The sequence below is a fragment of the Pelecanus crispus genome, chromosome 18 (genome assembly GCF_030463565.1).
Source record: "Pelecanus crispus isolate bPelCri1 chromosome 18, bPelCri1.pri, whole genome shotgun sequence".
Taxonomy (NCBI): domain Eukaryota; kingdom Metazoa; phylum Chordata; class Aves; order Pelecaniformes; family Pelecanidae; genus Pelecanus; species Pelecanus crispus.
In genome coordinates, this window is record NC_134660.1 from 7997946 (window position 1) to 8068041 (window position 70096).

At 54.1% G+C, this 70096-nt stretch overlaps 2 protein-coding genes, 1 pseudogene and 1 gene segment (V, D, J or C); 1 reads left to right on the top strand and 3 right to left on the bottom strand.

Annotated features, from left to right (window-relative positions):
- Positions 1-32831: 32831 nt before the first annotated feature.
- Positions 32832-41307, bottom strand: LOC142595333 (feather keratin Cos1-1/Cos1-3/Cos2-1-like; annotated as a pseudogene).
- Positions 40454-41215, bottom strand: LOC142595335 (feather keratin Cos1-1/Cos1-3/Cos2-1-like). Its single transcript, XM_075723114.1, has 2 exons — positions 41171-41215; positions 40454-40789 (listed from the first exon to the last, which is right to left on the bottom strand). The coding sequence occupies exon 2, from the start codon at positions 40766-40768 to the stop codon at positions 40454-40456; it is 315 nt and encodes a 104-aa protein (XP_075579229.1). The 5' UTR covers positions 40769-40789; positions 41171-41215.
- Positions 41308-46025: 4718 nt separating the features above from the next.
- LOC142595301 (T cell receptor alpha variable 26-2-like) lies at positions 46026-50407 on the top strand. The segment is given in 4 exon segments: positions 46026-46074; positions 47008-47076; positions 47698-47981; positions 50393-50407. Coding segments are annotated over 4 exon segments (417 nt in total).
- Positions 50408-57033: 6626 nt separating this feature from the next.
- On the bottom strand, positions 57034-57339 carry LOC142595334 (feather keratin Cos1-1/Cos1-3/Cos2-1-like). Its single transcript, XM_075723113.1, has one exon. The coding sequence runs from the start codon at positions 57337-57339 to the stop codon at positions 57034-57036; it is 306 nt and encodes a 101-aa protein (XP_075579228.1).
- Positions 57340-70096: the final 12757 nt, after the last annotated feature.

Consider the following 70096-nt stretch of genomic DNA (forward strand, 5'->3'; position numbering starts at 1 on the left):
CCACAGTTGTCCCCAGGTGTCCTCAGCAGAGTCCTGAGGGTTGGTTGTGTTCCTGTGGGTGTTCCTGTCCTGTGTGCTTTTGTGTGCAGCTGTGTTTGCATGGATGGACATGGGAGCACAAATTTGTGCATGATTCCATGCACGTGTGCATGAGCCTGTGCGTTTGTGTGTTTACTTGCTGGAAGGAAGCTAGATTCCTAGCTGGTGGCAAACCTCATTGCTTTCTCCTGAGGTAATAGGTACTGTGGGCAAGGAAAGGGCAGCGGATGCGTGCACCTAGAGTTTAGGAAGACCTTTGACAGCCTCTCTCGTACCTCCTTTATGATCAAACTGGAGATGAATGGATTCATGAAGATGCTGATAAGGTGGGTGCAACATTGGCTGGACTATCAAGCTTAAAGAGTAGTGCAAAGCCCAGCTACAAGACACTTAGTAGGACCAATACCCTTGAACATTTTCATGAACACCAGGAATAATGGGAAGGATGGCACTTCCTGCAAGTTTGGGGATAACACCCAACCACAGGAAACACACGCTACACTCATCTCTGTTAGCCAACTTGTTCCCAGCAGGTCCAGGAAGCACCTGTTTGAAAGGTGTCCTGGTTTCGGCTGGGATAGAGTTAATTTTCTTCCTAACAGCAGGCATAGTGCTGTGTTTTGGATTTAGTAGGGGAAGAATGTTGATAACACGCTGATGTTTTTAGTTGTTGCTGAGTACTGCTTATGCCAGTCAAGGACTTTTTCAGCTTCCCATGCTCTGCCAGGGGCACAAGAAACTGGGATGGGGCACAGCCAGAATAGTTGATCCCAACTGACCAAAGGGCTATTCCATACCATATGACGTCATGCTCGGTATATAAACTGAGGGGGGGGGGGGGTGGCCAGGGAGCAGCGATTGCTGCTCGGGAACTGTCTGGGTATCAGTCGGCAGGTGGTGAGCAATTGCATTGTGCAACACTTGCTTCGTGTATCATTATTATTATTATCATTATTATACTGTTACTATTAGCATTACTATTTTACTTTATTTCAATTATTAAACTGTTCTTATCTCCACCCAGGAGTGTTTCTCACTCTTACTTCTCCGATTCTCTCCCCCATCCCATCTGGGTAGGGGGAGTGAGTGAGCGGCTGCGTGGTGCTTAGTTGCTGGCTGGGGCTAAACCACGACAAAAGGAAAGAGAGGAGATGGAGTAGGCCCTGGAAGTGCTTTGTGGCAGGAGTAGAGGCAATGAACAGGTGCTGGAACATGGGGAGTTCTGATTAAGAAACAGGCTAAACAGGCAGCTGAAGGGAGGCTCTGCAGCCTGCTCCTTCCCCTGGGCAGGAAATGCGTGGCTGCTCTTTGCAGCCCCTGCGGTGGCAGGCAGCTCTGGGAAGCTGGTGCATGTGGCGGGTGAGGGCCCTGCAGCTGCCGCCGGCTGCAGCGGGCACTGGGCAGGCTTGTTGTTGGTGGGAGGGGACGGGCAGAGTGGGCTTCCAGGAGACAAAGTTGTGCCCGTGCAGAGCCGCTGAGCACTGGGAGGCCGGGCGAGCCCCCGAGCGGCGCCGGCGCAGGGCTCAGCCCCGGGGCGGAGCTGGCGGCGGCGGCGAGGAGAGGAGAGGAGAGGAGAGGAGAGGAGAGGAGAGGAGAGGAGAGGAGAGGAGAGGAGAGGAGAGGAGAGGAGAGGAGAGGAGAGGAGAGGAGAGGAGAGGAGAGGAGAGGAGAGGAGAGGAGAGGAGAGGAGAGGAGAGGAGAGGAGAGGAGAGGAGGCGGCGCGGCCGGAGCAGAGAGCCGGGGCTGGCGGCGGGCAGCGAGGCGCGGGCGGCGGAGCGGCGGGATGCGGCGGTGCCGGGGCGCAGGGCTGGCGGGGCTGGCCGCGGTGCTGCTGGGTGCGCGGGGCTGGCGGCGGTGGCGGGGGGGTAGGCTCTGTGCCCGGGCTGCTCCCCAGGGAGCCCAGCGCCAGCTCGGGCCTCTCCTTCTGCACCGTCTCTTTCCCCTCCCGGCCTCTCTGCCCTCTCTGCTCCCCCTTTCCCAGAGCTCTGCAGTCCCCCCTACGTAGCCTCCTTTGTTCCCATCATCTCTACCATCACAACTTGGCTGGCACGTGCGCCAACTTCTCTGGGCACGCACTCTTGCCTCAGGTAATTCCGCACTTACTATTGCCCTGATTTCAGCCCTCCTTCACTGCAACACCCACATTCACTGGGTACTACTGTCTACTACTCTACTGTCTCTTCCTCTCTTCATCCGTGCATCCGCCCCTCTTCTGACCCATCTCTCCATGCACTCTGAGATCCCTCTCTCATCTCTCCCTCTGCTTCCTTCATACCTGCTGCGGGCACAGCTTTGCTTTCCTGCACTGTGCCATACATCCTCTCATCCCCCCATGCATTCAGCCTTTATTTCTGTTCTGAATTCAGCCCTCCTTCCTTCACTGGAACACACCCAACTCTCCCATCACCTCTCCCTCTCACCGTCCGTCCATCCATCCGTGCACCTGACTTTCATCCCATCTCTGCATGCATCAGTTCCAAATTCCCTGCCAGCCTTTTCCCCTCACTCCACGCACCCACACCAGGATCACTCTCCATCCCAGCTGAACAGCTCTCCATCCGTTCCAGTCTGGCTCTGTCTCTCTGCCACTTTTCCTAAAGATTTCTCAGGAAAAGGTATGTTGGAGCTGGGTGATCTTTGATGACCTTTCTTACTCCTCTTTTCTGTGCAGTGGCTGTGGGCGGAGCCCAGGTGCAGCAGGACCCCTTGGCAGAGACCACCGAGGACACCGACATCAGCATCAACTGCTCACACCCCAACATAAACACCGATGAATACATCCACTGGTACTGGCTAAAAGCCCTCCAGGAGTGCCAGGGCTCTCTGAGGACTCAGGCAGGAGTCTAGCAAGCAGCTCAGATGAATAAGTTGGACATATGAACTAGGGCAGAGGTATCCATGCCTCAGTGCTTGAAGGCAAAATCCCTCTGAGTTGAATCCCATGCGAGGCACCTCTGCTGAGAAAGAAGCCGGCACAAATGCAGGGTCTAATCTATGCTCTCCCTGCAGACGAGGGAGGATTCTTGACCAGTTCTCTAGGGGAGAACCGATCTCATCCCCAAGTGGGTGTCTAAGACAGGTGGAGCTGAACCCCCATCTGAAGGATCCCTTTCACTCCTTTCTTCCTCCTTAGGGATTTACAGACCAGAAATCTCATGTGGCTAAAGAGCAGAGAAATCCCCCTTCATCTGGCTCTCCTTAAACGTGCAAGGCATTGCACGTCATTGCTCTATGTCTTGGGCAGGCTTCACTCACCAGCTCAGCCAATGCACATGATCCAAACGACATCTCTTCGTGCACCATCCTCCACAAAAAGCCACGGTCCCCTTGGCTGAGCGAGAATGTTGGAAAGAGGTTGATGTATTGGAGGAGCTCTGGATGCCGCGATGTCAGGAGAAGGGAGGACAAACGGATCTCACCTTGCTGACTCACTTCAAGCTGTACACAATTGCCTGACATTGCTTCCTCTCCATCCACCTAGTAGGTATTGACAGCTCATGATCCCAATTTTCTTTCCCCCTCACAGCCAGCGCTCTACTTCCACAAAGGGGGGCTTTGTGTGCACACACACAGTGTAACATCTCTGCAGTTTAGCTCCATATAGGGAGAGCATACATCAGAGTCATCAGCATCATCAGGATAAGAACATGCCCACACCCTCCTCATTAACCCACCACCCAGGGGTTGGACTCGACAGAGCCATCTTCTCTAAGTCCTGTGTCTGAGGCTCTAATGTGGTTGAGGGGAGACCAACGTGCAGTGGGTGTGAGGGGGAGATGCAGCTGAGGAGAGTCATGTGCCCAGCTTGAGCCCATTCACCCACAGAGGAGCCCTCTCCCTGCTCTCTCTCTGCCCCTCAGTACCTTGGACATGGAAACGGGGTTTAACCCTGAGATGGAGGTGCTTGGAAGGCTAAGTAGATGTGGGCTATTTGCTCGGCGAGGAAGGGCATCTGGTCACAAGTGATAGGGAAATGTCTGAAGTACTCGCTGCCTATTCCTCCTCACATGTACTGGCACACAGATGTACACACACAAAAGCACTATGCCCATGCACCTATGCCCACACAATTACGTATATGCAGACCAGTCACACACACCTTCATGCTCCCCTGCATGAAGGCACATGCGTGTGCTAAATCACATGCACACTCTGGTGGTGCATCCGCCCCCCTCCCCCCCCTTTTTTTTTTCTCTCTTCAACCGCTTTGCAACCTCAGGGATTCCTGCCAGACCGCGGCCTTGTGTAGTGAGCTGGTCGGTTAGGTGCCCTGTAATTGTACCAGAAACTGCTACATGGTCGAAGCGGAGAGTGGCCTTGTCCTTATCAGAAAGCCTTACATGGTTGAAGTGGGGAGTGAGAACAGGGGAGTGAGAACAGGGGAGTGAGAACAATCAGTTACCCCCTGACAGCTTTGAAACAGAGCAGTAATTACCGACTGAGAGCGTGGGTTGGATGGAGATTCACAGTGACTAAAGCAAATCATCTCACGATTTTATAAAACAGCAGTCCTAAGTGAGGCCCTTTGAGCTCTCCTGGACTGCAGCGGGCTGCACCAGCATCTCCCCCTGAGCAGGACTCCTCTCACAGCTAGCAGACTCAGTTTGCTACAATCGGAGGTCCGTTGCTGACTGACAGTGGAGCCTGGGCTGAAACCCTTCACTCCTTGAGGCTCAACCCTCGCCCGTTGAGAAACGCCAAGACATTAGACCTGAGCATTTCACTGAACTCGACGGGAATCTTTAAACTGGTATACCAGATCTTTTTATGCATGTATACATGTATCCATGGCTGTGTGTATGCATGTGTGAATCAGTTTAAGTAGTCTGTAGACGTAGGATTTGATTTCCAAGTGAGTCTTATACTGCTGCATTATCCTTATTCCTATAAACCATTGACCAAGTCTGAGACTAAGATTGGACCCAGCTGCACCTAGACTCCTCTCTGAGAAGGAGTTTAGAAAGCAAGGGGGTCTATCCTGAACCTCATGACTCTGCAGGAGGGTCCTCCTTATCCCCAGCATACACAATCTCTTTGTGAATCATTCCAACTCAGTGTAATTTAATTTTCCTTGATGCATTTCCATGTAATAATAGAGTGAACCTTGCCATCTTCCAATCTGTAACTAAGTCACTGTTTTGATCAATTTTGTCTAATCCCTTTATTAATCACTGATGACTGAGTGCTATTAAAATATTACAACAAAATCCTGCGATTTGTTACAAGTAAATCTAAACTGCTACTAAATGAAACTGTGTTAAGTCACTCATTCACAATAAATTCACATAATCAGCAGGAGTCACAAACCTGCACTTGTGACACACAATCACGGACACAATTGCTCACACACAGAGAACATTTGTGCACAGCCACTGTTGCCATGAGTATTACCAGAGGCACACACATGTATGTGCGAATGCACACATGAGCACAGCCAGAAGAACATGTACATGAGCATGACCATGCACACACACCACTGAGAACCAGGACGCCCGACACCAGCTCTCAGCCCCTCTAGACAGCTCCAGGCAAGTCCTTCAGACCCTACAGTCAAGGCAACAAATCAGTCCCTGGCCAGACCCATCAGCTTGAGTGACCTCAAGGGTCTGACAGTGGTTCAGTCTAGTGTTTTTCTCACTGTGAGGCAGAGAGAAACCGCAGCAGAGTTGAAGCTGTCATGGCCTTTCCACACATTGAGCCTCTCCACGTCTCACGTCTGTGTGTGAACAATAATATAAAAACTAGAGAACATGCCCATCGCCACAGCCCCACAAAGAATTCCCACATTCCTAGGAGAAGAATAAAAATCCTCCAGTGTTAGAAGCTCCCACCTGACCTGTGTGATCTCCAGGGAGCAGCCCCTGCTCTTGCAAAGGGAGCCCTGCTACAGTGACACACTCAGGTGGCTGCAGAAGGCTGTGTCTGGGACAAGCCAGACTCCCCTCAGGCTACAGACACTGAGGCTGGGACATGAGAAGTGATGTAGCAGTGAGCCTGGCTCTAGACTCACTGTAAGGCAAATACCCTCTCTTCAAAAGGCAGAGAAATGCAGAAGCAACACTAATTTACAGAGCAGCTGAAAAAGTGGTTTGGCCAGCCTGTGAAAGTTCATGCATTCTTTTTAGCTTTTCCCCAGTTCTAATTGATGTGCTGGCCTTTTTTCTTCTTGTGTTTTGCATGCAGGTGCACGTGGTGTAATTGCCTGTAGCGAGAGGGAGCTGCCTGCAGCCTCCTCTGTCACCATGAGCAGACTGAGTTTATCCTGCAGCCAAAGTTCTCACATACAAAACAGTTTCTGCACATAAATATACAAGAGTATTATTGTTATAAGGAAGGTTAAAGAAAGTATATCCCCCCCAAATGCCGACCTGGTATCAACAGGTGAGGAGAAGGCTGACATACTCAACAATTTCTTTGCCTCAGTCTTCCCTGGCAACTGCCCTCCTCACCCCTCCCGAGCCGATAGACTGCAAGATGGGGACCAGGGGGGTAAAGCCCCTCCCACTGTAAGGGAAGATCAGGTTCGAGACCTCCTGAGGAACCTGAACGTACACAGGTATATGGGACCTCCAAGTCCTGAGGGAATTGGTTGATGTAGTTGCCAAGCCACTCTCCATGATATTTGAAAAGTCATGGCAGTCAGGTGAAGTCCCTGCTGACTGGAAGAAGGGAAACGTTGTGCCCATTTTTAACAAGGGAAGAAAGGAGGCCCCTGGGAACTACCCACCTGTCAGCCTCACCTCTGTGCCTGGGCAGATCATGGAGCAGGTCCTCCTAGAAGCTATGCTAAAGCACGGGGAGGACAGGGAAGTGATTCGAGACAGCCAGCATGGCTTCACCAAGGGCAAGTCCTGCCTGACTCAACCTAGTGGCTTTCTATGAAGGTGTGACAGTGTAAGTGGCCAAGGGAAAAGCAACGGATGTCATCTATGTGGACTTCTGTAAAACCTTTGAGACAGTCTCCCACAACATCCTTCTCTCTAAACTGGGGAGACATGGATTTGATGGGTGGACTGTTTGGTGGATAAGGAATTGGCTGGATGGTCACATCCAGAGTGTAGTGGTCAACGGCTCAATGTCCAGACGGAGACCAGTGACAAGTGGAGTCCCTCAGGGGTCCGCGCTGGGACCAGTGCTGTTTAATATCTTCATCAATGACATAGACAGTGGGATCGAGTGCACCCTCAGCAAGTTTGCAGATGACACCAAGCTGAGTGATGCCGTTGACACACCAGAAGGAGTAGATGTCATCCAAAGGGACCTGGACAAGCTGGAGAGGTGGGCCTGTGTGAACCTCATCAGGTTCAACAAGGCCAAGTGCAAGGCCCTGCACATGGGATGGGGCAACCCCCAATATCAATACAGGCTGGGGGATGAAGGGATTGAGAGCAGCCCTGCAGAGAAGGCCTTGGGGGTCCTGGTGGATGAAAAGCTGGACATGAGCCAACAATGTGTGCTTGCAGCCCAGAAAGCCAACCGTATCCTGGGCTGCATCAAAAGCAGCACGGCCAGCAGGTCAAGGGAGGTCATTCTGGCTCTCTGCTCTGCTCTGGTGAGACCTCACCTGGAGCCCTGCCTCCAGCTCTGGAGCCCTCAGCACAAGAAGGACATGGACCTGTTGGAGCAGATGCAGAAGAGGGACACCTAAATGATCCGAGGGCTGGAGCACCTCTCGTACGAGGACAGGCTGAGGGAGTTGGGGTTGTTCATCCTGGAGAAGTGAAGGCTGTGAGGAGACCTTATTGCAGGCTTTCTGTACTTTAAGGGGGCCTACAGGAAAGATGGGGAGAATCTTTTTAGCAAGGCCTGTTGTGACAGGACAAGGAATAATGGTTTAAAACTAAAGGAGGCTAGACTTTAGACTGGATATAAGGAAGAAATTTTTTACAGTGAGGGTGGTGAAGCACTGGAATGGGTTGCCCAGAGAGGCAGTGGAGGCCCCATCCCTAGAAATATTCCAGGTCAGGTTGGATGGGGCTCTGAGCAACCTGATCTGGTTAAAGCTGTCCCTGCTCACTGCAGGGGGGTTGGGCTAGATGACCTCTAAAGGTCCCTTCTAACCCAAAGCATTCTATGATTCTATAAGGCCCCAGCATTTGTAGGACAGGAATGCAGCAGTGCTGGCAGAAGTCTCAGCACACCTTGAGACAGATCAGTGCCTGCCTTCCACACAGTGGAGCCACAGCATGATTTAAATCACCATCAGAAAAAACAATCTCTGGCCACAGTGCCTTTAGTTGGAAGTGTCAAACCTGCATGGATCCTGTGCCCTTTTCCTACCCTTCCAAATCTCCTCGGTTGCGCAGCCGAACTACAGGTCATGGCAAGAGCCAGTAGCAGCGCTCTGGCAGTGCTTTGGCCAAAGGGCTTACTCATCTGTCAGATAAAATGCCATCCCTCCCTCTTCTACAAGGACAATTGCAGATGGTATCATGGCTGCGAAGGACCTGAGGTACTTCTGCTTGTTACAAGATTTAGTGCAGTAAGGTTAGAAAGTCCAACTGTGCTGCTGGAGGTGATGGTTATTAATAGTATGATGAGGGAAAAAGGATGTCAGCCATGGAAATGAAAGGCCCTTATAAAGCTTTTGGCCTTCAGTCATGCTAAGATACGCTTCATGAGCTGTAATTCCTTGTTGGTGAAGGACATCAGTGTGGGGATTTGCATTCTTCCACTTGTACACTTTTGTCAAGACATCTGGATTTTCATGCAGAAAATAGGATATGAGACTGTAGTAGCTGCCAAGACATTTCCACCAACCAGAAGGGATGAGATTTACATGGAAAAAAATCCTCTCCCCTGAGAATGCCAGCCAATTCCTGAGCACAGACTCTCTGGGGGGACCAGTGAAGCCCTCAAGAGCTCTGAGCCCCCCTGCAGCTCTCTTGGGAAGTGCACCCAGTACCCTCGTGCTTGCTGATCTCACATTCTCCTGCATGCTCTGTATCAGAGCAATTTGCTCTCCCTCAGAAATACACCATTTCACTGTCCCTGTTTCTGTGCTGACTGCCCTCAGCTCCCACATGCTTAGATCCAATTTCCACCCTTGGCACACTCAGCAGCATGGGTGACTTTTCCCTGCTCCCGCTGCCCATGTGTGCTGGCCATGTCCCCTAGACTGGGTGGTGGAGGGGAGAGGAAGCTGGAGTAGCAGCTATGGGCAATCCCAAAGGCTGTTGTGTTCCATATATGTTCCCATAGCATTCTCCTTGGGAAGCTGGCAGCTCATGGCTTGGATGGGCGTACTCTTCACTAGGTAAAAAAGTGGCTGGGTGGCAAAGCCTAGAGAGTAGTGGTGAATGGAGTTAAATCCAGTTGGTGTCCGGTCATGAGCGGTGTTCCCCAGGGCTCCGTTTTGGGGCCAGCCTTGTTTAATATCTTTATCGATGATCTGGATGAGGGCATTGAGTGCACCCTCAGTAAGGTTGCAGATGACACCAAGTAGCTGGAAAGCGGCCTGGCCGAAAAGGGCCTGGGTGTGCTGGTAGACAGCCGGCTGAACATGAGCCAGCAGTCTGCCCAGGTGGCCAGGAAGGCCAACAGCATCCTGGCTTGTATCAGGAATAGTGTGGCCAGCAGGAGCAGGGAGGTGATTGTGCCCCTGTACTCGGCGCTGGTGAGGCCACACCTGGAATCCTGTGTCCAGTTTTGGGTCCCTCAACACAAGAAAGACATTGAGGTGCTGGAGCGTGTTCAGAGAAGGGCAACGGAGCTGGGGAAGGTTCTGGAACACAGGCCTTCTGAGGAGCGTCTGAGGGAACTGGGACTGTTTAGTCTGCAGTTGAGGAGTCTGAGGGGAGACCTTATCGCTCTCTACAACTACCTGAAAGGAGGCTGTAGTGAGGTGGGTGTTGGTCTCTTCTCCCATGTAGTTAGCGATAAGATGAGAGGAAATGGGCTCAAGCTGCGCCAGGGGAGGTTTGGATTGGATATTAGGAAAAATTTCTTCACGGAAAGGGTGGTGAATCATTGGAACAGGCTGCCCAGAGAGGTGGTGGAGTCACCATCCCTGGAGGCGTTCAAATAACGGGTAGATGTGGCACTTTGGGACATGGTTTAGTCTAGTCTACCCTTAATTGGTTTAGTGTGGATGTGGTAATGTTAGGTTAATGGTTGGACTGGATGATCTTAAAGGTCTTTTCCAACCTAAATGATTCTATGATTCTATGATTCTATGATTCTATGATTCTATGATTCTATGTTTGTTGCTTTGCCACTCTTGCCATTCTGCAAAGCAAATGGCCTTCTGGAGCCCACACCCACCCGCTGCTACCCCAGTACAGCTCCAGACACAGCAAGACCAAAGCCCTTCCTCAAGAGCTGACGGGGCTGCTGATGCCTCACCGCCTCCTGCCTCTCCGGCCACTTTTGGGCAGAGACACAGCAAGGCAAGGCCTGATGGTCACTGGCAGCAGAGCAGCCACGGATGACTTCCTCAGCTCCCAGGGACGGTGCCCAAAAGAGGAGCCACCACAGCGTGTGAAACCCTCCCATTCCTCTGTGAAAGGAGAAGGGTCTCCTTGTGCCCTCACCTGCTTCCACCCCTGAGCAAGACCCTTCCCCTTTGGCACCTTGGGGAGTGTCCACAGAGGGAAGGACCACATGGAGGCCAGGCCTGAGTGCAGCAGAACTTTAATGAGGCTAAAGAGGGAAACAAAGTCACTCTGAGTGGAGGACAGCAGTGCAGGGAGCCAAGAGCCTGCAGTCCTTGTGCATGGAGAGTTCTTGCATGACGACCGTCTGCCTGTGCCATACAAGGGAGAGGAGCCAGATGTTCCCCACCAGGCTGGCTTTGGTGGGACCTGGTGCCAAGGGGACACAAAGCAAACAAAGAAAAGGGGAAACAAGGCAAAACCATTCAGCTATACTGAAAACACCTCCGAAATCTCAATCCCCTGTGTATTACCATGTTCTGAGTTCCTCAAGGTGTGTTCCTGGGGCATTCCCAGCATCTTTAACAGGGGAGGCACCTTCTGCCACAGTAGCGGCTGGTAATGCCAGAGAGGCCAAAGCCCCCAGAGGAGATGGGCACTCCGTCACAGCTGAGGATGCTGCCAACAGCAGCAGAGGTGGAGGAGCCCACAACGGTGTTCTGCGGGAAGGAGCTGAGGATGGGTCCAGGCAGGGTCACCACCACAGGAGAGGGCTCAATGACAACGGTGGAGTTCTGGCACTGCCGGACACAGGGCTCGTTGCAGCTGTTGGCCAGCGGGGTCGGGCCGCAGGGCCGGCAGGGCAGGCACGGGCTGTAGCAGGACATGTCTCTGGGCTGGAGATGCACCTGGGAGAGAGGGCAGGGAGGAAGCAGAGCACAAGGGTGGGTGAGAAGCAGCCTGGTTACACAGTGACAAAGGAGGCAAGGCCACAATTCAGTGGTGAGAGGGATGCGCTAGGCGCCACATGGTCTCCATTACCCTACAAAGAGCAGCCTGGCCCAGGGACACTCTCTCCTAATTCATGAGCCAAAAGCCCCCACAGCCACATCCCAGCCTCTCTAACCAGACCTTCTCCCCACTTCCCTCTCCCATGACCAGAAGATCTGAAATGCAGCAAAGAACAGAGCAATTTCAGCTTAGAGGTCCATCAGGGAGAGATCTCAGTTTGGAAGAGGAGGAGAAGGGGCTTCAGACTCACCTGGTTGCCAAGCAGAAGGAGGCAAGAGAAGTGGATGAGAGAGCAGGCACTTGCGCTGCCTTTTATACCTGCCCTTCATTGCCGCAGGACCAGAGGCACCCGCGGCAGAGGTAGCAATTCTCGGACAAGCTCATCTTGAATGCAAACTAGCGCAGCTAATGACAGGGGCTGTGCTTTGGTTTCCTGCATTGATGCCTTTTCATTTCCAGATTTGTGCCATGCCCATTTCCCAGGAAAGAATTCTTCTGAGCCCTCGGATGAAAGGCCCCAGCATTTGTAGGACAGGAATGCAGCAGTGCTGGCAGAAGTCTCAGCTCAAGTGCTGGATGGGTCCAGGGCAGGCAAGTGATGTCAGCCTGGGTCACTGCGGTGGGGCTGTTTGCAGTGGTGTTCTCAGGAAGAAGGTCCAGCCACCCTCAGCTGAACACCATGGGCTCCCATGCATGAGGACGTCCTATGTCCTTATCTTTCCCTCCCTCCTCACATCACCCCAATGCTCACTTGTTGTTGCCTCCCCAGGTGTGTGTGTTGTGCTCCTAGGTTTTGACCTCATCCTGCCTCACACTGCCCACTCCCCAGGGGACCTCAGCAGAGTCCATGGTTCGTTGTGTTCCTATGTGTGTTCTTTACTTGTGTCTACTGTCCATGTGTGTGTGTCCTTGTGTGTCCGTCATCAGGAGGGAATGTGCTGCTCATGGCAGGGACACTCTCCTCTGCCCTGTCCATGAGCACCACAGAGCAGCATGTTCCCAGGGTCAGAAGGAGCCTGAGTGCAGCTGAGTGCTGATGGCAGCAGCCTGCTCGAGATCTGTCCAGGGAAGAGGCACGGAAATGCAGCCCCTGCCTCCTGAGACCTCCTCTTCCTGCCCCTCCAAAGCTCACGCCCTGCTGCTGCTGATTTCAGGACACAACAACAGGTTCACTCCAGCTTGGATCCTGACTTTAGTTCAATGGTAACAGTATTGGGAGTGTCTCAGCGGAACTGGCAGTGCCCCCTACCTGCCTCTCCAAGCCAGGACACCGCTGCCTTCCACAGGGCTAGAGAGTTCAAAAGGATGGGGATTGCTTCATGGGCAGGGAGAAAGGCTGAGGAATCCTGCCCACCTCGTGCTGGCCATCCCCCAGTGGATCTGCTTCCAATGCAGCGTCAGCGGTGCCTGGTGTGGGACACAGCCCCCTCTCACGTCCATGTCAATGCCAAATGTCCTTGTGCAGCCCTTCGACGTGCTGCTGTGTGAGGCAGGGACTGAGACCTTGTCCTGAACAGGTACGGAATGAAAGGAACATGAAGCCTGATGTCGCTGTGCTGTGAGTGGAAGGACAGACCCTGTGGCTTGCGCAGGGAAAGCCAAAGACCTGAGGACTGCTTTGGGCTTCAGCCCACAAACACCTTCATGCTCTGCATTGGAATGTCAGTCTGAGTGCCCAGCAACTGCCCCTGGGAGGGAAGGGAAGGGACATTGGGTTTGAGACCGCATCCCCCAAAGCCTGCTGCTCTCCCACAGCCATGTCCAGAACAGACCCTCTTTCTCACATGGGCTCTGCACACTGGGCAAATTTTCTAAGTGCATCTCCCCTCCGGAATATCTGTCAGCCTGAGCTCAGCTCCAGCTTGGAGGCACTGAGCTAAGGGCTACCCCCGTTCCCTTGGGGACCTTAGTGAGCCAAGTGCCAGGGAGCTCTGCTGGGAGAGCTCAGCCAGGCCTGATTCCCCTCTCCATGGAGTCTCTTTTGAGCTGCAGCTCTGCTGTTGCCCAAGGCCAACCTCATTGCTCATTCTCATGATGTGAGAGGAAGTCTAGAGAAGAGGAAGGGCAGGGGACATGTGTGCACCTGGATTTTAGAAGGACCTTTGACTCCCTCTCCAGTACTTCCTGATGATGAATAGGTTCATTAAGAGGCTGATAAGGTGGGTGGAAAATGTGCTCGACTAGCAGGCTCCAAGAGTTGTGACCATGAAGAAATGGGCTGGCTAGAACCTCATGAAGGCCAAAAAGAGCAAGGGCAAGGCTTTGCGTCTGGGCTAGAAACCACACCACGCACTCAGACACGTTGGGGACAGGCTGCCGAGGAAGCCATTGCACAGAAAAGGATGTGTGGTTTTAGGAGACACTTAGCTGAACGTGAGACAGTAGCGTGCCCTTGCAGCAAAGAAGACCAAACACACCCTGAGCTGTGACAGCCAAAGTGTTGCCAGCAGGTGCAGGGAAGTGTCCCTGCCCCTCTGTCCCATTTGAGACCACCTCTGGAGTGCTGCTTCCAGACTCGGGCTCCCACATCAAGGAAGGATAGCGACACAGCCATGCAAGTCCAACAAAGGCAACCCAGGGGTTAGGGCGCTGTCAAACATGACATGCGAGGGGAAGCTGAGAGAACCAGGCCTGCCTGTTTTGGAGAAGAGATGGCTCAGGGAAGACCTGCTTGCTTTCTACAACTACTTAATCAGAGGAGACAAAGACGGAACAACATACTGGAAGGTCTCACTGACAGGAGCAGAGGCAGTGAAGAAGCACCTGGGACATGGGGAAAGCTGATTAAGCAATAGACTAAAAGAAATAGTGAGAAAAGGAAGGTGTTTCCCAGTGAAGCTGTGCAATGTCCATCCAGGGAGGTGTTCAAGGATGGACCGAATGAGATCTTGAGCAACTCAGTCCAATGGGATCTATTCCGAGCAGATGGTCAGCCTAGATGACCTCTGGAGGTGCCTTCTCACCTACATTCTGAGATTCCACCCTTACACCAGCCTTCCCTGAGCCCTGCACACCCATGGGCTCACTTGTCCTCACACCCCCTCGGCCTCAGCAGAGCTGTCAGGCCTTGTGCCAGCACTGAGGAGAGGCAGCTGAAGGGAGGCTCTGCAGCCTGCTCCTTCCTTCCCCTGGGCAGGAAATGCGTGGCTGCTCTTTGCAGCCCCTGCGGTGGCAGGCAGCTGTGGGAAGCTGGTGCATGTGGCGGGTGAGGGCCCTGCAGCTGCCGCAGGCTGGAGCGGGCACTGGGCAGGCTTGTTGTTGGTGGGAGAGGACGGGCAGAGTGGGCTTGCAGGAGACAAAGTTGTGCCCGTGCAGAGCCGCTGAGCACTGGGAGCCCGGGCGAGCCCCCGAGCGGCGCCGGCGCAGGGCTCAGCCCCGGGGCGGAGCTGGCGGCGGCGGCGGCGGCGGCGGCGGCGGCGGCGGCGGCGGCGGCGGCGGCGGCGGCTGCGGCGGCGAGGAGAGGAGAGGAGAGGAGAGGAGAGGAGAGGAGAGGAGAGGAGAGGAGAGGAGAGGAGAGGAGAGGAGAGGAGAGGAGAGGAGGCGGCGCGGCCGGAGCAGAGAGCCGGGGCTGGCGGCGGGCAGCGAGGCGCGGGCGGCGGAGCGGCGGGATGCGGCGGTGCCGGGGCGCAGGGCTGGCGGGGCTGGCCGCGGTGCTGCTGGGTGCGCGGGGCTGGCGGCGGTGGCGGGGGGGTAGGCTCTGTGCCCGGGCTGCTCCCCAGGGAGCCCAGCGCCAGCTCGGCCCTCTCCTTCTGCACCGTCTCTTTCCCCTCCCGGCCTCTCTGCCCTCTCTGCTCCCCCTTTCCCAGAGCTCTGCAGTCCCCCCTACGTAGCCTCCTTTGTTCCCATCATCTCTACCATCACAACTTGGCTGGCACGTGCGCCCGCTGCTCCGGGCACACACTCTTGCCTCTGGTAATTCGGCAGGTACTGCTGCCCTGATTTCAGCCCTCCTTCACTGCAACACCCACTCTCACTGGCTACTCTTCCTCTCTCCATCTGTGCATCCGCCCCTCTTCTGACCCATCTCTCCATGCGTCTACCATCCCTAACCCTCTTCCTGCTCTGAGACCCCCCTCTCATCTCTCCCTCTGCTTCCTTCCTAGCTGTGCGCACAGGTTTGCTTTCCTGCACTGTGTCATATATCCTCTCATCCCCCCGTGCATTCAGCCTTTATTTCTGTCCTGAATTCAGCCCTCCTTCCTTCACTGGAACACACCCAACTCTCCCGTCGCCTCTCCCTCTCGCCGTCCGTCCATCCATCCATGCACCTGACTTTCATCCCATCTCTGCATGCAGCAATTCCAAATTCCCTGCCAGCCTTTTCCCCTCACTCCACACACCCACACCAGGATCACTCTCCATCCCAGCTGAACAGCTCTCCATCCATACCAGTCTGGCTCTGTCTCACTGCCACTCTTCACAACAATTTTTCTGGGAGAATGAGAGCTGGGTGATCTTTGATGACCTTTGGGCTTCCCTTCTTCTTCTTCTGCAGTGGCTGTGGGCAGAGCCCAGGTGCAGCAGGACCCCTCGGCAGAGACCACCGAGGGCACCGACATCAGCATCAACTGCTCACACCCCAACATAAGGAGCAACGACTTGATCTACTGGTACCGTCAGCTCCTGGGCCAAGGCCCCACATTCATTGCGCTCACTCTTAAAGACTCCAAGAATGTGCAGGACCCTCCGGGGCAGCTGTCGGTGGCGGCAGACCGCCGGTCCAGCGCCCTGCGGCTCTCCCAGCCCCGGCGCGGGGACGCGGCGGTGTATTACTGCGGCGTGGGAGGCACGGGGAGAGGAGCCGGGGCTGCGGGCGGGCACGAACCGCGGCGGGCGGGGCCGGGCGTGTGTGTGGGGGGCGGGGGGACAGCCCCGGCCGGGACCGACAGGGGGCGCTGCCGCTCCGCCCCCTGGCACCGCCACCATCGGTACTGGGAACGGCTTCAGCATCGACACCGGCACCGGTAGTGGCAACGGCTTCAGCAGCATCACCAGCACCGGCACCAGCACTGGCAACGCCTTCAGCATCAACACTGGTACTGGCACCCGTCCTGGCAATGGCTTCAGCATCAACACTGGCACTGCCACCGGTACTGGCATCACTAACAGCAGCATCCTCAGGCCTGAAGAGCTCCCGCGGCCCCGGGAGGTCCCCCAACGCAGCTCCGGACCTGCCCACCAGGCAGAAACCTTCTCCCGCCCCTCAGCACCCCATCACCCCCACACTCCCACCTCTACGCAGACAGAAATCCCCTGCAACAGTGCCGGTGGCACGGGAGGAATCGCAACCGCAGCGGCCGTGGTGTCCCGCAGTGCCCGGGAAGGAGCGATTACAGCTGGCGGTGCCGCTGGCTCCCGGTGAAGAGCAGCGCCTTTCTGCTCTGTGCAGGGAGGCGGGCAGCAGAGATCCTCCTGCCCACGGGCAGCCGGCAGTCCTCGGGCCCACCACATGCACCGGCCACTGCTGACACGCAACACGCAGGGCCTCTTCTCGGGCTTCTGACTTTCCCCACTAGGACAGCCAAGGGAGCCCTGAGCAGGTGCTCTGCTCTGCGCTGCAAACACAGGGACTCCACGCGCCAGTTGCTAAGGCAGAACTTTCCTCGTGAAAGAGGAAGAAAGGGTTTCACATTTTGTTACTGTGTAAGAGCTCAGAAATACAATTAAACCCTTCACGCTGCAAGCTTTCAGGGAGCTTGCAGAACGTTCCTGCTAGTGCTACAAAGTCACCCCATGGAGTCAGGAGTTCAAGCTCCACACCGACCGGAGAAGGGGATGTTGAGGTGAGGGGCACGTTCAAGCGCTCCCCACAGTGGCTCAGTGTTGAGACTATGAGCTTGTTTGACAGGATTCAGAACCTTTGGAGCTGAGGCCCAGGAGACAGGCCAAACGCTTGCACTGGCCACACGGACCCCAGCCTCAAGGGATGCCAGGTTCCTACTCGATGAGTGAGTCAGAAACAGATTTGCTGAGTTGCCCTAAGGGGCTGGAGGTGTGAGGTGAGTGAGAGCCGGAAGGAGGCCTCTGGGAAGAGACTGTGGCTCCAGCCAGTCCCCGGGGAACTCTGTGTGGCTCCAGTAGCTGCCACAGCTGTTCAAAGCCCATGGCCAGAGGCTTCAGAGGCACAGAGGGAAGGATCAGCCCTGCTCCCTGTCACAGCTGGACTTCATAGCTCTGTTTCCAGGGAACTCCTGGCAGCTGGACAAACACAGCAGAGCATCAGGCATGGCCAGGAGATCACATGGAGCAGCCACATGTTCACACGGCATCATCGCCTTTCGTCCCTGTCTCCACCTGTCTCCACCTGTCTTCCTATGCTACTCCAGGCCAAAGCACCTTGATCTTTCCCTTTCCCTGCCTCTGCTGCTTCTCCTGGAGCTGAGAGGCAGCACTTCTACAGCAGAGGGGTGTGTTTGAGAGGATGCTTGAGCACCTTCTCACTTGGAAGAAGCTATCAGCTCTTCAGCTGTGGCCTGTCTGCCCAAAGACAAGCCTCCCAGTGCTGAACGACCTCCTCTTGGTCCTTGCAAAGCTGCAACACGGTAAGGGTTGCGGTTTGGTGTCTTTCCTTGGGCTAAGTATTTTAATACCTCCCATTTGTTTCCCTACAGAGCCTCCTCGTGGCAGAGGTGTGGAGTCCCAAGCACACCTGACTCAGAAGACTCTCTTCTTCATGCCCTCCCATCAGCTGTTTACACACGTTGCCAAGATCCCCCAGGAGCCTTCTCTTCCCCAGGCTGAACACTGCCAGCCCTCTCAGCTGCTCCTCACAGGAAAGATGCTCCAGTCCCTGCACCATTTTGCTGGCCTTGCTTTGTCTGTATCTTTCCTGGGCTTTACCTTTCTTGTACTGGGGCACCCAGAACTGGACCCAGCACTCCAGAGGTGGCCTCACCAGCACTGAGTAGAGAGGAAGGAGCAGGTCCCTTGTCCTGCTGGCAACGCTCTTCCTTCTGCAGCCCAGGATGCTGTTGGCCTTCCTTGCCACGAGGGTGCATTGCCAGAGCAGACTCAGGAAAGCACCTGAGCCACTGAAACTGAGTGGGACACAGCCGTGAGTATTCAGGAGAAGTAGCCCAGCTGCTTGTCCAGCTCTTACTCTTTCCTCAGCGTCCATCAATGACCACTGTTGGAGAAGGGGGCTCTTGGCAGCAGACATGACTGCTCCTGTGGCTTTACCTCCTACTTAAAGAAGCCCAAGGAGGGAAAATGTCCTCCTAACCCTGCACCTGGGGATCAGCAAAAGCCTCAACATGTGACCAAGACCCATCAGACAGACACTGGACAAGATTCTCTGTTCAACCCCTTGAGCTGTCCCCCTGCTTTTCATGCCTCTCCTCCAGCTCTGGGGACTCACCAGTGCTTGGCTGGGAGGAGTCGCTGTGTCCCTGAGGCCCTGTGGATTCCCTGCCCAGCACAAAACTGCTGGTGGCTGCATTCCTGGGATGTGCGTTTCTGGGATCTAGTTTGTCCCTCTGGGCAATCACCTCTTGTTATGCTACGTCTGTTTTGGAAAGCAAAGAGCTGGCCCTGGAGAGGGGAAGCTCTGGGGAAAGCTGAGAAAAGCAGCCATGGTGGCAGGCCAACATGCTCTAATTCCTGGAGTGACGTCACCTCGGTAGGCCATGCCAGCAGGTGTTTGCAGTGAGGACTTCACAAAGGAAGTTCAGGCTTTGTGAAAGAGAGGGAGTGGGGAATACGTCCAAGGGAGACATGGGCAGAGGGAAAGGGAAGGAGGCACAGAGAGTGAGACAGCTGGAGAAAAGTGTCTCTGTGAGGTACCGGGAGGTGGATGAGAAGCCCCATTCCCACCTTGATGGGTAAGGAAACGATGGTCTGGAATTCAGGTCTGTCCTTGTGCTGTGCTTTACACAAAGACCTGTGAGAGAGGTTCCAGGGTCTTGCAGGAAACACAGGACAGCTGGGAGGGTAAACAAGAAATAGTTTGGAATATGGGGGTGCAAACTGTCTCATTCCAGACATTGTAAGTGACCTGGGTGCTTTTTTACACCCACCCACATTACATCTGCAACTGATTGCTCATTTGGCCAATCTTTCCCTTTTTCTTCATGTTTGTAACTTCTCAGGTGTCCTGAAAAGTGACTGCCATGCTTTAGTGTTGCTGCAGGTGTTGCAGGGAGGCACTCGAAAGACTGGGCTCAACATGGGCTTTCCCCCCAGAGCATTTGTTACCTGTCATTTAGAATAACTCCCAAAACACACAAAGTATATTTAGAGAGGAGACGTTGTTTTACTCTGCGCAGGGTGTATGGTGGAATATTTCCACAAATCAAGCACACCTGCTGAAGTTCATTTGACATTTATATGTGACCGTTAACACACCACGCCTTTCTAATACGGAATCATTGCACTGACTGAGCATCCTCTTCTTCCATGGGTCTGTACCTTTTCTGCTTAATTGTAAAGCTACAGTATGATTTTACTTCACTGCGCATGCTCAAAAGCAGTGGGGGGTTTAGTCTTTTCGTCCCTCAATTGAGTCAGTGGTGGCAATGTCCCCCAGCCGGAATTACCTTTCCCCCAGTTACCATGCTTCGGCAATTGCCCAATTTCTCAGCATCTTCTGGGGCAAGATGTTCCTTTTATCACTGCTGACACCACATTTGTGGCCTTCCCTTTACAACCTTCTTCGTAGGAGGATAGTTCCACTGTCAGTCCTTGAAGTTCTACAGGTTTGTATTCTTCTGAGAAGGTACTCGTTAGTGAGGCATGCATTGCTGATACCCTCTTATCTGGCCTAAGCATTATTTACTACCTTGAATATTCTAAAATTCTTGTGTGTTAGTTTCCACTCTTAACTGTGATCCTTTCTTAACTAGTACTAACTCCTGCACCATTTCATTTCATCCAAGAGAAATATATACGTTTGAGGTAACACCTTGACTGAAGAGACACAATTTTCTCTGTGGACAGGAACCTCCCAGTGTCCTGAGGAACTCGCACGCCTGAGCAAGTTCAGCAGTGGTCACTGCAAAGGCTTGTGCAGGAAGGTGAGAGCTGATGGTTCACTAAGGCTGTCAGGTCAAGTCCCTTTTCCTTTCAAAGGGGGGACAAGTAAAAGGGAGAGTGACAAACAAAGCACACCATGACACCAATCTCTGAGTAAGTGATAAGGGAGGCAAGGAGGGAGACCAGAGCTCTGCAGCCTCTCACCCATGGGCCACTAGGAGACTGGGTGTGGCTCTGAAGTGGGTGAGGCTCAGCTTTGCAAGTGACAAGAAGTGACAAGAGGAACATGAGGACTATGGGTGTTTGAGGGTGGTCCTGCGGGACTAGACAACACCTCTTCAGGCACCCTTAGGGGAAGGGTCAAAGGTGGGGGCAAAGAGGGCAGTGGGGAGGAGCAAGGGGAGGCAATAGAGAGGAGGAAGCTTAAAAGGAGGCACCTGCACCTAAGCAGGGGCTGGTCAGTGCACTTGTTGGGATGAGCCCTGTGCCTGACCACCACAGCTGCCGCCTTAAACCCTTTCCTAACCATCCTTCTGTGTCTCTTCACTCCCTTTCCCATGTGTGAGTGCTGCAAGGTCGGAGTGCCAACAGCTGGAGAGACTGGTGTGAGAGAGAGGTCTGGGTGCCAGTAAGTGGGCAAACAACCAAAGGCCATAGGCATTGTAGGCCTGGGTGCCAGCAACTGGATGGACCGGGGTGTGTGCGGCAAGGTCTAAGTGCCAGCAAGTGGAGCAGGGGTCACTGGTCACAGGACCTGTCAGTCTCTGTGCCAGCAGCTGGAGCGACTCGGGTGTAAGCAAGGTCTGGGTGCCAGCAGCTGGAGAAGGATGATTGTGTCACGGGATCATACGTCTCCCTGTCAGCAACTGGAGGGACCACATTGCACATGTATGTGTGAAGTGTGAAAGCACCAGGGACTGCAGGGACCTCAGTGTGTTTTTTCCTTAGTGAATTCAACCCAATGTGCATGGGTGTGTATGTGGAATTTGGTAGCATATTTGTAGCTGGCCTAGGCACTGAGTGGGAGGAAAAGCTGTATCTGAAGTCTGAGCCAGAGGTGGGTAAGGGAGCCCAAGGCCAGCACATGGCTATTAGACAGGCTGATTTTACTAAGCTGTAGTAATCATAGAATCGTAGAATCATAGAATCATTTAGGTTGGAAAAGACCTTTAAGATCATCCAGTCCAACCATTAACCTAACATTACCAAGTCCACGCTAAACCAGTTAAGGGTAGACTAGACTAAACCATGTCCCAAAGTGCTACGTCTACCGTTTTTTGAACACTTCCAGGGATGGTAACTCCACCACCTCTCTAGGCAGCCTGTTCCAATGCTTGACCACCCTTTCCGTGAAGAAATTTTTCCTAATTTCCAACCTAAACCTCCCCTGGCACAGCCTGAGCCCAATGTTTGAGGGTCTGCAATTGTGAGGGTGATTGTGAGAGGAGTGGGCGGTTGCATGCATCTGTTTGGTAGTGGACATCAGGCTGGCCTAGCCAGAGAGAAGGAGGAGACCCAGGGGCTGGGGAAGAAGGCCCAGGCTCCAGGCAGGGCTATTAGATGGGCTGAAGGCTTGCGCAGACATTTGGTGGTGCACGAATGTGGGTGTGCTTGTGAGTGCCGAGGGTGGAGGTGTGTGTGTTTTCACTAGGGAACTGTATGTCACCGGCATACTGGAGACAGTCAGGCAAAGGGCTACTTAGATGATGAAGAGACTGGAGCATCTGACATGGTGATAGGCTGAGGGAGCTGGGACTGTTCAGCACAGGGCAGAGAAGTCTCATGGGAGATCTCATCAACATGTACAAATACCTGAGAGAGGGTGTGAAGAAGGCGCAGCCAGGCTCTTCTCTGTGGTGCCCAGTGACTGGACAAGAGGCATTTGGCACAAAGTGAAACAATGGAGGTTCTGCCTGAACATCAGGAAAGACTTTTTCATGGTGAGGGAGAGAGAGTGCTGGCACAGGATGCCCAGAGACGTTGTGGAGTCTTCATCCTTGGAGGTACTCAAAATCCATCTGGACATGGTCCTTTGCAACAAGCTCTAGGTCACTCTTCCTGAGGCGGGGTTTGGACCCACCCGCCTCCAGAGGTCCCTTCCAAACTTACCAATTCTGTGTTTCTATAACACGAGACATGAAGAGAGGCTGGTCGAACTGGCCTTCTTCAGCCTTCAAAGGAGAAGCTTGAGAGAGCTTTTTGATTCTTCTCACACTTGACTGGAGGATGAAGGGCCAGATGGAGCCAAACTCTTCTTGAGCACAGTGATAGAGCAAAAGGCAATGGACACGGTCCAGAATGGGGGAAATTCCTACTAGAAATTTGGAATTGTGTGGGTTTTTAAAGATGAGGGTGGAGCATGGCTGTAGATAAATCCCAGTAAGAATGGAACTCTGGCTCCACAAGGTGGTGATTAAGGTACCATTAATTGGAGATAACACAAGAACATAAAAGGGGATAGCACAGGTGATGTTATGCCCCTTCAGATGCTGGGGACCCCGAGTTATGGAGCACGAGTTGGAGCTTGAGTTGGGGTTTAGCACATAATGCAAATCCCTCCCGTGCTGAGATTCACTGGTGCCGTCTTTGGAGTTTTCATGGGATTTTCTTGGAAACAAACCACTCCTAATTTGTACTGTTGAGCACAAGGACATTGATATGAACACACGGTGCTTCACCCTCAATTAAGACAAGGTCATGTTTGTGGCAACGTTGCCAAGTATGCCAAGTGATGTATGCAGCTCAGCACAGCACAGGTCTGTGCCTACTCAGGTCAGGTTAACAATGAGAATGAAGAGTTTGTTATCTCCGCCATGACTGGTGCATGGGCTCACTCTGGAGTTAATGGGGAAAGGGCGTTGGACTAGGGCACCCATCTGCAGTACCCCCACCCCTTCACATGCCCTTTCAACTCTGGGGTGCAGGGGACCCTACCCCTGCCCCTCGCAGTGCAGAGCTCCAATGGGTGCTCCGTGTGCTCCCTGGGAGTGGGGGTGACCCACTGACCCCTCATCCTGTTCCCTGCTGATCCCTCATGCTTTCACCTAGAGGAGGAGTAGGTTGTCCTTGTCATCTCTGGGTTTGTGGCAGCTGACAGTAGTGCTGGAGCCAGGTTCCTCTCTTGCACTGTGGGTTATTCCAGCATAACAAGACACAGCCAGAACCCCTGGGCTGCTGCACAGCAGGGTTCATCTCCTGTTTGGGGGATTTGGGGGAGGGAAGTTGTTCCCAGGCAGCTGAGGAAAGAAAGGGGACAAGTGAGAGAAACAGAAGAGACTTGTGCTCCCAGAAGACATAGCAGTGTCCTCAGAGAGCTGAGGCCCCCAGGGGAAGATGTGAAACCTCAGTGGGGAAGAAACCCCTCACCTCCCAACTGGCCCAGCAGTGGGTGTGCAGGGGAGCAGGCAATTCGAGCTGCGGAGGTGAGGGCTCCACTGTGAGCTGACCAGGAACAGCCTCTTCCCATGACTGGGGCCCCCAGGGCCCCTCACTGTGGAAATGTTGAGAATGCCATTGGCTGAGGGGGCCACAGGTGTTGCTGCTGGAGGAGGGAGAAACCCAGGAGGAGCATTTCAGGCACAGAAGGAAGAGATCATTTCTCTGCCCTGCTTCTTCCTTTGCTCCCCCAACAGAGTTGTTTCCAGACGCTCTGTTACCTCGAGCCTGGGAGGTGGGTTTCTGACTCTCTCACTCAACACAGGCAGTTTGCTCTCGACATGCACCTGAGATATCTCATCCTCACTGCCTTCCTGGGGCAACTGCTGGGTAAGTCCTGGCTTTCTATAAACGCACACTTCTTCTTCTCCCAAGGAAACCCTTGCCAGCCTTATCAGGATCAGGCAGAGAACTACTCTTAAATTACAGGAAAACGCTGGAAAAAAGGCTCCCTTTTTCTACCATTCAGCTCAGCATTGTACTCAGGGCACCAGAGGCCCTCACAGGTGACAGGGACCATGAAGCAGGATGAATCTTTTTGCCATAGCTCCATGAATGCCTCAACATGCTGGAGGGCAGCTGGTCCCAGCACACAAAGGTTAGGCCTGACAGGCTGTTCCCTGGTTCTCTGGGCTGTAAGGAGAAGGAGCAGGGAGGAGGAGCAGGGACACAGCACAGCTCTCCTCAGGGTCCATGATGGGCTGAGAGCTCTGAGCTGCTGCCCAAAACTACTCTCCACCTGGCTGTCCCCAGGCCTCAGGATTTGCCTGCCGGGCAAGGGACAGGGAACCTTCTCTGCCTGGATTTTGCATGCGCTCCTGGTTTAGTTCCTGGAGCCTTTCCCTGCAGAGCTGCTGACCTTTACCTTCTTCCAGGCACCTTGGGGCAGACCACTGTCACCCAGCAAGAAGGACAAGTCACAGTGAAGCAGAGACACCTTCCAGACCACCTGTGCCTGCGAGGTCTCTAACTTCAATGGCTTGTTCTGGCACCAGCAGAGGAAAGGCCAAGCTCCCCAGCTGGTCTCGTATCACATGGCAGCTGGCTCCAAGCAGAGTGGCTGTCTCACCACGTTGCTGAACACCACGGGGAACACCAGCCTTCTGCAGCTGGAGAAAGTGGAGGTCTCTGACAGTGCCTTGTACCTCTGTGCTGTGCAAGACACCCACGTGCAGGGAGCTTCCTTGGCTGTGCAACAAGCCGGGGCAGGGAGGGGATCTGCCTGTGCAAGGTACTGAGCATGGGGGAAGGGGCCCTCAGCTCTGCCCTGGCAGTGCTGCTTCCCCTGTGCACCTGGAGATCTGCAGGGCAAGATCCTCTTTCTGAAAGGGGCCAGTGTCAGTGGCTCTGGAGATGGCCAAATGTGACTGTAGGGCAGAGCCTGCTGGCAATCAGTATGGCAGCAGCTTGTTCTCAGCCCCTCACACTCAGTGTTAGTAAATTCCTGGAAGACCATGGCTAATTAGGTACATCAAAGGTCGACCAGCTCCACCCACAAGGCCCCTCGAGGGCATTTTGACAGAGAGCAGTGAGCTTGTTTGCTCTCTTCAATAAGTAAAGAATTCAACTGGATTTGAGTCAAGCCATCAGGTTATCTCCAGGTGTTCAGCCAGTCCAAGTGCAAAGTCTGTGCCTGAGGGGCAGAGCGAGCCACACAGAACAGCCCCAACTGCCAAAGGCCCAAGAGCTCTCTTATCTCATCACCAAGGGAAAGTGCACTCCCTTACAGGGGGTCCTTCTCTCTCTGGCATCCCTGCCTCCAGCCACTTTAACCCCTTCTGCATTTGGGCCTTCCTGGCCTCCATGCCAGATCGTTCCTTGGTCACAAATCACCACTGCTGAGCAGTTACAATTTCAATTTCCTTTTCACTGCAAATGCTGAGGCTTGGCATGAGAAATGAGGCTGTGCTCATCAATCTTCCTCCTTCTCTCACACTGGATTCTGTGTGGTGTTTTGATATCCTCAGGCTTGAGGAAAGTGTGCTATCTTTGATGTAACGTTTCCTGTCCATTCCAGACATCCATTTATGCAAGCAGGGTCTTAAATGCTCCATGCTTTCAGGCTGATCCCTGCCAGCCTTAGTTTGCAAGGAGAGCCAGAGAGGCTCAATCTCTCTGAAAGAGAATGGCCAGGAGCTCCATCCTCCCTTCACTCAGCACACACAAAAACACCTGTGCATGCACTGCCAGTTACACAGGAAACCCTGTGGGTGCACACACATTCACTCCCCAGACTTCCTATCACATAAGTGTTCACATGTGCTTATACGCACTTGCACACCCACACCCGAGCTATATATAGATATGTATGCATGCTCCTGTACACACGCAGATATCTATGCACACACATATGCCCACATGCGTGCACAGACATGCACACTGACACCACACACACTTACTCACCTGCAAAAATGTGCAGGTGCACAAACACCCGCACATACACATACAGAAATGCACTTGTTCACACACACACTGGCAGACAAGTGAAGACAGAAATGCAAACACACAGGCACAAATAAGCCCTCAGGCACAGACAGATGCTCGTGCACATGAGGAAGCACAGCCTCTCCCCACTCTGAGAACCAGGACTCCACCAGCCAGCTCTCTGCCTCCGTGCCCCTGACAACTTCACGCAAGTCCTTGAAAGCCCAGTGCTCAGAAGGTAAATCAGGCACCAGCCACCCCTGGTGGGTTTAGTGACAGCAGAGGGCTTTGGGGCTTTTGTGGGTTGGACAGAAGTAATTCAGTTGACTGAGTTGTCATTACAGGAAAGAGAGAGGGTGTATTTGGGTCCAGGCTGCAGGGTCTTTTTTGGACATTCAGCCTGTTCACATGCAAAGTCTGTGCATGAGAGATAAAGTCAAAGCTAGAGACCATCCCTATTGCTGCAGCTCCAGGGGTTCTCCACCTGGCAAGTCAAAGTCATGCCAAACTCTTACAAGATCCAGCCCATCCCTGGTGATCGCCGTAGGGCACTTGCGGAGGCCTGGGACCAGTTCCAGCTTCAGCGCAGGGAGAGGTGCTGCCCTGACAGGCTCACATGTCAGCGAAGGGTTGTGTGTCTGGGGTGAGCCAGCTGGCCTGCAGCTGCAAATGCTGAGGCTGGGACACCAGAAAGGAAGCTGGCCTGATGAAGTTGCCTCAAGATAAATACCCTCGCTTGAAAAGACAAAGAAATATTACTTAAAGGGGTCTTAAAAGAGAGATAGAGAGGGACATTTTACCAGGGCCTGTAGTGACAGGACCAGGGGTAATGGTTTTAAACTGAAAGAGGGTAGATTTAGATTGGACATAAGGAAGGATTTTTTTTACATTTAGGTTGGCAAGACACTGGAACAGGTTGCCCAGAGAAGGTGTGGATGTCTCATCATTGGAAGTGTTCAAGGTCAGATTGCTTGGGGCTTTGAGCAAGCTATTCTAGGGAGAGATGTCCCTGCCCATGGCAGCGGGGGATGGACTAGATGATCTTTCAAGGTCCTTTCCAAACAAAACCATTTTTTGATTCTACAGTCCTGTGATTCCATGGTTCTATGACAGCCCTGGCCAGGGCCACCCACCTATGGGCCCTTGGGCAATTCCCCCACCATGCAGCACTACCACCAGCATCAGCATTGGCAACGGCTAGGCACCAGCATCCTCACTGGAATCAGCAATGGGCTGTGCACAACCTCCTCCACCATTTCCCCCACAGAAGGTCTCTTCCAGTGCTCAGAAGCCATCCTGCAGCATCAGGAGTTTGAGCTCAACACAGACATGAGAAAATGATGTCGAATCCTGTAGGCTGGGAACGACTGTTAAGCTCATCGCATCCAACTGTAAACCTAACACTGCCAAGTCCACCACTAAAGCTTGTCCCTAAGTGCCACACCTACACATCTTTTAAATACCTCCAGGGATGGTGACTCAACGGCTTGCCTGGGCAGCCTCTGCCAATGCTTGACAATCCTTTTGGTGAAAAAATTTGTGCTAATATCCAGTCTAAACTTCCCTTGACGTAACTTGAGGCCGTTTCCTCTTGTTCTATTGCTTGTTACTTGGGAAGAGACCAACACCACCTCACTACAACCTCCTTTCAGGTAGCTGTAGAGAGCGATAAGGTCTCCCGTCAGCCTCCTTTTCTCCACACTGAACAACTCCAGTTCCTTCAGCTGCTCCTCATGAGACTTGTGCTCCAGACCCTTCAACAGCTTCTTTGTCCTTCTCTGGATATGCTCCAGCACCTCACTTCCTTTCCTGTAGTGAGGGGCCCAAAACTGAACGCAGTGTTTGAGGTGCGGCCTCACCAGTGCCGAGTACAGGAGCATGATCACTTCCCTAGTCCTGCTGGCCATGCTAATTCTGATACAAGCCAGGATGCTGTTGGCCTTCTTGGCCACCTGGGCACACTGCCGCCTCCTATTCAGCCAGCTGTCAACCACCAGCCCCAGTCCTTTTTTGTGAGGGAAATCTGGTTTCTACAATGGCAGAGGCCCCTGACTTGAACAGGCAAATATCCCTTCTCCGCGCATTCCTTGGATGGGCTTCAAAATGTCTAGACAGCATGCTTGCCTGGGTGGTGGTGTCCTGGAGCCTAGGGCAGCACAAGCAGCCAGGGGTTGTCCACGTGGATACGTGAAGGGATGGATGGAGCCTGTCTGTAAAGCAGAGGGCAACATCATCTGTGCCACCCATCTGTGGCTCCCCAGCCTGTGCACCAGTGAAAAAAGTTGTTGGGACATGTATGGGTGTGAATTTTTCAGCCAAGTCCAAGCCCAGGGACTTGGGAAACAGGAGTGGATACTCAGCAGAAGTATCCTACCTGCTTGTCTTGCTCTTGTGCTTCCCTTGGTATCCACCAATGGTTGCTGTTGGAGAGAATGGCTCTTAGCAGGAGACATGATTGCTCCTGTGATTTATTCCCTGGCCAAATGAGCACAAGGAAGGAAAAGTGCTTTCTTGCCTTGCATCTAGGGATTGGCTGAACCTTGAGCCTGCAATATCAGACCGATCAGATACGTGGATCAGCCTTTGGTAGCTTACAGAAAGTGAGATGGAGAATGAGCCCAGTGAGAAAGCTGATGAAGTGATAGGTGGAGGGATATGGAGTCAGGCAAAGCTGAAGGACCTTTATGGCTTTGCAGATCATGCGCAGAAGGAATTTGTGCTGCAGTTCCCTCCAGAAGTGACCATCCAGGTAGGACAAAACAAAACAAAAGAGGACTTTTCTCCAAAGGCCTGAGTGAAGAGCAACCAGTTCTTCTGGGGACAGGCACTTTTCATCTTCTTGATGGAGCTTGGAGCATGTTGGAGGCAGAGGTTATAGGTCAGACACCTGGGAAGGCAGGGGATGCCTGGTGTCCAGCGGCTGAAGGTGAGTCAGCAGTGTGCCCTTGTGGCAAAGCAGACCCACTGCACGCTGAGGGGTCTTAGCAAAAGTGTAGCCAGCAGACGCGGGGAAGTGATGCTTCTCCTTGCTTTGTCACTCATGAGACCATGCCTGGGCTTCTGTGTTCAGTCTGGGGCTCCTCGATGTGTAGGAAATGTAGTGATATGTGGGAGTGAGTCCAGCGGAAGCCCCCAAGGCAGTCAAGGAGCTTGAGGACATGACGCGCTAAGAGAGCCTGAGGGCACGCGGCCTGAGCAAAAGAAGGCTCAAGGCAGACCTTATGGGTGTCGACAAGTATGTGCTCTGAGGATGTGGAAAAGATGGAGCCAGGCTCTTCTCAGAGGTGTGCGTTGGCAGGACAAGTGGCAACAGCCACAATTGGTACCCTGGGAAGTTTTATTTAGATAGTAGAAGCAGATGCTGTGCAGGCTCTGACCTTGGCAATTTTCAAGACTTGACTGGGCACAGCCCTGACCAGCCTGATCTCATGAGACCTGCCCTGAGCAGGGACTTGGAATGGCTTTGGCAGGTTTGTTTCTTAAAGGCTAGTCGTAAAGAGAGGACAAATGCAGATCCACCTGGTTCTGAGGAAACTGAGAAGAAAAGGGTTATGGTTAAGTGGAAGGACTGTTTCTGGTTTGGGTTTTTTCCCACAATGAGCTTTTCAGAAGCTGAATTATGAGATGGGATTGGCAGGAAGCTTCATTTATTGGTTCCTGAGATAACTTTTTTTGGCTAGAGGGAGAAAGTCCCCAGTGCCTGGGAGGCTGTGAGACAGTTGGTGTCTGCAGGGTTTAGGGGTGTTGACCATTGTGTTTGTGAGAGCTGCAGCCTTGGGGTGTGGGGACAGGAGCTTGGGGCTAGACATGGTGCATGAGCCAGGAGAGGCCACCTCAACCATGGTCTTGAGGTTGGTGACTCAAGAGGCACAAGGCATCACCTGACTAAGAGGGAGGAAGAAAAAGTGGAGGTGTTCAATGCTTTTTTGCCTCCGTCTTTAATAATACTGATAGACCTTGGGCTGCCCGGTCCTCTGAGTCAGAAGGCCAAGGCTGCGGGAAGAGTGACTTCCCATTTGTGGACACTGAAGTTGAAAGAGACCAGCTGTGTCAGGTCAATGTTCACAAGTCCATGGGGCCAGGTGGCATTCATGCCAGAGAACTGAAGCAGCTCTGGCGGATGTTACAGCAAGACCTCTCTTGATCATCTACCAAAGGTCTTGGCACTCTGGGGAGGTCCCTGCTGACTGGAAGCCAGCCAGTGTTACTCCAATTTACAAGAAGGCCATGAGGGAAGACCCAGGAAGCTACAGAGCTGTGAGGCTAACCTCACTTCCTGGGAAAACTATGGAGAAGATCATACCGGCTGCTATTGAAAGGCATTTAAAGCACAATGCGATCATCAGGCACAGTTACATGGGTTCACAAAGGGAAAGTCCTGTTGAACTAATTGAAAATCCTTCCATGACAAGCTCACCCTCCAGGTGGATGAAGGGAAGGCGGTGGATGTAGCTTTTCTGGATTTCAGTCAGGCCTTTGATAGTGTCCCTCACAGCATCCTTCTGGACAAGTTGTCCAACCGTGAGATGAGCAGGTACACGGTGCGCTGGGTGAAGAGCTGGCTGAACGGCAGGGCTCAGAATCTTGTAGTGACTGAGGCTACATCTGGCTGGTGACCGTTCACCAGTGGTGTTCCTCAGGGCTCAATTCTAGGGCCAGTTCTGTTCAATGTATTTCTCAATGATCCGGAGGCAGGAGCTGAATGCACCATGAGCAAGTTTGCTGATGATACCAAACGGGAGGTGCTGTTGACTCTCTCGAAGGACAGGAGGCCTTGCAGAGGGATCTAGAAAAGAGGGCACTGGGCAGTCATTAATGGCATGAAATGTAATAAGACCAAATGCTGGATTCTGCACCTGGGATGGAGTATTGCTGGTCACAAGTATAAATTGGGAGAGCAGCCCTGCAGAAAGGGATCTGCGGGTGCTGGTTGACAGCAGGCTCAATAGGAGTCAGCAGTGTGCCCTGGCAGCCAAGAGGGCAAACTGCATCCTGGGGTGCACCAAATGCAGTATCATAACCAGCGGGTCAAAAGAGGTGACTATCCCGCTGTACTTAGCACCAGTGTGTTCTCACCTTGAGTGTGGTGTGTAGTTCTGGGCCCCACAATTTATGAAGGATGTGAAGGTCCTGGAATGCATCCAGAGGAGGACAACAAAGCTGGTGAAAGGGCTGGAAGGTATGTCCTGTGAGGAGCGGGTGAGGACTTTGGGTTTGTCTAGTCTGGAGAAAAGAAAACTGGGGCGGTGGCCTCATTGCTCTCAACAGCTTCCTGAGAGGGAGGTGCTGATCTCTTCTCCCTGGTATCCAGCGACAGCATGCGTGGGAATGGTTCAAAGCTGTATCAGGGGAAGTTCAAATTTGACATGAGGAAGCATTTCTTTACTGAGAGAGTGATAATACACTGGAACAGGCATCCTAGAGAGGTGGTCAAAGCCCCATGCCTGTGAATGTTTAACAGACATTTGGACAACGTCCTTAATGAGATGTTTTAACTTGGTCAGCCCTGAAGTGGTCAGGCAGTTGGACTAGATGATCATAGCAGGTCCCTTCCAACTAAAATCCTGTATTTATTCTCCTGCATGAATCTGCTGTATCAGAGAAATTTGACCTCTGTCAGAAACACACCATTTCACTGTCCCCATTTCTGTGCTGAGTGCCCTCAGATCTCACATGCTTAGCTCCAGTTCCCACCCTTGATGCATTCAGCAGCATGGAAGACTTTTTCCTGCTACTTCTTGCCCATGCCTACTGGCCATGGCCCTGAGATTGGGTGTTGGAGGGGAGAGGAGAGTGGAATATCAGCTATGGACCATCCCAAAGGCTGTTCCCTGCTTTAACACTCTTCCATTCTGCAAAGCAAATCATCTCCCCAAGCCTCACACCCACCACCCCAGTGCAGCTCTGGCCATAGCAAAGGCAATGCCCTTCCTCAAGAGCTCATGGGGCTGCTGATCCCTCACCACCTCCTGCCTCTCTGGCCATTTGTGGGCACTGACACAGCAAGGCAAGGCCTGATGGCCACGAGCAGCCAGGGATGACTTCTTCAGCTCCCAGGGATGGTGCCCAAAAGAGGAGGCACCACAGTGTGTGAAACCCTCCCATTCCTCTGTGAAAGGAGAAGGGTCTCCTTGTGCCCTCACCTGCTTCCACCCCTGAGCAAGACCCTTCTCCTTTGGCACCTTGGGGAGTGTCCACAGAGGGAAGGACCACATGGAGGCCAGGCCTGAATGCAGCAGAACTTTAATGAGTTAAAAGAGGGGAACAAATTCACTCTGAGTGGAGGACAGCAGTGCAAGGAGCCCTGGAGGCAGCCTAGAGTCTGCAGTCCTTGTGCATGGAGAGTTCTTGCATGACGTCTGTCTGCCTGTGCCATACAAGGGAGAGGAGCCAGATGGTCCCCACCACGCTGGCTTTGGTGGGACCTTGCTGCCAAGGGGATACAAAGCAAACAAAGAAAAGGGGAAACAAGGCAAAGCCATTCAGCTATACTGAAAACACCTCCAAAATCTCGATCCCGTGCTCATTACCATGTTCTGAGTTCCTCAAGGTGTCTCCCTGGGGCTTTCCCAAGAATCTTTAGCAGGGAGGGCACCTTCTGCCACAGTATCGGCTGGAAATGCCAGAGAGGTCAAAGCCCCCAGAGGAGATGGGCACTCCCTCAGAGCTGAGGATGCTGCCAACAGCAGCAGAGGTGGAGGAGCCCACAACGGTGTTCTGTGGGAAGGAGCTGAGGATGGGTCCAGGCAGGGTCACCACCACGGGGGAGGGCTGGATGACGACGGTGGAGTTCTGGCACTGCCTGACGCAGGGCTCGTTGCAGCTGTTGGCCAGCGGGGTCGGGCCGCAGGGCCGGCATGGCAGGCACTGGTCGTAGCAGGACATGTCTCAAAGTCAGATGTGTACCTGGGAGAGAAGCAGGGAAGAAGCAGAGCACAGGCGTGGTTAGGAGCAGCCAAGGCCACTAATCAGTGCGGAGCTGGAAGCAGTGCCAGGAGCCACACGGTCTTCTTTGTCCTACAAAATGAAGCCTGGCCCACATTGCTCTCTCCTAGTTCTTAACCCAAGAGCTCCCTCAGCCACCTCCCAGCCTCTCTCTAGCACACAATCTCCCCACAATCCTCTGGCATGACAAGGAGCTCCAGGGACCAGCACAAGACAAAGACAATATTGGATGAGTTGTACATCGAGGAGAGATCACACTTTGGAAGAGGAGGAGAAGGGGCTTCAGACTCACCTGGTTGCCAAGCAGAAGGAGGCAAGAGAAGTGGATGAGAGAGCAGGCACTTGCGCTGCCTTTTATACCTGCCCTTCATTGCCGCAGGACCAGAGGCACCCGCGGCAGAGGTAGCAATTCTCGGACAAGCTCATCTTGAATGCAAACCAGCGCAGCTAATGACATGGGCTGTGCTTTGGTTTCCTGCACTGATGCCTTTTCATTTCCAGATTTGTGCCATGCCCATTTTCCAGTGAAGGCTTCTTCTGAGCAATTGGATGAAAGGCTCCAGGATTTGTAGGACAGGAATGCAGCAGTGCTGGCAGAAGACTCAGCTCAAGTGCTGGATGGGTTCAGGCCAGGCAAGTGACATCAGCCTGGGTCACTGCGGTGGGGTTGTTTGAAGTGTCTTTCTCAGGAAGAGGCTTCAGCAATCCTCAGCCGCATGTCCAAATGGGTTGTCTGCTAGGTTTTAAACTCATCCTGCCTAATAGGGCCTTCACGAAAAATTCTGGCCTGTTTTGACTCACTCCCTCTCTGTGCAGTCTGTGAGCACACAGGTGATGCCATGGGCATGCCTGGGGCTTTGTCCTTCCCCATAATGCTCTAGCATTGCCACAGTTGTCCCCAGGTGTCCTCAGCATAGCCCATAACTGGTTGTGTTCTTACGTGTGTTCCTGTCCTGTGTGCACTTATCTGCAGCCAGATTTACGTGGATGCAGGTAGGAGAAGAAATTTGTCTGTGACTCCACACTGATGTGCATGAGCTTGTGTGTGTGTGTGTGTTTCCTTTTGTGTCCCTCGTCAGGAGGGGATGTGCCGCTCATGGCAGGGACACTCTCCTCTGCTCTGTCCATGAGCACCACAGAGCAGCAGGTTCCCAGGGTCAGAAGGAGCCTGAGTGCAGCTGAGTGCTGATGGCAGCAGCCTGCTCGAGATCTGTCCAGGGAAGAGGCACGGAAATGCAGCCCCTGCCTCCTGAGACCTCCTCTTCCTGACCCTCCAAAACTCATGCTGGCGCCTGTGAGACCTCTGGCCTCTGGAGTTCTGTGTCCAGGTTGGGTCTCCCCTGGCCAGGAAGGACATTGACATACTGAAGCGAGATGAACAAAGGTCACCAAGATGGATAGGAGGCTGGCAATGTGGGAAGAGCCTGACACAACTGGGCCTGCTCATCTTGGAGAACAGGAGGCTCAGGGGAGGTGTTCTTGCTTTCTGCAACTACTTGTTCAGAGGAGACAGAGAAGATGGCCATAGCTTCTGGTCCAGGCGACAGGGAGTCACTTTAGGAAGTAGAGGCAATGGAAAGCAGCTGGAAGATGGAAAAATCTGATTAAGAGTAGGCTAAAAGAAATGAAAAGAGCTGGGTTTCACAGTGAGTCTGTGCAATGTCCATCGCAAGAGGTGTTCAAGGATGGACTGAATGTGATCTTGAGCAACTCAGTCCAATGGGAGCTATTCCGAGCAGAGGATTGAATGTAGATGACCTCTGGAGGTGCCTTCTCACCTACATTCTGAGATTCCACACTTACCCCAGCCCTCCCTGAGCCCTGCACGCCCATGGGCTCACTTGTCCTCACACCCCCTCGGCCTCAGCAGAGCTGTCAGGCCTTGTGCCGGCACTGCAGAGAGGCAGCTGAGGGAGGCTCTGCAGCCTGCTCCTTCCTTCCCCTGGGCAGGAAATGCGTGGCTGCTCTTTGCAGCCCCTGCGGTGGCAGGCAGCTCTGGGAAGCTGGTGCATGTGGCGGGTGAGGGCCCTGCAGCTGCCGCCGGCTGCAGCGGGCACTGGGCAGGCTTGTTGTTGGTGGGAGGGGACGGGCAGAGTGGGCTTGCAGGAGACAAAGTTGTGCCCGTGCAGAGCCGCTGAGCACTGGGAGCCCGGGCGAGCCCCCGAGCGGCGCCGGCGCAGGGCTCAGCCCCGGGGCGGAGCTGGCGGCGGCGGCGAGGAGAGGAGAGGAGAGGAGAGGAGAGGAGAGGAGAGGAGAGGAGAGGAGAGGAGAGGAGAGGAGAGGAGAGGAGAGGAGAGGGAGAGGAGAGGAGAGGAGAGGAGAGGAGAGGAGAGGAGAGGAGAGGAGAGGAGAGGAGAGGAGAGAGGAGAGGAGAGGAGAGGAGAGGAGAGGAGAGGAGAGGAGAGGAGAGGAGAGGAGAGGAGAGGAGAGGAGAGGAGAGGAGAGGAGAGGAGAGGAGAGGAGAGGAGAGGAGAGGAGAGGAGAGGAGAGGAGAGGAGAGGAGAGGAGAGGAGAGGAGAGGAGAGGAGAGGAGAGGAGAGGAGAGGAGAGGAGAGGAGAGGAGAGGAGAGGAGAGGAGAGGAGAGGAGAGGAGAGGAGAGGAGAGGAGAGGAGAGGAGAGGAGAGGAGAGGAGAGGAGAGGAGAGGAGAGGAGAGGAGAGGAGAGGAGAGGAGAGGAGAGGAGAGGAGAGGAGAGGAGAGGAGAGGAGAGGAGAGGAGAGGAGAGGAGAGGAGAGGAGAGGAGAGGAGAGGAGAGGAGAGGAGAGGAGAGGAGAGGAGAGGAGAGGAGAGGAGAGGAGAGGAGAGGAGAGGAGAGGAGAGGAGAGGAGAGGAGAGGAGAGGAGAGGAGAGGAGAGGAGAGGAGAGGAGAGGAGAGGAGAGGAGAGGAGAGGAGAGGAGAGGAGAGGAGAGGAGGCGGCGCGGCCGGAGCAGAGAGCCGGGGCTGGCGGCGGGCAGCGAGGCGCGGGCGGCGGAGCGGCGGGATGCGGCGGTGCCGGGGCGCAGGGCTGGCGGGGCTGGCCGCGGTGCTGCTGGGTGCGCGGGGCTGGCGGCGGTGGCGGGGGGGTAGGCTCTGTGCCCGGGCTGCTCCCCAGGGAGCCCAGCGCCAGCTCGGCCCTCTCCTTCTGCACCGTCTCTTTCCCCTCCCGGCCTCTCTGCCCTCTCTGCTCCCCCTTTCCCAGAGCTCTGCAGTCCCCCCTACGTAGCCTCCTTTGTTCCCATCATCTCTACCATCACAACTTGGCTGGCTCGTGCGCCTGCTGCTCCGGGCACGCACTCTTGCCTCTGGTAATTCCACACTTACTATTGCCCTGATTTCAGCCCTCCTTCACTGCAACACCCACTCTCGCTGGGTACTACTGTCTACTACTCTACTGTCTCCATCTCTTCATCCGTGCATCCGCCCCTCTTCTGACCCATCTATCCATGCATCTACCATCCCTAACCCCTCTTCCTGCTCTGAGACCCCTCTCTCATCTCTCCCTCTGCTTCCTTCATAGCTGTGGGCACAGGTTTGCCTTCCTGCACCGCGACATACATCCTCTCATCCCCCTGTGCATTCAGCCTTTATTTCTGTTCTGAATTCAGCCCTCCTTCCTTCACTGGAACACACCCAACTCTCCCGTCGCCTCTCCCTCTCGCCATCCGTCCATCCATCCATGCACCTGACTTTCATCCCATCTCTGCATGCTTCAATTCCAAATTCCCTGCCAGCCTTTGTCCCTCACTCCACACACCCACACCAGGATCACTCTCCATCCCAGCTGAACAGCTCTCCATCCATTCCAGTCTGGCTCTGTCTCACTGCCACTTTTCCTGAAGATTTCCCTGGGAAGAGGTCCATTGGAGCTGGGCAATCGTTGATGACCTTTGGGCTTCCCTTCTTCTTCCTCTGCAGTGGCTGTGGGCAGAGCCCAGGTGCAGCAGGACCCCTTGGCAGAGACCACCGAGGACACCGACATCAGCATCAACTGCTCACACCCCAACATAAGGATCACCGACTTTATCCACTGGTACCGTCAGCTCCCGGGCCAAGGCCTCACATTCATCGCATTTGCTAACCAAGGCTCCAAGTACGTGCAGGACCCTCCGGGGCAGCTGTCGGTGGCGGCAGACCGCCGGTCCAGCGCCCTGCGGCTCTCCCGGCCCCGGCGCGGGGACGCGGCGGTGTATTACTGCGGCGTGGGAGGCACGGGGAGAGGAGCCGGGGCTGCGGGCGGGCACGAACCGCGGCGGGCGGGGCCGGGCGTGTGTGTGGGGGGCGGGGGGACAGCCCCGGCCGGGACCGACAGGGGGCGCTGCCGCTCCGCCCCCGGCACCGCCACCGCCACCGGTCCTGGGAACGGCTTCGGCATCGACAGCGGCACCGGCATCCCCAGGTCCTCCTTGCGGTCAGTGCCTGGGCTCATGGGGTGGGCTGACCTTGGCTGGGCACCAGGTGCCCACCCAGCCACTCCGTTCCTGCCCTCCTCAGCAGGACACGGTGCAGGCGCAGAAAATAAGATGCTGACCGAGTTGAAAGATGTACAATGAAACACTCTTCTCTCAGCTCCTCAGTACACATAATGGTCGTTCCAGGAGACAAACATCGTAAGAACGGATCGCCCCCCTCCTCCTCCTTTCCATAGCTTTTATTGCTGAGCAGACATCATATGGTATGGAATATCCCTTTGATCACTTTGGGTCAGGCTGTGCCCCCTCCCCAGTTCTTGCCTGCCCCCAGCCAGACGGGGGAATATTGGAGAGACAGCCTTGATGCTGTGGAGCACTGCTCAGCAGCAGCCAAAACACCGGTGTGTTGTCAACACCTTTCTTGCTACCAGTCCAAAGCACAGCACCATGAGGGCTGCTATGGGGAAAACTCACTCCATCTCAGCCACACCCAACAGAGCTCAGCACCTCTTCTCCGTGATGGCGGCTGCGGATCAGTGCTCCTGAAGGCAGCAAAGAGCCGCCCTCGCTCAGCGCTAGCTGTGGAGACTGAGAGGCTCTGTGCAAGGCAGGGAGGGGAGTCGGGTGTTTCCCACAAGGCTCTCCTGCTTCCCAGAAAGGGCTCAGAGTGTTCTGGGTTAACGTGGCACCTTCTGGCCTGCCAGCATCGTCTCAGAAATGTGTCACAGAGGGGACACTTTCCCACTGGTTTTTCCCTTCCCAAGGACAGGCACCACCATCTCCACCCAAGGCTGTTATTACCACTGACAGGCTCCTTGGACATTCGAAGTAAGCAATTAAGAATGGGGCAATTAAGAAACCCATGCACCCAGGCATTACCAGACATAGAATGAGTTGCAGCCGGAGTCAGCCCTTACATGGGAAAGGTCCATTGCAAGAAACCAGAAATGGCTTGGCTCTGCCAAGGTCTCTTTACTGTGGTCTACCACCGGCTCCTCAGCCCTGGCAGGGCCAGACTTTCATCTGGGGTAAAGTGGTTACCTTGCCTTGCAGCAGCGGTTGATTTTATTCTTCTGACACCAAGAGACACAAAAGATTTACCCCAGCACACCTTTGGTTCTTCCCTCTTGCCTGAGCAGCTGATTGCCTCTGGACATGAGAAAGCTGTTCCAAGCAGGGCAGTACATTGCCCCGAAGCAAACACAAAGGTAGTCAAGCACAGTGGCCTCCCCAGGTGGCACGTGGCCCTGCTTGTCTTTGCCTTCCCCATGTGTCTCTGCACCATGGTGGGAACAGCCTCACCCTTGTCACTGTGGGGAGTGAGCAGTGGGCTCCCTGACGATCCCGATGTAGGTCTTCCTTGGCAGGCTTTCCTCCTTGGAGATCTGCTGCACCACCACCATTGTCGTCAAAACACTAGAGAGTTTCCTTGCCACCAGGACTATCATTTGTGGTTCCTGCTGCCTGGCACAGTCATTTTTCCACTTCTTCCTGGGCATGACTGAGTTCCTGACCCTCTCAGCCACGTCCTTTGATCATTATGTCACCATATGCAAACTGCTCTACCAAAAACCACTGTCATGATGAAGAAAGTCTACTTCCTGCCAGCGCTGGGAGCATGGGCAGTGGGCTTTGTTGTCATCTTCTCCCAGTTGCCTCTGCTGCTGTGGCATCCTTTCTGCACCAGGAAGCTTGTTGACCTTTGATTTCTCCTGTGGTGCTGGGCCAGCATGAGCATAGCCTGTGCTCGGACAAGCATGCTGCAAGCAGAGTGATAGCTTGGCCTGGCTTGGAGGTGCTGGGTAGCTGGGTGCTGGTGGGAATGCTCCAGCATGTGCTCTGTGGTTGGGCTGATGAGTGCATGTGCCACTGCATCCCCAGGGCAGGAGTCCCCAGTCACCATCCCTGGAAGTGTTCAAAAAACAGGTAGACGTGGCACTCTGGGACGTGGTTTAGTGGGCATGGTGGTGTTGGGTTGATGACTGGACTGATGATCGTAGAGGTCCTTTCCATTCTATGATTCTATGATTTCTCACCAAGCCAGTTTCCATCATCTCTCAGCAGTCCTGGTTAACAGGGGAGGTCCCTGATGACTGGAGGCTTGCCACTGTGACGCCCATCTACAAGAAGGGCCGGAAGGAGGACCCAAAAAACTACAGGCCTGTCAGCCTGACCTCGGTGCCGGGAAAGATTATGGAGAGGTTCATCTTGAGTGAACTCAACAGGCAAGTGCAGATCAACCAGGGGATCAGGCCCAGCCAGCATGGGTTCATGAAAGGCAGGTCCTGCTTGACCAACCTGATCTCCTTTGATGACCTCGTGAGCTGCCTGGTAGATGCTGGAAAGGCTGTGGATGTCATTTCCCTGGATTTTAGCAAAGCTTTTGACACCGTCTCCCATAATATTCTCCTTGGCAAGCTGGCAGCTCATGGCTTGGACGGGCGTAGTCTTTGCTGGGTAAAAAACTGGTTGGGTGGCCGAGCCCAGAGAGTAGTGGTGAATGGAGTTAAGTCCAGTTGGCAGCCAGTCAGGAGCGGTGTTCCCCAGGGCTCTGTTTTGGGGCCAGCCTTGTTTAATATCTTTATCAATGATCTGGATGAGGGGATTGAGTGCACCCTCAGGAAGTTTGCAGACGACACCAAGTTGGGTGGGAGTGTCGATCTGCTGGAGGGCAGGATGGCCCAGCAGAGGGACATTGGCCATGTTTTCAGAGAGCCCAGGTGGATCCCTTCCAGTCTGCCCTTCCCTTGCAGGGCAAGTCAGACATGGTCAGCTGCCCTTAAAACAATGGCATGAAGTTTGATCCTGTGTCCAGCACCATGTTCTGAGTTCCTGGGGGTCCTTATCAGGGTCCATTGCCAGCATCTTTAGCAGGGGGGGCACCTTCTGCCACAGTAGCGGCTGGTAATGCAGGCGAGATCACAGCACCCAGAGGTGATGGGCACTCCGTCACAGCTGAGGATGCTGCCAACAGCAGCAGAGGTGGAGGAGCCCACAACGGTGTTCTGCGGGAAGGAGCTGAGGATGGGTCCGGGCAGGGTCACCACCACAGGAGAGGGTTCAATGACAACAGTGGAGTTCTGGCACTGCCTGACACAGGGCTCGTTGCAGCTGTTGGCCAGCGGGGTTGGGCCGCAGGGCTGGCAGGGCTGGCAGGGCTGGCACTGGTCGTAGCAGGACATGTCTTGGGGCCTGAGGGGCACCTGGGAGAGAGGGCAGGCAGGAAGCAAAACACGGGGCTGCATGAGGAGCAGCCTGTCACCACACCATGAGGGAGCCAAAGCCCATGCAGGACCGGGAGGTGGAGGCTGTGCAGAGATGTATGAGGGCTTCTTGGCCTTATCCTGACAGGGCCCATAAAGACCCACCAGGTGTTACATGTCTACTGCGGGGCCCCTGAGTGCAGAAGCCACCTCACTACAGTCCCAGCTTCCCTCCATGGCTAACTTTCTCACCACTTCCCTCTCCCACAACAAGCACCCACAAGATCTGCCATAGGACAAGGCTGGTGTCAGCTGAGAGGTCCATTGAGGTGAGACTGCCTTTTAGAGAAAGCAGAGAAGGAGAAGAGGCTTCAGACTCACCTGACTCCCAAGGACAAGGAGGCAAGAGAAGTGGATGAATAGAACAAGGAGCTGGGCTCGTTCTTATCATGGACCTTTCCTGCCCCAGGCTGCCAGAGGCACCCCTTGTAGAGGTGGTTATTTTCTGACAAGCTCATCTTGAATGCAAGACATGCCAGCTAATGCTATGGGCTGTGTTTTGGCTTCCTCGATTGCAGCTTTTCATTTCCTGCTTTATGCCAGGCACATTCCCCAGTGAAGGCGTATTTTGCATGACTGGATGAGAGGCCCAAGCATTTCTGGTGCAAAACACATCAGCGTGGGCAGAGGACTCATCTCAACATGCCGGAAGAGTCCGGTGAAGGACACTGAAGACAGAGTGAACGGCTGGGTTAGACAACACACATACACACACACATGCGCACATGAATCTAGACGTCCAGTCACCTAGAGCTAATTGAGAAGACTCAAGGCACCCAGACAAAGGCTGTCTACACTGTCCAGGACCACTGCACAGTGTTGGACTTGACAGAGTCCTCTTCTACGTGTCCTTTTTGCAAGGGTTCAGCGTGGCTGAGGGAAGACTGCTCGGCACTGGGTGAGAGTGGGAGATGCAGGTGATGAGAGTAACGTGCCCAGCTTGAGCCCATCTGCCCACACCAAAGCCCTTTCCCTGCTCTCTGTCTGTCCCTGAGTACCATGGACATGGATGTGGTCTTTAGCCATGGGATGGAGGTGCTTGTAGGCTCTGGTAGGACAGCCTGTGGGTTCCCTTCTGACCGTGTGATGAAGCAAGCCATGCACACGTGACCAGGTAGGCAGGCCCTGCTGTGGGATTATGCCAGCTGGGGAGTGTAGCGGCCATGATCGCTCAGTTGCAGGATCAGTGTGTCCAGAAAGATGGTTTGTCCCATTTACTGTGCACATCTGCTGTGGGATGGGATCACTCCTGTGTGTGAATTGAAGAACAGGGCTCTGTTTTGGGGCCAGCCTTGTTTAATATCTTTATCAATGGTCTGGATGAGGGGATTGAGTGCACCCTCACTAAGTTTGCAGACGACACCAATCTGGGTGGGAGTGTCGATCTGCTGGAGGGTAGGATGGCCCAGCAGAGGCACCTGGACATGCTGGACCCATGGGCCGAGGCCAACTGTATGAAGTTTAACAAGGCCAAGTGCCGGGTTGTGCACTTCGGTCACAACAACCCCATGCAGCGCTACAGGCTTGGGGAAGAGTGGCTGGAAAACTGGCTGGTTGAAAAAGACCTGGGGGTGTTGGTAGACAGCCGGCTGAACATGAGCCAGCAGTGTGCCCAGGTGGCCAAGAAGGCCAACAGCATCCTGGCTTGTATCAGGAATAGTGTGGCCAGCAGGAGCAGGGAGGTGATTGTCCCCCTGTACTCGGCGCTGGTGAGGCCGCACCTGGAATACGGTGTCCACTTTTGGGTCCCTCAATACAAGAAAGACATTGAGGTGCGGGGAGCGTGTCCAGAGAAGGGCAACAAGGCTGGTGAAGGGTCTGGAGCACAGGCCTTATGAGGAGCCGCTGAGGGAACTGGGGTTGCTTAGCCTAGAGAAGAGGAGTCTGAGGGGAGACCTTATCGCTCTCTACAGCTCCCTGAAAGGAGGTTGTAATGAGGTGGCTGTTGGTCTCTTCTCCCATGTAGGTAGTGATAGGATGAGAGGAAATGGGCTTAAGCTGCGCCAGGGGAGGTTTAGGTTGGAAATTAGGAAAAATTTCTTCATGGAAAGGGTGGTCAGGCATTGGAACAGGCTGCCCAGAGAGGTGGTGGAGTCACCATCCCTGAAGGAGTTCAAACAATGGGTAGATGTGGCACTTTGGGACATGGTTTAGTCTAGTGTACCCTTGATTAGTGTAGAGTAGACTTGGTAGTGTAGGTTACTGGTTGGACTGGATGATCTTAAAGGTCTTTTCTGACCTAAACGATTCTATGATTCTATGATGTCTCTTCACTGACTGTGGGAAGAGTCTGTAGGGTATGTTAGAGCAGGTCCAGAGGAGGGCCACAAAAGTGAACAGGGGGTTGGAACACATCTCCTATGAAGAAAGTCTGAGAGAGGTTGGGGTTGTTGAGCCTGGAGAGGGAAGGGCTCTGGGGAGGCCTTCTTGTGGCCTTTCAGTACTTAAAGGGGGCTTATAAGAAAGAGAGAAAGATGTTTTGCCAGGGCCTGTAGCGACATGACAAGGGCCAATGGTTTTAAACTGAAAGAGGGTAGATTTAGCTTGGGTATAAAGAAGAAATATTTTCCGATGAAAGCGGTGAGACCCTGGAAGTTGTTGCCCAGACATGTTGTGGATGCCCCATCATTGGAAGTGTTCAAGGTCAGGTTAGATGGGGCTTTGAGCAAGCTGACCTAATGAGAGATTTCCCTGCCCATGGTGGGCGAGTTAGACTAGATGTTCTTTCAGGGTCCCTTCCAACCCAAACCATTCTATGATTTAATGAATTCTATGTATAGATACATATTCTATACAGCTAATTCTATGAATTATGCCGGTAACAAAGATGGCTCTGAGGTTCTTCCCTGCAGGGCAGGGAGTTTGGGTGGAATAAGCTTCTACATGAGGATGTCTGGAATCTGAGCTGGTCCCACAGGGCTGGAAGGACATGTTCCCTGAAGGGATCTTGATCCATTTTATTTACTAAGAGTGAGGTGTAAAGCACAGCACAGAAGTCAGAAGAGAATCCCTCTCCCTCGAGAGCTCATTTGGGCAGCGTGCATGGCAGGAGCGGGGTGAAATGGGAAGCACTCCCCAGGGGACCTTAGTAGAGTCCATAGTTCATTGTGTTCCTATGTGTGTTCTTTACTTGTGTCTACTGTCCATGTGTGTGTGTCCTTGTGTGTCCGTCATCAGGAGGGAATGTGCCGCTCATGGCAGGGACACTCTCCTCTGCCCTGTCCATGAGCACCACAGAGCAGCATGTTCCCAGGGTCAGAAGGAGCCTGAGTGCAGCTGAGTGCTGATGGCAGCAGCCTGCTGGAGATCTGTCCAGGCAAGAGGCGTGGAAATGCAGCCCCTGCCTCCTGAGACCTCCTCTTCCTGCCCCTCCAAAGCTCACGCTCCGCTGCTGCCGATTTCAGGACACAACAACAACAGGTTCACTCCAGCTTGGATCCTGACTTTAGTTCAATGGTAACAGTATTGGGAGTGTCTCAGCGGAACTGGCAGTGCCCCCTACCTGCCTCTCCAAGCCAGGACACCGCTGCCTTCCACAGGGCTAGAGAGTTCAAAAGGATGGGGATTGCTTCATGGGCAGGGAGAAAGGCTGAGGAATCCTGCCCACCTCGTGCTGGCCGTCCCTCAGTGGATCTGCTTCCAATGCAGCGTCAGCGGTGCCTGGTGTGGGACACAGCCCCCTCTCATGTCCATGTCAATGCCAAATGTCCTTGTGCAGCCCTTCGACGTGCTGCTGTGTGAGGCAGGGACTGAGACCTTGTCCTGAACAGGTACGGAATGAAAGGAACATGAAGCCTGATGTCGCTGTGCTGTGAGTGGAAGGACAGACCCTGTGGCTTGCGCAGGGAAAGCCAAAGACCTGAGGACTGCTTTGGGCTTCAGCCCACAAACACCTTCATGCTCTGCATTGGAATGTCAGTCTGAGTGCCCAGCAACTGCCCCTGGGAGGGAAGGGACGGGACATTGGGTTTGAGACCGCATCCCCCAAAGCCTGCTGCTCTCCCACAGCCATGTCCAGAACAGACCCTCTTTCTCACATGGGCTCTGCACACTGGGCAAATTTTCTAAGTGCATCTCCCCTCCGGAATATCTGTCAGCCTGAGCTCAGCTCCAGCTTGGAGGCACTGAGCTAAGGGCTTCCCCCGTTCCCTTGGGGACCTTAGTGAGCCAAGTGCCAGGGAGCTCTGCTGGGAGAGCTCAGCCAGGCCTGATTCCCCTCTCCATGGAGTCTCTTTTGAGCTGCAGCTCTGCTGTTGCCCAAGGCCAACCTCATTGCTCATTGTCATGATGTGAGAGGAAGTCTAGAGAAGAGGAAGGGCAGGGAGCATGTGCACCTGGATTTTAGAAGGACCTTTGACTCCCTCTCCAGTACTTCCTGATGATGAATGGGTTCATTCAGAGGCTGATAAGGTGGGTGGAAAATATGCTCGACTAGCAGGCTCCAAGAGTTGTGACCATGAAGAAATGGGCTGGCTAGAACCTCATGAAGGCCAAAAAGAGCAAGGGCAAGGCTTTGCGTCTGGGCTAGAAACCACACCACGCACTCAGACACGTTGGGGACAGGCTGCCGAGGAAGCCATTGCACAGAAAAGGATGTGTGGTTTTAGGAGACACTTAGCTGAACGTGAGACAGTAGCGTGCCCTTGCAGCAAAGAAGACCAACCGCACCCTGAGCTGTGACAGCCAAAGTGTTGCCAGCAGGTGCAGGGAAGTGTCCCTGCCCCTCTGTCCCATTTGAGACCACCTCTGGAGTGCTGCTTCCAGACTCGGGCTCCCACATCAAGGAAGGATAGCGACACAGCCATGCAAGTCCAACAAAGGCAACCCAGGGGTTAGGGCGCTGTCAAACATGACATGCGAGGGGAAGCTGAGAGAACCTGGCCTGCCTGTTTTGGAGAAGAGATGCCTCAGGGAACACCTGCTAGCTTTCTACAACTACTTAATCAGAGGAGACAAAGACGGACCAACATACTGGAAGGTGTCAGTGATAGGAGTAGAGGCCGTGAAGAAGCAACTGGGACATGGGGAAAGCTGATTAAGCAATAGGCTAAAAGAAATAATGAGAAAAGGAAGGTGTTTCCCAGTGAAGCTGTGCAATGTCCATCCAGGGAGGTGTTCAAGGATGGACTGAATGTGACTTTGGGCAACACGATCTGATGGGATCTACTCCGAGCAGATGGTCGCCCTCGATGACCTCTGGAGGTGCCTTACTCTAGAGACCATGGGTAACTGGATCTAATGGGATCTATTCCGAGCAGGGGGGTGATCTGGACGGCCACTGGAGGTGCCTTCTCACCTACATTCTGAGATTCCAGCCTTACCCCAGCCTTCCCTGAGCCCTGCTCGCCCATGGGCTCACTTGTCCTCACACCCCCTCGGCCTCAGCAGAGCTGTCAGGCCTTGTGCCGGCACTGGGGAGAGGCAGCTGAAGGGAGGCTCTGCAGCCTGCTCCTTCCCCTGGGCAGGAAATGCGTGGCTGCTCTTTGCAGCCCCTGCGGTGGCAGGCAGCTCTGGGAAGCTGGTGCATGTGGCGGGTGAGGGCCCTGCAGCTGCCGCAGGCTGGAGCGGGCACTGGGCAGGCTTGTTGTTGGTGGGAGGGGACGGGCAGAGTGGGCTTGCAGGAGACAAAGTTGTGCCCGTGCAGAGCCGCTGAGCACTGGGAGCCCGGGCGAGCCCCCGAGCGGCGCCGGCGCAGGGCTCAGCCCCGGGGCGGAGCTGGCGGCGGCGGCGGCGGCGGCGGCGGCGGCGGCGGCGGCGAGGAGAGGAGAGGAGAGGAGAGGAGAGGAGAGGAGAGGAGAGGAGAGGAGAGGAGAGGAGAGGAGAGGAGAGGAGAGGAGAGGAGAGGAGAGGAGAGGAGAGGAGAGGAGAGGAGAGGAGAGGAGAGGAGAGGAGAGGAGAGGAGAGGAGAGGAGAGCCGGGGCTGGCGGCGGGCAGCGAGGCGCGGGCGGCGGAGCGGCGGGATGCGGCGGTGCCGGGGCGCAGGGCTGGCGGGGCTGGCCGCGGTGCTGCTGGGTGCGCGGGGCTGGCGGCGGTGGCGGGGGGGTAGGCTCTGTGCCCGGGCTGCTCCCCAGGGAGCCCAGCGCCAGCTCGGCCCTCTCCTTCTGCACCGTCTCTTTCCCCTCCCGGCCTCTCTGCCCTCTCTGCTCCCCCTTTCCCAGAGCTCTGCAGTCCCCCCTACGTAGCCTCCTTTGTTCCCATCATCTCTACCATCACAACTTGGCTGGCACGTGCGCCCGCTGCTCCGGGCACGCACTCTTGCCTCTGGTAATTCCGCACTTACTATTGCCCTGATTTCAGCCCTCCTTCACTGCAACACCCACTCTCCCTGGGTACTCTTCCTCTCTCCATCTGTGCATGCACCCCTCTTCTGACCCATCTCTCCATGCATCTACCATCCCTAACCCCTCTTCCTGCTCTGAGACCCCTCTCTCATCTCTCCCTCTGCTTCCTTCCTAGCTGTGCGCACAGGTTTGCCTTCCTGCACCGCGCCATACATCCTCTCATCCCCCTGTGCATTCAGCCTTTATTTCTGTTCTGAATTCAGCCCTCCTTCCTTCACTGGAACACACCCAACTCTCCCGTCACCTCTCCCTCTCGCCGTCCGTCCATCCATCCATGCTCCTGATTTTCATCCCATCTCTGCATGCATCAGTTTCAAAATCTCTGCCAGCCTTTTGCTCTCACTCCACACACCCACACCAGGATCACTCTCCATCCCAGTTGAACAGCTCTCCATCCGTTCCAGTCCGGCTCTGTCTCACTGCCACTCTTCACAACAGTTTCTCTGGGAGAATGAGAGCTGGGCGATCTTTGATAACCTTTGGGCTTCCCTTCTCCTTTCTGTGCAGTGGCTGTGGGCAGAGCCCAGGTGCAGCAGGACCCCTTGGCAGAGACCACCGAGGGCACCAGCATCAGCATCAGCTGCTCACACCCCAACATAAGGACCACCGACTTCATCTACTGGTACCGTCAGCTCCCGGGCCAAGGCCTCACATTCATCGCATTTGCTAACCAAGGCTCCAGGTACGTGCAGGACCCTCCGGGGCAGCTGTCGGTGGCGGCAGACCTCCGGTCCAGCGCCCTGCGGCTCTCCCGGCCCCGGCGCGGGGACGCGGCGGTGTATTACTGCGGCGTGGGAGGCACGGGGAGAGGAGCCGGGGCTGCGAGCGGGCACGAACCGCGGCGGGCGGGGCCGGGCGTGTGTGTGGGGGGCGGGGGGACAGCCCCGGCCGGGACCGACAGGGGGCGCTGCCGCTCCGCCCCCGGCACCGCCACCGCCACCGGTCCTGGGAACGGCTTCGGCATCGACAGCGGCACCGGCATCCCCAGGTCCTCCTTGCAGTCAGTGCCTGGGCTCATGGTTTGGGCTGACCCTAAAACTCTAAAGTTTTATAAAGCAAAAGCAAAGGTCGCGCACAGAAGCAAAGGAAAACAGAAGATATATCCTCTACTGCCGATTAGGAGGCAATGTCCAGCCACTGCCCGAGAAGTAGGGCTTCAGTACACATAACGGTCATTCCAGAAGACAAACATCATAAGAATGGATCGCCCCCTCCTCCTCCTTTCCATAGCTTTTATTGCTGAGCAGACGTCATATGGTATGGAATATCCCTTTGATCACTTTGGATCAGGCTGTGCCCCCTCCCCAGTTCTTGACCGCCCCCAGCCAGGCGGGGGAATATTGGAGAGACAGAAAAGGAAGGGATAATAATAATAATAATAATAATAATAATATAGAAAATAAGTGATGCAGAATAAATTGTTCCCTACCCGCTGCCTGGTACCCAGCCAGTTCCCGAGCAGTGATCGCTGCCCCCTGGGCAGCTCCCCCCCAGTTTTTATGCTGAACATGACGCCATATGGTATGGAAGAACCCTTGGGTCAGTTTGGGTCAGCTGTCCTGGCTGTGCCCCCTCCCAGCTTCTTGTGCCCCTGGCAGAGCATGGGAAGCTGAAAAATTCCTTCATTAGTGTTAGCACTAGCTAGCAACAACAAAAACACCAGTGTGTTATCAACGTTATTCTCCTTCTAAATCCAAAACACAGCACTATGCCCACTACAGGAAGAAAATTAACTCTATCCCAGCTGAAACCAGGACAGGGTGTTTGTGAGAGCTGCAGCCTTGGGGTGTGCTGACAGGAGCCAGCGGATAGACACCGTGCAGGAGCCAGGAGAGGCCAACCCAGCCAAGGGCTTGAGGATGGAGAGACAGAAGACACGGGCATCAAGGAAGGAGAGACTCCCAAGGTGTTGCACAGGAGGATGTGTCAGAGCGGTTGGTCACCCGGTGCAGGCCTATCCCCCTTGCACCCTTCACCTTGGAATGGCAGAAGGTGTTTTCTGCAGGAGCATTCTTACTCCTCCGATTCTCTCCCCCATCCCATCGGGGTAGGGGGAGTGAGCGAACGGCTGTGTGCTGCTTAGTTGCTGGCTGGGGCTAAACCACAACACCACTCTACCAACATGTACACACAGATATTCAAACACACATGCTCACACATATGCAGGCTCCTGCACACATGTATTTGCACACAGATGTACACGCATGCTCCTCTGCACAGATGTACACACACAAAGCACATATCTACATGCACCTGTGCCCACACAATTACGTATGTACAGACCAGTCACACACATTTATGCTTCCTGCATGAAGGCACATGCGTGTGCTGAATCACATACACACTCACGGACACAATTGCTCACACACAGAGAACATTTGTGCACAGCCACTGTTGCCATGAGTATTACCAGAGGCACACACATGTACATGCGAATGCACACATGAGCACAGCCAGAAGAACATGTACATGAGCACGACCATGCACGCACACCACTGAGAACCAGGATGCCCGACACCAGCTCTCAGCCCCTCTGGACAGCTCCAGGCAAGTCCTTCAGACCCTACAGTCAAGGCAACAAATCAGTCCCTGGCCAGACCCATCAGCTTGAGTGACCTCAAGGGTCTGACAGTGGTTCACGCAGGTCTTTTTCTCACTGTGAGGCAGAGAGAAACCGCAGCAGAGTTGATGCTGTCATGGCCTTTCCACACATTGAGCCTCTCCACGTCTCACGTCTGTGTGTGAACAATAATATAAAAACTAGAGAACATGTCCATCGCCACAGCCCCACAAAGAATTCCCACATTCCTAGGAGAAGAATAAAAATCCTCCAGTGTTAGAAGCTCCCACCTGACCTGTGTGATCTCCAGGGAGCAGCCCCTGCTCTTGCAAAGGGAGCCCTGCTACAGTGACACACTCAGGTGGCTGCAGAAGGCTGTGTCTGGGACAAGCCAGGCTCCCCTCAGGCTACAGACACTGAGGCTGGGACATCAGAAGTGATGTAGCAGTGAGCCTGGCTCTACACTCACTGTAAGGCAAATACCCTCTCTTCAAAAGGCAGAGAAATGCAGAAGCAACACTAATTTACAGAGCAGCTGAAAAAGTGGTTTGGCCAGCCTGTGAAAGTTCATGCATTCTTTTTAGCTTTTCCCCAGTTCTAATTGATGTGCTGGCCTTTTTTCTTCTTGTGTTTTGCATGCAGGTGCACGTGGTGTAATTGCCTGTAGCGAGAGGGAGCTGCCTGCAGCCTCCTCTGTCACCATGAGCAGACTGAGTTTATCCTGCAGCCAAAGCTCTCACATACAAAACAGTTTCTGCACATAATAATACAAGAGTATTATTGTTATAAGGAAGGTTAAAGAAAGCATATCCCCCCTGATGAACTTTAATGCCGACCTGGTATCAACAGGTGAGGAGAAGGCTGACATACTCAACAATTTCTTTGCCTCAGTCTTCACTGGCAACCTCTCTCCTCACCCCTCCCGAGGTGATGGACCGCAAGATGGGGACCAGGGGGGTAAAGCCCCTCCCATGGTAAGGGAAGATCAGGTTTGAGACCTCCTGAGGAACCTGAACGTACACAAGTCTATGGGACCTCCAAGTCCTGAGGGAACTGGCTGACGTAGTTGCCAAGCCACTCTCCATGATATTTGAAAAGTCATGGCAGTCAGGTGAAGTCCCTGCTGACTGGAAGAAGGGAAACGTTGCCCATTTTTAACAAGGGAAGAAAGGATGCCCCTGGGAACTACCGACCAGTCAGCCTCACCTCTGTGCCTGGGAAGATCATGGAGCAGATCCTCCTAGAAGCTATGCTAAAGCACGGGGAGGACAGGGAGGTGATTCGAGACAGCCAGCATGGCTTCACCAAGGGCAAGCCCTGCCTGACCCAACCTAGTGACTTTCTATGAAGGAATGACTGCATCAGTGGCCAAGGGAAAAGCAACAGATGTCATCTATGTGGACTTCTGTAAAGCCTGCGAGACAGTCCCCCACAACATCCTTCTCTCTAAATTGGGGAGATATGAATTTGATGGGTGGACTGTTTGGTGGGTGTCCTGGTTTCGGCTGGGATAGAGTTAATTTTCTTCCTAGCAGCAGGCATAGTGCTGTGTTTTGGATTTAGTAGGAGAAGAATGTTGATAACATGCTGATGTTTTTAGTTGTTGCTGAGTACTGCTTATGCTAGTCAAGGACTTTTTCAGCTTCCCATGCTCTGCCAGGCGCACAAGAAACTGGGAGGGGGCACAGCCAGAATAGTTGATCCAAACTGACCAAAGGGCTATTCCATACCATATGACGTCATGCTCAGTATATAAACTGGGGGGGGTTGGCCGGGGAGCAGCGATCGCTGCTCGGGAACTGTCTGGGTATCGGTCGGCGGGTGGTGAGCAATTGCATTGTGCATCACTTGCTTCGTGTATCATTATTATTATTACCATTATTATACTGTTACTATTAGCATTACTATTTTACTTTATTTCAATTATTAAACTGTTCTTATCTCCACCCAGGAGTGTTTCTCACTCTTACTCCTCCGATTCTCTCCCCCATCCCATCGGGGTAGGGGGAGTGAGCGAGCGGCTGCGTGGTACTGAGTTGCTGGCTGGGGCTAAACCACGACAGTGGGTAAGGAATTGGCTGGATGGTTGCATCCAGAGGGTAGCGATCAACGGCTCAATGTCCACACGGAGACCGGTGACAAGTGGAGTCCCTCAGGGATCTGTGCTGAGACCAGTGCTGTTTAATATCTTCATCAATGACCTAGACAGTGCGATTGAGTGCACCCTCAGCAAGTTTGCAGATGACACCAAGCTGAGTGATGCAGTTGACACGCCAGAAGGACAAGATGTCATCCAAAGGGACCTGGAAAAGCTGGAGAAGTGGGCCTGTGTGAACCTCATGAGGTTCAACAAGGCCAAGTGCAAGGCCCTGCACCTGGGACAGGACAACCCCCAATATCAATACAGGCTGGGGGATGAAGGGATTGAGAGCAGCCCTGCCGAGAAGGCCTTGGGGGTCCTGGTGGATGAAAACCCGGACATGAGCCAACAATGTGTGCTTGCATCCCAGAGAGCCAACCATATCCTGGGCTGCATCAAAAGCAGCATGGCCAGCAGGTCGAGGGAGGTCATTCTGTCTCTTTGTTCTGCTCTGGTGAGACCTCACCTGGAGCCCTGCGTCCAGCTCTGGAGCCCTCAGCACAAGAAGGACATGGACCTGTTGGAGCAGGTCGAAAGGAGGGCCACCAAAATGATCCAAGGGGTGGAGCCCCTCTCCTACAAGGCCAGGCTGAGGGAGTTGGGGTTGTTCATCCTGGAGAAGAGAAGGCTGTGAGGAGACCTTATTGCAGGCTTTCCGTACTTAAAGGGGGCCTACAGGAAAGATGGGGAGAATCTTTTTAGCAAGGCCTCTTGTGACAGCACAAGGAGGAATGGTTTCAAACTAAAGGAGGCTAGACTTAGACTGGATATAAGGAAGAAATTTTTTACAGTGAGGGTGGTGAAGCACTGGAACAGGTTGCCCAGAGGAGCAGTGGAGGCCCCACCCCTAGAAACATTCAAGGTCAGGTTGGATGGGGCTCTGAGCAACCTGATCTGGTTAAAGCTGTCCCTGCTCATTGCAGGGAGGTTGGGCTGGATGACCTCTAAAGGTCCCTTCCAACCCAAAGCATTCTATGATTCTATGATTCTATGAGTCTATGATTCTATGAGTCTATGATTAAGAGTAACAGCAGCATATTTGGTTTACCTGGCAGAGTTTTTGTAGTGGAAAGGCTGCAGCGATGGCTTCTGTGAGAAGATGCCAGAAGCTGTCCCCATGTCAGACAGAGGCAGTTCCAGATGGCCACAAGACACATCCCACTGCTGCCCAACGCTGAGCCAGTCAGCAATGTTGTTAGGAATACTGTGATAACATATTTAAGAAGGTGTAAAATCAGTGTGCCGCAGCTGGGAGAGAGGATTGAGAACATGTGAGAGAAGCCACTGTGCAGACACCAAAGTCAGTGAGGAAGGAGGGGGAGGAGGTGCTCCAGGGGCTGGAGCAGAGACTCCCCTGCAGCCATGGAATCACAGGCTGCAGCCTGTGCAGAAGGCACACTGGAGCAGGCTCCTGACAGAAAGTGTGGCCCATGGAAAGGAGCCCACCCTGCCACAGGTTTTCCAGCAGGACCTGTGGCCCGTGGGGGACCCACGCTGGAACAGCCCATTCCTGAAGAACTGCTGCCTGTGGGATGGACTCCATGCTGAAGCAGGGGAAGAGCATGAGGAGGAAGGAATGGCAGAGAACATGTGTTATGAACTGACTGCAATCCCCACTCCTCATCCCCTTGCGCCCCTCGCGGGGACGAGGTAGAGGTGACGGGAATGAAGCTGAACCCAGGAAGAAGGGAGGGGTGGGGGGAAGGCTGCTGCAACCTGGGCACAGCATACCACGCAGATCCTGCCCATGAAAGGGTTACCCCGTTTTGGGCAGTCAAGCTTTTAGAGGATTTTCATAAAATGAAACAGCTCCATTCATCATTTCTACTGTCAAACAGAAACGATGTTCACACGAGAACATCTTACTGTGCCTTTAGATACAGGCAAGAAGACCCGGGTAGTGCAATCAGTGGCACCGAGCAGGAGCTGCCTACATGCTCATCGTTTGCAATCCACTGGCTGAGTTCTAACTGTGGACAAGGGGTTTGCGCAGCACAACATGGGCCTGAAGGCCAAGCTCTGCTCATAGCACAGCACAGCAGAGGCCAGGGCCTCCTCAGGTTATCTGTTACATGGATCACTAACTCCTCGATGTACGGTGATCCTTGGGTGAGGGTCACAGCCCCCTGCCAGTTGTTTCCTTCACATGAACAAATACCAGCTCTTGAACCAGCTCAGAGCACCTTTTGCATCCTTGTTTCTTAGGGTGTAAAGCCACTGGTTGAGCAAGGGGAGTAAGAACGACATAAAGAACAGCCACTGCTCTGCCTCGTGACCCTTTTGAGGGGGCTCCCGTGTTGGTGAAGACACGTAGGCCATAGAAACAGACCACAGCAGTGAAATGGGAAGCACACGTTGAGACAGATCAGTGCCTGCCTTCCACACAGTGGAGCCACAGCATGATTTAAATCACCATCAGAAAAAACAATCTCTGGCAACAGTGCCCTTAGTTGGAAGTGTCAAACCTGCATGGATCCTGTGCCCTTTTCCTACCCTTCCAAATCTCCTCGGTTGCGCAGCCGAACTACAGGTCATGGCAAGAGCCAGTAGCAGCGCTCTGGCGGTGCTTTGGCCAAAGGGCTTACTCGTCTGTCAGAAAAAATGCCATCCCTTCCTCTTCTACAAGGACAATTGCAGATGGTATCATGACTGTGAAGGACCTGAGGTACTTCTGCTTGCTACAAGGTTTAGTGCAGTAGGGTTAGGAAGCCCAACTGTGCTGCCGGTGGTGATGGTTGTTAATAGCATGATGAGGGAAAAAGGATGTCAGCCATGGAAATGAAAGGCCCTTATAAAGCTTTTGGCCTTCAGTCATGCTGAGATACGCTTCATGAGCTGTAATTCCTTGTTGGTGAAGGACATCAGTGTGGGGATTTGCATTCTTCCACTTGTACACTTTTGTCAAGACATCTGGATTTTCATGCAGAAAATAGGATATTAGACTGTAGTAGTTGCCAAGAGACATTTCCACCAACCAGAAGGGATGAGATTTACATGGAAAAAAGTCCTCTCCCCTGAGAATGGCAGCCAATTCCTGAGCACAAACTCTTCGGGAGGACCAGTGAAGCCGTCAAGAGCTCTGAGCCCCCCTGCAGCTCTCTTGGGAAGTGCACCCAGTACCCTTGTGCTTGCTGATCTCACATTCTCCTGCACGCTCTGCATCAGAGCAATTTGCTCTCCCTCAGAAATACACCATTTCACTGTCCCTGTTTCTGTGCTGACTGCCCTCAGCTCCCACATGCTTACATCCAATTTCCACCCTTGGCACACTCAGCAGCATGGGTGACTTTTCCCATGTGCTGGCCATGACCCCTAGACTGGGTGGTGGAGGGGAGAGGAAGCTGGAGTAGCAGCTATGGGCAATCCCAAAGGCTGTTGTGTTCCATATATGTTCCCATAGCATTCTCCTTGGGAAGCTGGCAGCTCATGGCTTGGTCGGGTGTAGTCTTTGCTGGGTAAAAAAGTGGCTGGGTGGGCGAGCCCAGAGAGTAGTGGTGAATGGAGTTAAGTGCAGTTGGTGGCCGGTCACGAGCGGTGTTCCCCAGGGCTCTGTTTTGGGGCCAGCCTTGTTTAATATCTTTATCAATGATCTGGATGAGGGCATTGAGTGCAGCCTCAGTAAGGTTGCAGATGACACCAAGTGGCTGGAAAGCTGCCTGGCCAAAAAAGGGCCTGGGTGTGCTGGTAGACAGCCGGCTGAACATGAGCCAGCAGTGTGCCCAGGTGGCCAAGAAAACCAACAGCATCCTGGCTTGTATCAGGAATAGTGTGGCCAGCAGGAGCATGGAAGTGATTGTTCCCCTGTACTCGGCGCTGGTGAGGCCACACCTGCAATACTGTGTCCAATTTTGGGTCCCTCAATACAAGAAAGACATTGAGGTGCGGGAGCGTGTTCAGAGAAGGGCAACAAGGCTGGTGAAGGGTCTGGAGCACAGGCCTTATAAGGAGCGGCTGAGGGAACTGGGGTTGTTTAGCCTAGAGAAGAGGAGTCTGAGGGGAGACCTTATCGCTCTCTACAACTACCTGAAAGGAGCTTGTAGTGAGGTGGGTGTTGGTCTCTTCTCCCATGTAGTTAGCGATAGGATGAGAGGAAATGGGCTTAAGCTGCGCCAGGGGAGGTTTAGGTTAGAAATTAGGAAAAATTTCTTCATGGAAAGGGTGGTGAGGCATTGGAACAGGCTGCCCAGAGAGGTGGTGGAGTCACCATCCCTGGAGGCGTTCAAACAACGGGTAGATGTGGCACTTTGGGACATGGTTTAGTCTAGTCTACCCTTAATTGGTTTAGCGTGGACGTGGTAATGTTAGGTTACTGGTTGGACTGGATGATCTTAAAGGTCTTTTCGAACCTAAACCATTCTATGATTCTATGATTCTATGTTTCTTGCTTTGCCACTCTTGCCATTCTGCAAAGCAAATGGCCTTCTGGAGCCCACACCCACCCCCTGCTACCCCAGTGCAGCTCCAGACACAGCAAGACCAAAGCCCTTCCTCAAGAGCTGACGGGGCTGCTGATCCCTCACCGCCTCCTGCCTCTCCCGCCACTTTAGGGCAGAGACACAGCAAGGCAAGGCCTGATGGTCACTGGCAGCAGAGCAGCCACGGATGACTTCCTCAGCTCCCAGGGACGGTGCCCAAAAGAGGAGCCACCACAGCGTGTGAAACCCTCCCATTCCTCTGTGAAAGGAGAAGGGTCTCCTTGTGCCCTCACCTGCTTCCACCCCTCAGCAAGACCCTTCTCCTTTGGCACCTTGGGGAGTTTCCACAGAGGGAAGGACCACATGGAGGCCAGGCCTGAATGCAGCAGAACTTTAATGAGGCAAAAGAGGGAAATAATGTCACTCTGAGTGGAGGACAGCAGTGCAGGGAGCCCCGGAGGCAGCCAAGATTCTGCAGTCCTTGTGCATGGAGAGTTCTTGCATGATGTCTGTCTGCCTGTGCCATACAAGGGAGAGGAGCCAGATGGTCCCCACCAGGCTGGCTTTGGTGGGACCTTGGTGCCAAGGGGATACAAAGCAAACAAAGAAAAGAGGAAACAAGGCAAAGCCATTCAGCTGTACTGAAAATATCTCCAAAATCTCAATCCCCTGCGTATTACCATGTTCTGAGTTCCTCAAGGTGTGTTCCTGGGGCATTCCCAGCAACTTTAACAGGGGAGGCACCTTCTGCCACAGTAGCGGCTGGTAATGCCAGAGAGGCCAAAGCCCCCAGAGGAGATGGGCACTCCCTCAGAGCTGAGGATGCTGCCAACAGCAGCAGAGGTGGAGGAGCCCACAAGGGTGTTCTGTGGGAAGGAGCTGAGGATGGGTCCGGGCAGGGTCACCACCACAGGAGAGGGTTCAATGACGACGGTGGAGTTCTGGCACTGCCGGACACAGGGCTCGTTGCAGCTGTTGGCCAGCGGGGTCGGGCCGCAGGGCCGGCAGGGCAGGCACGGGCTGTAGCAGGACATGTCTCTGGGCTGGAGATGCACCTGGGAGAGAGGGCAGGGGGGAAGCAGAGCACAAGGGTGGGTGATGAGCAGCCTGGTTACACAGTCACAAAGGAGGCAAGGCCACAATTCAGTGGTGAGAGGGATGTGCTAGGAGCCACATGGTCTCCATTGTTCTACAAAGAGCAGCCTGGCCCAGGGACACTCTCTCCTAATTCATGAGCCAAAAGCCCCCGCAGCCACATCCCAGCCTCTCTCTAACCAGACCTTCTCCCCACTTCCCTCTCCCATGACCAGAAGATCTGAAATGCAGCAAAGAACAGAGCAATTTCAGCTTAGAGGTCCATCGAGGAGAGATGCCAGTTTGGAAGAGGAGGAGAAGGGGCTTCAGACTCACCTGGTTGCCAAGCAGAAGGAGGCAAGAGAAGTGGATGAGAGAGCAGGCACTTGCGCTGCCTTTTATACCTGCCCTTCATTGCCGCAGGACCAGAGGCACCCGCGGCAGAGGTAGCAATTCTCGGACAAGCTCATCTTGAATGCAAACCAGCGCAGCTAATGACATGGGCTGTGCTTTGGTTTCCTGCACTGATGCCTTTTCATTTCCAGATTTGTGCCATGCCCATTTTCCAGTGAAGGCTTCTTCTGAGCACTCGGATGAGAGGCCCCAGCATTTGTAGGACAGGAATGCAGCAGTGCTGGCAGAAGTCTCAGCTCAAGCGCTGGATGGGTCCAGAGCAAGCAGGTGACGTCAGACTGGGTCACTGCGGTGGGGCTGTTTGCAGTGGTGTTCTGAGGAAGAAGGTCCAGCTGTCCTCAGGTGAACACTGTGGGCTCCCATGCATGAGGATGTCCTATGTCCTTATCTTTCCCTCCCTCCTCACATCACCCCAATGCTCACTTGTTTTTGCCTCCCCAGGTGTGTGCGTTGTGCTCCTAGGTTTTGACCCCATCCTGCCTCACACTGCCCACTCCCCAGGGGACCTTAGCAGAGTCCATGGTTTGTTGTGTTCCTATGTGTGTTCTTTACTTGTGTCTACTGTCCATGTCTGTGTGTCCTTTTGTGCCCCTCATCAGGAGGGAATGTGCTGCTCATGGCAGGGACACTCTCCTCTGCCCTGTCCATGAGCACCACAGAGCAGCAGGTTCCCAGGGTCAGAAGGAGCCTGAGTGCAGCTGAGTGCTGATGGCAGCAGCCTGCTGGAGATCTGTCCAGGCAAGAGGCGCGGAAATGCAGCCCCTGCCTCCTGAGACCTCCTCTTCCTGACCCTCCAAAGCTCATGCTGGCACCTGTGAGACCTCTGGCCTCTGGAGTACTGTGTCCCGGTTGGGTCTCCCCTGGCCAGGAAGGACATTGACATACTGAAGCGAGATGAACAAAGGTCACCAAGATGGATAGGAGGCTGGCAATGTGGGAAGAGCCTGACACAACTGGGCCTGCTCATCTTGGAGAACAGGAGGCTCAGGGGAGGTGTTCTTGCTTTCTGCAACTACTTGTTCAGAGGAGACAGAGAAGATGGCCATAGCTTCTGGTCCAGGCGACAGGGAGTCACTTTAGGAAGTAGAGGCAATGGAAAGCAGCTGGAAGATGGAAAAATCTGATTAAGAGTAGGCTAAAAGAAATGGAAAGAGCTGGGTTTCACAGTGAGTCTGTGCAATGTCCATCGCAAGAGGTGTTCAAGGATGGACTGAATGTGATCTTGAGCAACTCAGTCCAATGAGAGCTATTCCGAGCAGAGGATTGAATGTAGATGACCTCTGGAGGTGCCTTCTCACCTACATTCTGAGATTCCACACTTACCCCAGACCTCCCTGAGCCCTGAACACCCATGGGCTCACTTGTCCTCACACCCCCTCGGCCTCAGCAGAGCTGTCAGGCCTTGTGCCGGCACTGGGGAGAGGCAGCTGAAGGGAGGCTCTGCAGCCTGCTCCTTCCCCTGGGCAGGAAATGCATGGCTGCTCTTTGCAGCCCCTGCGGTGGCAGGCAGCTCTGGGAAGCTGGTGCATGTGGCGGGTGAGGGCCCTGCAGCTGCCGCAGGCTGGAGCGGGCACTGGGCAGGCTTGTTGTTGGTGGGAGAGGACGGGCAGAGTGGGCTTCCAGGAGACAAAGTTGTGCCCGTGCAGAGCCGCTGAGCACTGGGAGGCCGGGCGAGCCCCCGAGCGGCGCCGGCGCAGGGCTCAGCCCCGGGGCGGAGCTGGCGGCGGCGGCGAGGAGAGGAGAGGAGAGGAGAGGAGAGGAGAGGAGAGGAGAGGAGAGGAGAGGAGAGGAGAGGAGAGGAGAGGAGAGGAGAGGAGAGGAGAGGAGAGGAGAGGAGAGGAGAGGAGAGGAGAGGAGAGGAGAGGAGAGGAGAGGGGAGGGGAGGGGAGGGGAGGGGAGGGGAGGGGAGGGGAGGGGGGGGAGGGGAGGAGAGGAGAGGAGAGGAGAGGAGAGGAGAGGAGAAGAGAGGAGAGGAGAGGAGAGGAGAGGAGAGGAGAGGAGAGGAGAGGAGAGGAGAGGAGAGGAGAGGAGAGGAGAGGAGAGGAGAGGAGAGGGAGAGGGAGAGGGAGAGGGAGAGGGAGAGGGAGAGGGAGAGGGAGAGGGAGAGGGAGAGGAGGCGGCGCGGCCGGAGCAGAGAGCCGGGGCTGGCGGCGGGCAGCGAGGCGCGGGCGGCGGAGCGGCGGGATGCGGCGGTGCCGGGGCGCAGGGCTGGCGGGGCTGGCCGCGGTGCTGCTGGGTGCGCGGGGCTGGCGGCGGTGGCGGGGGGGTAGGCTCTGTGCCCGGGCTGCTCCCCAGGGAGCCCAGCGCCAGCTCGGCCCTCTCCTTCTGCACCGTCTCTTTCCCCTCCCGGCCTCTCTGCCCTCTCTGCTCCCCCTTTCCCAGAGCTCTGCAGTCCCCCCTACGTAGCCTCCTTTGTTCCCATCATCTCTACCATCACAACTTGGCTGGCACGTGCGCCCGCTTCTCTGGGCACGCACTCCGGCCCCGGGTAATTCCCCACTTACTACTGCCCTGATTTCTGCCCTCCTTCACTGCAACACCCACTCTCGCTGGGTACTACTGTCTGCTACTCTACTGTCTCTTCCTCTCTTCATCTGTACATGCACCCCTCTTCTGACCCATCTCTCCAGGCATCTACCATCCCTAACCCCTCTTCCTACTCTGAGACCCCCCTCTCATCTCTCCCTCTGCTTTTTACATACCTGCTGCGGGCACAGCTTTGCTTTCCTGCACCGCGCCATACATCCTCTCATCCCCACGTGCATTCAGCCTTTATTTCTGTTCTGAATTCAGCCCTCCTTCCTTCACTGGAACACACCCAACTCTCCCGTCGCCTCTCCCTCTCGCCGTCCGTCCATCCATCCATGCACCTGACTTTCATCCCATCTCTGCATGCATCAGTTCCAAATTCCCTGCCAGCCTTTGTCCCTCACTCCACACACCCACACCAGGATCACTCTCCATCCCAGCTGAACAGCTCTCCATCCGTTCCAGTCCGGCTCTGTCTCACTGCCACTCTTCACAACAATTTCTCTGGGAGAATGAGAGCTGGGCGATCTTTGATGACCTTTGGGCTTCCCTTCTTCTTCCTCTGCAGTGGCTGTGGGCAGAGCCCAGGTGCAGCAGGACCCCTCGGCAGAGACCACCGAGGGCACCAGCATCAGCATCAACTGCTCACACCCCAACATAAACACTGGCGACTACATCAGCTGGTACCGTCAGCTCCCGGGCCGAGGCCCCGCATTCATCGTGGTCACTCTTAAAGACTCCAAGGAAGTGCAGGACCCTCCGGGGCAGCTGTCGGTGGCGGCAGACCGCCGGTCCAGCGCCCTGCGGCTCTCCCGGCCCCGGCGCGGGGACGCGGCGGTGTATTACTGCGGCGTGGGAGGCACGGGGAGAGGAGCCGGGGCTGCGGGCGGGCACGAACCGCGGCGGGCGGGGCCGGGCGTGTGTGTGGGGGGCGGGGGGACAGCCCCGGCCGGGACCGACAGGGGGCGCTGCCGCTCCGCCCCCGGCACCGCCACCGCCACCGGTCCTGGGAACGGCTTCGGCATCGACACCGGCACCGGCATCCCCAGGTCCTCCTTGCAGTCAGTGCCTGGGCTCATGGGGTGGGCTGACCTTGGCTGGGCACCAGGTGCCCACCCAGCCGCTCCGTTCCTGCCCTCCTCGGCAGGACACGGTGCTGGCGCAGAAAATAAGATGCTGACCGAGTTGAAAGATGTACAATGAAACGCTCTTCTCTCAGCTCCTCAGAGCACCCCCGCGTCTTTCTCCACGGGCAGAGAAAAGGCACTGGGGACACATGGCTCCTCTTGCCTTACACACCTGGCTAAAAGCCCTCCAGGAGTGCCAGGGCTCTCTGAGGACTCAGGCAGGAGTCTAGCAAGCAGCTCAGATGAATAAGTTGGACATATGAACTAGGGCAGAGGTATCCATGCCTCAGTGCTTGAAGGCAAAATCCCTCTGAGTTGAACCCCATGCGAGGCACCTCTGCTGAGAAAGAAGCCGGCACAAATGCAGGGTCTAATCTATGCTCTCCCTGCAGACGAGGGAGGATTCTTGACCAGTTCTCTAGGGGAGAACCGATCTCATCCCCAAGTGGGTGTCTAAGACAGATGGAGCTGAACCCCCATCTGAAGGATCCCTTTCACGCCTTTCTTCCTCCTTAGGGATTTACAGACCAGAAGTCTCATGTGGCTAAAGAGCAGAGAAATGCCCCTTCATCTGGCTCTCCTTAAACGTGCAAGGCATTGCACGTCATTGCTCTATGTCTTGGGCAGGCTTCACTCACCAGCTCAGCCAATGCACATGATCCAAACGACATCTCTTCATGCACCATCCTCCACACAAAGCCACGGTCCCCTTGGCTGAGCGAGAACGTTGGAAAGAGGTTGATGTATTGGAGGAGCTCTGGATGCCGCGATGTCAGGAGAAGGGAGGACAAACGGATCTCACCTTGCTGACTCACTTCAAGCTGTACACAATTGCCTGACATTGCTTCCTCTCCATCCACCTAGTAGGTATTGACAGCTCGTGATCCCAATTTTCTTTCCCCGTCACAGCCAGCGCTCTACTTCCACAAAGGGGGGCTTTGTGTGCACACACACAGTGTAACATCTCTGCAGTTTAGCTCCATATAGGGAGAGCATACATCAGAGTCATCAGCATCATCAGGATAAGAACATGCCCACACCCTCCTCATTAACCCACCACCCAGGGGTTGGACTCGACAGAGCCATCTTCTCTAAGTCCTGTGTCTGAGGCTCTAATGTGGTTGAGGGGAGACCAACGTGCAGTGGGTGTGAGGGGGAGATGCAGCTGAGGAGAGTCATGTGCCCAGCTTGAGCCCATTCACCCACAGAGGAGCCCTCTCCCTGCTCTCTCTCTGCCCCTCAGTACCTTGGACATGGAAACGGGGTTTAACCCTGAGATGGAGGTGCTTGGAAGGCTAAGTAGATGTGGGCTACTTGCTCGGCGAGGAAGGGCATCTGGTCACAAGTGATAGGGAAATGTCTGAAGTACTCGCTGCCTATTCCTCCTCACATGTACTGGCACACAGATGTACACACGTGCTCCTCTGCACAGATGTACACACACAAAGCACACATCTACATGCACCTATGCCCACACAATTACGTATATGCAGACCAGTCACACACACCTTCATGCTCCCCTGCATGAAGGCACATGCGTGTGCTAAATCACATGCACACTCTGGAGGTGCATCCCCCCTCCTCCCCCCCTTTTTTTTTTTTTTCTCTCTTCAACCACTTTGCAACCTCAGGGATTCCTGCCAGACCGCGGCCTTGTGTAGTGAGCTGGTCGGTTAGGTGCCCTGTAATTGTACCAGAAACTGCTACATGGTCGAAGCGGAGAGTGGCCTTGTCCTTATCAGAAAGCCTTACATGGTTGAAGTGGGGAGTGAGAACAGGGGAGTGAGAACAGGGGAGTGAGAACAATCAGTTACCCCCTGACAGCTTTGAAACAGAGCAGTAATTACCGACTGAGAGCGTGGCTTGGATGGAGATTCACAGTGACTAAAGCAAATCATCTCATGATTTTATAAAACAGCAGTCCTAAGTGAGGCCCTTTGAGCTCTCCTGGACTGCAGCGCGCTGCACCAGCATCTCCCCCTGAGCAGGACTCCTCTCACAGCTAGCAGACTCAGTTTGCTACAACCGGAGGTCCATTGCTGACTGACAGTGGAGCCTGGGCTGAAACCCTTCACTCCTTGAGGCTCAACCCTCGCCCGTTGAGAAACGCCAAGACATTAGACCTGAGCATTTCACTGAACTCGACGGGAATCTTTAAACTGGTATACCAGATCTTTTTATGTATGTATACATGTATCCATGGCTGTGTGTATGCATGTGTGAATCAGTTTTAGCCGGTAGACGTAGGATTTGATTTCCAAGTGAGTCTTATACTGCTGCATTATCCTTATTCCTATAAACCATTGACCAAGTCTGAGACTAAGATTGGACCCAGCCGCACCTAGACTCCTCTCTGAGAAGGAGTTTAGAAAGCAAGGGGGTCTATCCTGAACCTCATGACTCTGCAGGAGGGTCCTCCTTATCCCCTGCATACACAATCTCTTTGTGAATCATTCCAACTCAGTGTAATTTAATTTTCCTTGATGCATTTCCATGTAATAATAGAGTGAACCTTGCCATCTTCCAATCTGTAACTAAGTCACTGTTTTGATCAATTTTGTCTAATCCCTTTATTAATCACTGATGACTGAGTGCTATTAAAATATTACAACGTAATCCTGCGATTTGTTACAAGTAAATTCTAAACTGCTACTAAATGAAACTGTGTTAAGTCACTCATTCACAATAAATTCACATAATCAGCAGGAGTCACAAACCTGCATTTGTGACACACAATCACGGACACAATTGCTCACACACAGAGAACATTTGTGCACAGCCACAGTTGCCATGAGTATTACCAGAGGCACACACATGTACGTGCGAATGCACACATGAGCACAGCCAGAAGAACATGTACATGAGCACGACCATGCACGCACACCACTGAGAACCAGGACGCCCAACACCAGCTCTCAGCCCCTCTGGACAGCTCCAGGCAAGTCCTTCAGACCCTACAGTCAAGGCAACAAATCAGTCCCTGGCCAGACCCATCAGCTTGAGTGACCTCAAGGGTCTGACAGTGGTTCACGCAGGTCTTTTTCTCACTGTGAGGCAGAGAGAAACCACAGCAGAGTTGAAGCTGTCATGGCCTTTCCACACATTGAGCCTCTCCACGTCTCACATTTGTGAGATATATATATATATATATTATATATATATAATATAAAAACTAGAGAATATGCCCATTGCCACAGCCCCACAAAGAATTCCCACATTCCTAGGAGAAGAATAAAAATCCTCCAGTGTTAGAAGCTCCCACCTGACCTGTGTGATCTCCAGGGAGCAGCCCCTGCTCTTGCAAAGGGAGCCCTGCTACAGTGACACACTCAGGTGGCTGCAGAAGGCTGTGTCTGGGACAAGCCAGACTCCCCTCAGGCTACAGACGCTGAGGCTGGGACATGAGAAGTGATGTAGCAGTGAGCCTGGCTCTAGACTCACTGTAAGGCAAATACCCTCTCTTCAAAAGGCAGAGAAATGCAGAAGCAACACTAATTTACAGAGCAGCTGAAAAAGTGGTTTGGCCAGCCTGTGAAAGTTCATGCATTCTTTTTAGCTTTTCCCCAGTTCTAATTGATGTGCTGGCCTTTTTTCTTCTTGTGTTTTGCATGCAGGTGCACGTGGTGTAATTGCCTGTAGCGAGAGGGAGCTGCCTGCAGCCTCCTCTGTCACCATGAGCAGAATGAGTTTATCCTGCAGCCAAAGTTCTCACATACAAAACAGTTTCTGCACATAATAATACAAGAGTATTATTGTTATAAGGAAGGTTAAAGAAAGCGTACCCCCCCTGATGAACATTAATGCCGACCTGGTATCAACAGGTGAGGAGAAGGCTGACATACTCAAGAATTTCTTTGCCTCAGTCTTCACTGGCAACTGCTCTCCTCACCCCTCCCAAGCCAATGGACTGCAAGATGGGGACCAGGGGCGTAAAGCCCCTCCCACGGTAAGGGAAGATCAGGTTTGAGATCTCCTGAGGAACCTGAACGTGTACACATTTATGAGTTCTGATGAGATGCATCCCAGACTCCTGAGGAAACCAACTGATGTAGTTGCCAAGCCACTCTCCATGATATTTGAAAAGTCATGGCAGTCAGGTGAAGTCCCTGGTGACTGGAAGAAGGGAAACACTGTGCCCATTTTTAACAAGGGAAGAAAGGAGGCCCCTGGGAACTACCCACCTGTCAGCCACACCTCTGTGCCTGGGCAGATCATGGAGCAGATCCTCCTAGAAGCTATGCTAAATCACGGGGAGGACAGGGAGGTGATTCGAAACAGCCAGCATGGCTTCACCAAGGGCAAGCCCTGCCTGACTCAACCTAGTGTCTTTCTATGAAGGAGTGACTGCATCAGTGGCCAAGGGAAAAGCAACAGATGTCATCTATCTGGACTTCTGTAAAGCCTCCGAGACAGTCCCCCACAACATCCTTCTCTCTAAATTGGGGAGATATGGATTTGATGGGTGGACTGTTTGGTGGGTAAGGAATTGGCTGGATGGTCACATCCAGAGAGTAGTGGTCAACGGCTCAATGTCCACACGGAGACCGGTGACACGTGGTGTCCCTCAGGGGTCCGTACTGGGACCAGTGCTGTTTAACATCTTCATCAATGACATAGACAGTGGGATCGAGTGCACCCTCAGCAAGTTTGCAGATGACACCAAGCTGAGTGGTGCATTCGACACGCCAGAAGGATGAGATGTCATCCAAAGGGACCTGGACAAGCTGGAGAGGTGGGCCTGTGTGAACCTCATGAGGTTCAACAAGGCCAAGTGCAAAGTCCTGCACCTGGGATGGGGCAACCCCCAATATCAATACAGGCTGGGGGATGAAGAGATTGAGAGCAGCCCTGCGGAGAAGGACTTGGGGTCCTGGTGGATGAAAAGCTGGACATGAGTCAACAATGTGTGCTTGCAACCCAGAAAGCCAACGATATGCTGGGCTGCATCAAAAGCAGCGTGGCCAGCAGGTCGAGGGAGGTGATTCTGCCCCTCTGCTCTGCTCTGGTGAGACCTCACCTGGAGCCCTGCGTCCAGCTCTGGAGCCCTCAGCACAAGAAGGACATGGACCTGTTGGAGCGGGTCCAAAGGAGGGCCACAAAAATGATCCGAGGGCTGGAGCACCTCTCCTACAAGGCCAGGCTGAGGGAGTTGGGGTTGTTCATCCTGGAGAAGAGAAGGCTGTGAGGAGACCTTATTGCAGGCTTTCTGTACTTTAAGGGGGCCTACAGGAAAGATGGGGACAATCTTTTTAGCAAGGCCTCTTGTGACAGCACAAGGAATAATGGTTTCAAACTAAAGGAGGCTAGACGTAGACTGCGTATAAGGAAGAAATTTTTTACAGTGAGGGTGGTGAAGCACTGGAACGGGTTTCCCAGAGAGGCAGTGGAGGCCCCACCCCTAGAAACATTCAAGGTCAGGTTGGATGGGGCTCTGAGCAACCTGATCTGGTTAAAGCTGTCCCTGCTCACTGCAGGGGGGTTGGGCTAGATGACCTCTAAAGGTCCCTTCCAACCCAAAGCATTCTATGATTCTATGATTAAGAGTAACAGCAGCGTATTTGGTTTACCTGGCAGAGTTTTTGTAGTGGAAAGGCTGCAGCGATGGCTTCTGAGAGAAGATGCCAGAAGCTGTCCCCATGTCAGACAGAGGCAGTTTCAGACGGCCCCAAGACACATCCCACTGCTGCCCAACGCTGAGCTAGTCAACAACAGTTTGTAGCACTGCTGTGATAACATATTTAAGAAGGTGTAAAATCAGTGTGCCGCAGCTGGGAGAGAGGATTGAGAACATGTGAGAGAAGCCACTGTGCAGACACCAAAGTCAGTGAGGAAGGAGGGGGAGGAGGTGCTCCAGGGGCTGGAGCAGAGACTCCCCTGCAGCCATGGAATCACAGGCTGCAGCCTGTGCAGAAGGCACACTGGAGCAGGCTCCTGACAGAAAGTGTGGCCCATGGAAAGGAGCCCACGCTGCCACAGGTTTTCCAGCAGGACCTGTGGCCCATGGGGGACCCACGCTGGAACAGTCCATTCCTGAAAAACTGCTGCCTGTGGGATGGACTCCATGCTGAAGCAGGGGAAGAGCATGAGGAGGAAGGAATGGCAGAGAACATGTGTTATGAACTGACTGCAATCCCCACTCCCCATCCCCTTGCACCCCTCGCGGGGACGAGGTAGAGATGTCGGGAATGAAGCTGAACCCAGGAAGAAGGGAGGGGTGGGGGGAAGGCTGCTGCAACCTGGGCACAGCACACCACGCAGATCCTGCCCATGAAAGGGTTACCCCATTTTGGTCAGTCAAGCTTTTAGAGGATTTTCATAAAATGAAACAGCTCCATTCACCGTTTCTACTGTCAAACAGAAACGATGTTCACACGAGAACATCTTACTGTGCCTTTAGATACAGGCAAGAAGACCCGGGTAGTGCAATCAGTGTCACTGAGCAGGAGCTGCCTACACGCTCATCGTTTGCAATCCACTGGCTGAGTTCTAACTGTGGACAAGGGGTTTGCGCAGCACAACATGGGCCTGAAGGCCAAGCTCTGCTCGTAGCACAGCACAGCCGGGGCCATACGCAAACGGCTGCATTGCATCACTGTCACGATGAAGATACTCTTCTTCTTTCTATGCCTAGGAGCATGGCTACTGAGTGTCGTGGTCGTCAACTCCCAGATGTCTCTGCTGCTGGTGCAGCACCTTCTCTGCTCCAAGAACAACATTGACCATTTCTACTGTGATGCTGGGCCTCTCCTTAGCCTGGCCTGAGGTGATACAATGCTCATTGAGACCCTTGGCTTTCTAGTGCCCATCCCCAACATCCAAAGCACTTTGCTTTTCAGGATAGTTTTCTTCATCTGCATCAACTTGGCAATTCTCCACATATTCCCTGGTCTTTCAGCCACTGGAAGGCATTATCTGCCTGTACTTCTCATCGCACCAAGGTCCCCATCCTCTATGGAGCTGTGGTCTTCATGTATCTGAAACTCATGGCTTGCTCATCCTTTAGCCGCAACAGAGTGGAGTCCACCCTCAGCACTCTCCTGACTCTTTTGCTGACTCCTTTCACCTACACCATCAGAAACAAGGAGGTGAAGGCAGCTCTGAGGAGAACGGCAAGGCAGGGAAAGGCTACTTCAGCCTAGCAAAGGTTCCTGACAGGTCAGAAAACAGAGCCCAAACCCTGTGTTTGTGGAACTGCAATACAACTGCACTTTCAGATTAAATAGCGAGCATGGTCCTTAGTCTTCTGCCAAGACGTTCTAGTGAAGAGCCTTTCTCTTTAGTTACACCGATCTTGACATACGGAGAAGAAAAGCAAGTGAGCAAAACTTGCAATTTATATACTTTTCAAAACAGTGTATGCTGATCAGGCCTAGCATGGTTTTTCACAGAGAATGAGACACTATGTGGACAAAGTCCTTTTTAAATGTTGGTCTTGTTCTCCTTAATTGACATACACTGCAGGCAGGGAAGAGCAGAGATGGCATCAACATTTTAATTTGTTGTCTGGAAGGTTTTTGTCATGATCCAGAGAAATGAGCACCCCCAAAGTATGAGGCAATGGTCCACCTCAGACGGCAGAAAATTGTACCCCAGAAGCATCTATTGATTATTTCCGTAGTCTGGGCAACAGATGTATTATGTGCAGAAGGTCTCAGTGCCAGGGTCAGGGCTGGGGCTGGGGCCCAGGCCAAGGCTGGACTCAAGAGAGACCCAGGTGAAGGATCCATCCAGCAGCTGCTGCAGACTACCTGGGAGCCTGGCCAAGACAGGAGGACAACAGTAGCCCAGGCCAGACACAGGCACAGATACGGCAGAGCTGGGGCAGGCCTGCGCTAGGCCTGAGCTCTCATAGAGACCCTGGGCCAGGGGCCAAGCCAGAGCTGGGACCCATGGTTGCACTGGGCCTAGGTGGGCTTGGTCCTGATGCTTGTCGCTCCTGTGTTAACTCTTGGCCCAGCACCGCCTCCCACAGAACCTGGGGACACACGCTCCCCATCCTTACCCAGCACAGAAGCATGACCCTGTCCTCCGTCATGGAGCTATGGCACTGGTGGTGTGTGGGGTCTGTGTGAGGGCAAAGCCCCACACCACTGGGCCCCAGGGCCTGCGCATGTGGGAAGACCCAGGCCTGTGTGTGGGGAGCCGCAGTGCTGCACAGAGCACAAGGGGCTACTTCAGCCCCAGGGCTCTGGGAACGCTGGAGGAGCTTGGTGCCTGGGGAAGGCACCCCAACGTCGGCCCCATGGTTGGGCTGGTGCGTGCCCTGTGCCACTCAGGGACAGCTCACGGATGCTGCTGGGTGCAGAATCAGATCCCACTGTCACTGCCATGTCTCCACAGCGCTGGGCATTATCTCCTCTCACATAGCGCCGTTCCAGACCAGAACTGTGTTGTGGCACTTGTGGGGCTGTAGAGTTGCTGGGCCTCAGGAAAGCTGTGCTTGAGGAAGACAAGGCAGCACAGAGCAGCGCTGCATGTTTGTGCAACAGTCACTGTCCTGGGCCTGCCTTCAGCCAAGGGGGTGTTGCATTCCCAGGGACAGGGGACTCCAGTGCGTGGCCTGCTCTAGCTGATACCAGTAGTAACTTGTGAACACCTCAGGCCTGCACGTGTTGGCAACAGGTGGGCCATGCCAGCTGCTGTGCTG

Excerpts from the sequence above, each read along its gene's own strand:
- LOC142595335 (XM_075723114.1), bottom strand. The coding sequence starts at position 40,768 with ATGTCCTGCTACGACCAGTGCCAGCCCTGCCAGCCCTGCCAGCCCTGC.
- LOC142595334 (XM_075723113.1), bottom strand. The coding sequence starts at position 57,339 with ATGTCCTGCTACAGCCCGTGCCTGCCCTGCCGGCCCTGCGGCCCGACC.